Raw genomic sequence first — 54,963 nt, forward strand, 5'->3', positions numbered from 1 at the left:
TGACAGCTGCTAAACCCCGCAGCTTCATCCCCACATCGCCTATGAGTCATGAACCTGCTGCTACACGATTAACTCAAACATATTAGTAGTAACATTTCATGGAAATTCAGTTAGCAGATGATTTATCACATATTTTGGAAGTCGGGTGATAAGAAAGCTGCCGGCAACATTTCTCTGTTTTGATATGTTATAATACTGCCTTCAGAGATTAGAGAGTATTCAGTCAGCAGTGCTTGTTTAACACTACAAAGGCCAATCTGCAGTCAACTGACAGCAGTTTTGAATGCTAGAAATGAAATATTACACCTTTCAAAATGTCTCTCCATGACTTTTCCTTGACCCACTTTCTGTACAACCCAGTGTGTTAGATTTTCAAAGCATCACACAGAAATAGTAGTTACAGTTATATTTACCGCCTTCTTCTCAGCTTGTTGGTCTTCTCTTAGACGCCCAAAATCTACTGGCCTTTGTAGTTAAAGTTGCCATTTCATGAAATTATAATGGACATCACAGACTGTCAACAACTGAATTCCCTCTGTGTTTTCTATCCCTACTGTATAAGGTAGAACTTGCTTAGCCTAGTTTCCAATAATACAATAAGGGCACAGTAGAAGAAAAAATAATACAAGTTAGAATATAGGGAACATCCGACAAGTTCAACAATAGAAAGTTTTTAGTGGAAATTTAGGAATGAAATTATGAAAAATAGAACTACAACCCAATGGTTTTCTTCCATTTTTTTAAGTGTCCAGACATAAAAAGAACCAACAAAAAACACAAACCAAGCAACAAAAGATATAAAAACAAGAAACACCAAAAATAAAATACAAATATACATATACATATATACAGACATATACCCGTACATATACATTCATTCATACATACATACATACATACAAACACACATACATACATATATACATATACACACATACATACATATACACATATATATATATACATACACACACACACACATACATATAAACTAACTTGGAGCTCCCTTCCCCCCTGCAACACTTCCAAGTGTTTCCGGTCCTTCACCTTCATAGTTCTTTCTCCTATTGGTCTCCACGACAACAGACTAACGGGGCAGCTGACCCTGCTGGCTTGAAACAGCTGTAAGAAATAAAATGAATATTGTGCTTTTTATATGAATAACACACTCTGTTCTTTGTTCTCAGAGTAGAGTGTCTTTTCTTCTCTACATACCATAATCAGTGTAATCAGTGCATGTATGCGTGTACGTGCAGTGATCCCCAGTAGGCGGCCCGCGGGCCAGGTCCGGCCCGCGAGAGCCAAATGTCTGGCCCGCGCCGACCCATTGGCACTTCCGTGAACGCACCTGTCATAACATGTTGATTTACTGCTGTTCTTTCTGATAAAGCAACAGTTTTATCACAACATACGACTCCATTGGTGTCAGAAAAAGACTTTTTGTTTTGCCCCCGCACTGACTGGGTCCATTTGTAATTTTCACCGCCGTACACCGAAACTGGCCCGGTTAGGCGGAGTCAGCACTTGATATAAAAATGGGCTGCGCCGCCAACATCAAGCCCGAGCGCCCCGGTGTAAATAACAAGCACATCCATTCAAATTCTCCCGGAAAAACAGAGAACGTAATTGACGTTACTTACGTCAAATGCGCGAGCATGTGCAGAAAGAGGCGAGATAGTCCAACCAAAGAAAGTGATCGGAATGAGTGTTTACATGACGAAATTTTACGTGTGTTAAGTCTCGTGATTGGGTGGGCCTGGGTTCCAAGTTCCAAGCGCCGCGTATGGTCAACTGTCATCATAACATTTATTTAGCTTCATATGTTTTTGCCAGATTTAAAGATAAGAGTCATTTCAGGTTATGATTCACACTTTCAGACCCATGTTTGATAGTTTGATTAGATGGCATTTTACCAAACTAATCCCATGTCATAACTCAATCCTAAAATATCATAACTCAAAATACAAGTCTTCATTTTCTTGTGTGACCCAATCTACCCAGGCCTAAATTATTACTACCACCACCACCACCACCACTACTACTACTACTACTACTACTACTACTACTACTAATAATAATGGTAATAGCAGCAACAACAACATCTGCACATAAAACAACTTTAATTGGCGCAATGGAAAAAAAACAACCTGGACGTTTTGGCCCTTGGCTTGGCATGCTTGACATAATTTGGCCCTTGGGGAAAACTATGGGAACCCTGGTGTAGTATATATGGTTATGTGTGGTTTTGAGTGATTCTATAGGTGGACACATAGTTAGAAGTCCGAACTGGTGGGTTGGTTTTGAGCCAAGTGGGTTTGGCTCTGTGCTGAGATTTACGGTTTTGTTTACTTTAACCTATATAAGTGGATCCTCAACTCTGTTCTTTGTCACTTCTTTGTTGCTTATCTGAAACACTGAACTGAACCATGCATGTCTGAATAAAGAATCCACGGAAGACTCTTGAACCTTGCTTATTCATTTTGACCCACAAAGAGAGAAGTTAATTTTTCTTTTACACAGCCCGCTCAGCATTGCAGAAACCAAACTGTAAGGTATATGCAATGTATAACAGAAGGATATGACGATATGAAGAAAACAGTATGCATTGCAGCATGTGTACAAGATGTGCAAATGTGTATAATGTTCAGTGTTGGGGGTAATGTATTACACAGTAATGCGTTACTGTAATCACATTACTTTTTCTTGTAACGATGATAGTAAAGTGAGGCATTACTGCTCCAGCTTCAGTAATCACATTACAGTTACTGATCTAACAGATAGATTGTTACTTGTGTTACATTCCTCAGCCTCTTTAACCTCTTTCTTGGTGTAAGATAGTCTGCCTTCAAGTCATGATGGAAATATTGGAATTATGAGTAAAACGCACATGAATGAGCCATGAAAATAGTAAATACAACTCGGAAAGTTGGAATTTAATGCTGGAGGCTTTATTAAAAACCTTAAAAGAAGGTTTTGTGTCTTTCATTATTTAGACTACTTCTGCTGGTAATGTGGGGTTAGGTCTACAATATTTATTGGCCCAATGAATGCAAGTAATAATAATAATGATAATAACTTTATTTATATAGCACTTTTCTAAATAAAGTTTTAGTCAAAGTACCTTACATAAAAATAACAGACAAGAAGAATAGAATAAAAAATAATAGTTAAAACCAATAAAACCATAAAAACAAAGATAAAACACAAGTAAAAGGGAGTAGATAAAAGAATAATCAATAAATCAATAAAACTATGAGAAGGCCGTCATATAAAAGTGAGTTTTAAGAAGTGATTTAAAGATGATTTTGGTTGCCTGAGATGCTCGTTTTAGGGTGTAACACAAAAGTAATATAACAAGTAGTGTAAATAATAACTTTACTGTAAATAATTCATTACTTTTAAGAAAAATAAGGAGTAATGTGTAATTTATTACTTTTTTTTTCAGTTACAACCCCAATACTGATAATGTTCACATTAAAGGCCTACAAAAGGCCAGACATATGTACAGAAGGTGTCAAGGCATGTACCTAAATATAATACCTAATATCTTGTTGTTAGGCATCAGCTCTCCAGGGGCGAGCCAACAACAACCACTATTAATTAAGCAACATTATATGTGTGGGGAAACCCCTTCCTCCTCCCCCTCTTTGACATATCCTTTGAAACGGCAGAAAATCACCATGTGAAAGTACCAGAGCCACGGGCATCTTTGATGACTCATCACTTTGATGGACAATCTTGTGTGTTAATATAGTGGTTGACAGTACCACTGAAACTATGATATCAGCCATAGTTGCCTATTATTAGGAGTCACTATGCTGAGATGTGAGTGAGAGAGACCAAAAAAGGAGAAGCAGGGTACATTGCATTAGTTTATTCATGGTTCCCGTTACTCTCTATGAACATGTCATGTCTTGTTTTCAATGCTTCCTCTGGTCAAAGAGAAACACTAAACGGCCCATTATACAACTGTAGTGATGGCAAACACTTCCTTCGATGCTGTGTATAGACTTTAAATTAGGTCAGATGTACTTGCAGCTGCACCATGATTGCATACGTGATAAGCAATGATCACACTTCAACGTATGCAGTGAGAGTTGACAGCGCTGAACTAATGGGAGCACCTACAGCAGGAAGGAGTGAACGGGACTGGGGGCTTGAGGTGTGAGAAACACGCAAGGTGACTTCATAAATATAATGAGCTCATTGGCTTTTTTAGAATACCACTCACTCGTCAGCTGAGAACCACAATCTAACAACATAAAGGAAATTCTATTTGCCTAGTCATTTGTTAAGGTTTCATGGAAATTTGCATTGCTGAAAGTGTGTTGCAACTTGCTACTGTATATTCATGATGATTTGGTGCATCTGGACCTTGTGCGACCATGTACAAAGCATGTATGACATCTCATATTAGAAGAATGATTGGGGCCTCTGATGTTTGGTATTCATAGACACAATTCCTATATCTTGCATTTTCTTTTTACCTGGACAGGCAAAGCAAGGGAGGTTTCAAATGGAGGCATGCTGCTGTACACAAAGTGTTATCTCATCAAAATCATCTTCCTATAGAATGCAGTAAAACCAGATTTCACTCACCACACATCAGATGTAAAGAAAAGAGGGCAATGTTTTTTTAAGCCCACATTGGTTTTGCTTCTTTGGGGGAAGATAGACAGTGGTGGCTTTGAAATTCTCTGCCACGATAAGCGATAAGACCACAGAGACAAAAGGCCTACTTTATACAAATGTCATCAACTTTGTTAATTGAGACACCCCTCTTTCTGATTCTCATTTCCAAGTAGGCGTATGTTGATGACATCATGACTTCCTCTTTTTTAGGCCATAAAAAGAATGTGCAGATGCTAATCACATCACTACACACACTCAAGATTGCAAAGAGAAGCTGTAAGAAGGAGAGAGAAAGAATTTGCTCTAATATGATGAAGAACGTGTTTGTCCTTGTTGTCCTGCTGCATCTCTGCCAGGCTGAGGATGATAACTTGAGGGGGGAGCTCATGGACGGCCTGAAGAAACTCAATCTAACGAACTTCACATTTGTAAGTATAGTGCATTAATATTGATTATCCCTCTTCATTTACACTAACACTTGAAACCCTGTGTTATGAACTGTATCATACTCTACTCTCTGGATGGCTCTTGTGGCTGTTCTCAGGACCTCCTGCTAGTCAAACAGATATAATCTCCAGGAATGTAAATGTAATCATCTGCCTCTTGTAATAATCCTCCAGTGCATTAATAAATTAAATGTTCTGTTCCTATAGCCACCAAAAATGAAAGCGCCATCAGAGCAAATGCGTATAAATGCAGTAAGTATTGCTTCTTTTAACCATTTGGACTTTGAATGGCCATGCTCCCATGTTTCTCCATCTCATCTTGTTTTGTCCACTGCCCATTTGAGGCTCTTCTTGTTATGTTCTTATGATGATAGATTTATTCGTTTCAGTTGATAACAATGCGATGCAGTGCCTGACCAGACCCTGTCATTTGTCCCATTGCAGTGTGACTGTAAAGGCGTCTTTGCTGAGGAGCTGAAGAAGTTTCTCAAATCTGTGACGCCAAAGAATCAAGAGGGCAACGATCTTCTCACAGAACTTCAGGCAAATGCTGAACGTCTGCCAACAGCTCAAGAGGTTAGTGATCAAAACTATGATTCAGTGTGTTTTTTCGACAGATGTTGGACAGTATGAACAACGTTGTACCGGCTCTGGGTATTCAGACTAGACATAATCCTAAGTGTGCTGTGTTTCTCTTCCAGCTCAACATCACCTGCCCAATGGGAATGATATCTTCAAAGAGTCTTGTTAGGCGGTACATCTCATTCCTCAAGACACTAAACAACAAAGGCTGCTAGAGGAAAGCCCTGCTTTGAATGTGCTGCGGCTTGTGACAAGTACGACAAGTACACATTTATAGAACACATTGTATAATTTGGCAATGTTTACACATTTTTATAACAAGCTTTTAGTTTCCATCTTACCCACCAAAGTATTTTGAAGTATACCCTTTTTTTCAGTTTTGTGCCAGGCAGCTTCTATTGTTAATGGTTAGAGTACTATTTTTATTTAATGTTTTTACACTGATGAAATGATATATTTGATACATATATTTTCTATTTAGAATTTAAAATTGCAATCAGGGAATTTATATATTTATTAGTCTATTTATCAGTCTATTTATCTGTGTATTTATTTATTTATTTTATTTATTGTTTTATTGTTGTTTTATTAGGATCCTGCCAAAGCTGCCAAATTAATGACAGCTAGTCTTCCTGGGGAAGACTCCTTATTTATGTATTTATCATCTCATGCAGATGATCTATCTAGTTGATTGGGTTGCATGTACTGGATGTTGTACCGAAGTAATATCCCCAATTTGGAAGAGTTTATTTCAGTTCAGAAATATTGTGCTGCTGTCTTCAAATAAATCAACTATTTTCATATTTGTTTGTAAACACTTTATTGAACTGCTGAACAGAAATGTACACTGTTCGGATACCAAAAGGAAAAGGCACAACAATTAAGAATTTATCCATTCTGCCTTAACCCTTAACTTAAATGCTTCATGCTGTGCGCAGTATATACAAATAATAGAACGGTTTCTCTTTATGTCAGTGAATATTCAGTTATGCCATGGCTGGTGAGGAGGAGGAGGAAGTGGTGAAGGAGGAGAGAGCTAGAAGAGGTGGGATGAAACAGAACAGTCAGATAAGATGTGACAGTGTGGCTGCATTTTTCAAAGTTCCCCACCTTCTGTTTGACCCAAAACTGAGGAACACGGCGAGGACAAGAGAGAAGTGTCATTACAAGCGAGAATACTTGCAATATGGAGAGAGAGAGAGACAGACAGACAGACAGAGAGAGAGAGAGAGAGAGAGAGAGAGAGAGAGAGACAGACAGACAGAGAGAGAGAGAGAGAGAGAGAGAGACAAGACAAAGAGCTGTGGTGATTCACTGGTTCTTTTATCTATTCTACCCATCTGGAGAGCAGACATGAGAGTGAGAGTTGACATGTTTGCATGCATGCGCACACAAACACTCATGCACTCACTTGAACCTGCATAAATATGCATAACTTATAAATATGCAGGGCTATGTATCCACACGCACACACACGCACACACACACACACACACACACACACACACACACACACACACATCAAGTGTAGAGAGAAAGCTGAGATTTACTTACATTTTGATTCCTAAAACAGCCCTATTTTGCTTTCAGCGATCTTACTCATAGCGCTCGTGCGTTTTGCGGGTGGCTGGGTACCTGTCATCCCACATCAGGCGAAAAGCACTCAGGAGTTTTGTCATGACTTGAATGGTTGCACAGGAGATCTTAGGAAATTTAAAGCCATATCGGCCCAAGTCTCCAGAAGAGCAGAAGATGACTGACAGGCTTTGTGCACAAGTGTCCACAAGATGAGGTTTGCCTTATCTGCTCTTACAGCCTCACTCTGTCGGCTCGATCTCTCACACGCCTCTTGTTACTTCCTTTTCACCACATAGAATCACACCTCGCTATCTAAAGAAAGCGAGTTGCTCAGAGACCCTTTCGCACCGTTAACAAAGTACGATTCGGAACATTTGACGATCAGCATGTGACTGTGTTTGGGAGTGGCACGGTCCTGTGTAGCAGCAGTAGCCGCTGTGCGCCAACGAGAGCCTTTGAACTGCGAGGGCCACGAGTTTAGAGGAGCAGCAGCTGCACCTTTGAACACGGAAGCCTACCAAGAGCCGTTTCTGGGCAGGAGGCAGCTGGAGAGAGAGACGCTCTGAAGTATAGGACAGACCCACAGTGCGCTTCGGCTCGCCTGTCTATCCACGGCCTCACCTACGACCTCTGACCTCCTGACCCGGACCGGCCGCAGAGCCTTTGATGCCCTGACAGCATGCAGCACTCAGAGGTTGAGTCACAGGAAAGGGCCGGGAGGGACGGGGTGGGGGGGAGGGGGTGGGTGAAGAGCATACCATCCCTTCCTGAGTATGATGAAAGCCTGCAGCATGTCACGGGGATTGATAGCAACAAGGGTGATCATAATAAAAAACTGCATAGTGGAGAAAAAACAAAACACACTCTGATATTTTCCCAATACACAGAATATGATGTAACAGTCCCTTCTGCTATTTTTAGACGAGTGGACAGTGGAAGGGGGGTGGTGGGTGTGGCAAGTAGACAAGATTAGTTGATATATTAAATATTAAATTGAATGATTGAGTCGATTTGAAGTGAACATTTTTCAGTGCATACTCCCTGGCCTCTTCAGTAGCTGTATTAGGAATCTATAATATTATCAGCTTGGACAGCAGGACGTTAAAGTGATGTTGGATGAGTTCATATTTATGATGCTGTGGGGAGAAGAGGAAGCAGCCTCAGTTTTCTCCTGTCTGAGACAGGTACTCAAAACAAGCCTGACAGCGCTGGCATTCAATAAGTTTTTGAATAAAAAAAGAAAAGAATTTTATTTCAGAGCCACTCTTATTCCTGAATAGATATTTGAAACATTCCCCCAGGTTTTTAGTGGGTGATTTGCAGTCACTTTTGTCACTTTTTCAACAACAAATGAATGTATCCTCCATTCCATTCCAACCCATGTAAGAAAATAAACGAACAAGGTAGTTATTTAACTTATAAATACTGTAGCCATACCATGAAATCAGAACCTTTCAAGCATTATTTGCCATGAATTCATATCTAATATTAACCTTACAAATTGGGTCTTTACATTCACCTTAGACTTGCTTATTGCTATGTAATTTAGAGAATGGTATATGAGTGAGAGATAGAAGAAGGAAAAGTGATTGATGGAGATCTTTAGATTTCAAATCCAAATGGATTTGGGAAACACACACCACTCTCTCTCTCTCTCTCTCTCTCTCTCTCTCTCTCTCTCTCTCACACACACACAGCAAACACAAACAAGTATTTTATTTTTTCACTCATTTGGATCTGTCCTTGGGTCTTAAGGCGTTAACCCATCTATTATACTACTTTATAGATGTAGATGTTTGTGGGGGACAAGGTTAAAAGCTGTTTATTCTTCCTCCTGTCAAAATGAGTTAAGTCACTATAAGGTGACACTTGGCATGTCACTAGCTGTGTTTCTGCATGTCGCCATGCTCTGCATGCAAGATAGCAGCTTGAACTGAATGCTGACAGATATTGCCAGGATTTTACAAGCAGTGCACGATTTATCGTCCAGAGCAGAACATTGCAGAAATGATGGCTGCGACTGAAGGTGACATTGGTCTGGACATGAAACTCTGGCAAGGATAGATGAAGAATGTGAGTTTCTGATCTAATCTTCTGTCTGGTTATAAACCTGTCTTTCATAGAATCTCTATTTCATTCATTAAAATCCTTAACAGGCATAAAATCCTTCACAGAGGGTTTATGCCTCTAGAAGCAACTGTTCTCTTCCTCCATTAGGTGGCCTCAGCAGCCCGCTGCCCTGCACAAGACATGAGATGGGACCCATCTCCCCCCCCCCCCCCCCCCCCCCCCCCCCCCCCCCCCTCTTTAATTAAATAAACTACACTACAGTGCAGATTTAATGATGTCCATTTGGAGGAAAGTACTGTGTTGGAACAAGAGGTTGGTCGAACGTTTAATCATGTAATCACAGCACAGCAGGACTACAAGAGGAAGTGGACGACTATTATTACCTGGTGTTTCATACATGAGGCTGTGGCAGGGTCGACTGCCAAAGGCCACGGTCACATGGTTTCATTCCTACTTCACTTTCTCTTGAATGGGACAGCGTCACAGCTCTGGTGTGAAACTGAGCTGCCGGAGCGCACAATCTCTGTGATTTGGGCGCAGACGCGCAGTGAGGCGGCAGGGGGACGCAGCGAGAGCGGTGACGGTAGAGTGACATTTGCATCATGTTGTGTGTATTCTTTATCAGTGAACAACAGTCTAGGAAGCAGGGACCAACAAAGAAGCGATCGGATTATTTTTGTTTTTCTCGGTGATAGACACTCTGGGTGGCAAATGGATGGACTTTGCGCTGCGAAGTTCTTACGGAAGCGATGGGACAATTGTTTTTATCTTTTGCCAAAATCTGCTGCTGCTGCTGACTGCATGTCTGTGAGTAAGAGGTGAGTATGATGAAAGATTAAAATCATTTTTCAAAGCCTTTCGGGTATGTAGATCGAAAGGCGTGACTCTTAATTAGACTGTACATTACTCAGAAACCACACAGTCTGTTACACAAGACGCACTTTAATGGTGTGAGAGGGAAAAACCTGCTTTAACAGTTGTACTTGTGGATCTAGTAGACTATTTCAAATCCGATTACTGGCACTAGACAGTAATATAGGCTATAGATCTATAAATGCATAGATGTAATCAGAGCTAACATAAACAAGAGAAGAAGTCAAAATAAAGATGAAAATCTTTGAAAGATGGTTACATTTTTATGAGAGAAATTTCACAATTATCACCTAAATTAATGCACATATAGTCAATGTAATGTACTTCATTTTTTAATCCCCAGTGCTGCTGATGACTTCTGTAAGCAGACAGTGGATTGCTGAAATAATGGACATTTGGGTCCTGTAAAGTGGGTAGAGAAGATCTCATATCCAGTCATTTCCCTGAGGGAATAAGAACCACTATCACCTCTGCACTGCATCTCAAAGGATGTCAAATCTCATATACAAAGTCAGGGGGGAAAAGCCCTGCCCAGAGAGGGTTTGCCTCGAACATTTCATGCTTCATCATTTATCAAAAGACACAAAGACACATCATGGGAATTGCTTGCATGGATGGAGTCCAAAAGCCTCATAGATTACAGGTTACCTATGGCTTTGATGTAGCATCACCCTACAATATGACTTGACTGAACGCTCCCTCCACCCACACATGTTCAGGGATGGATGTGATGAACTTTACAACCGTCATCGACAATGGGTTATTGGACGAGGCACCATCGAGCCGCGTCCTAACCGGCTGCTTCCTCTCGCTGCTCATCCTCACCACCTTGCTGGGAAACACCCTTGTTTGTGCTGCTGTCACCAAGTTCCGCCACCTGCGCTCTAAAGTCACCAACTTCTTCGTGATCTCGCTGGCTGTGTCGGACCTCTTGGTTGCCATCCTGGTGATGCCGTGGAAGGCGGTGACAGAGATCGCCGGGTTCTGGCCGTTCGGCTCCTTCTGCGACACCTGGGTGGCCTTTGACATCATGTGCTCCACCGCATCCATCTTGAACCTGTGTGTGATAAGCGTGGACCGCTACTGGGCCATCTCCAGCCCCTTTCGCTACGAGAGGAAGATGACACCCAGAGTGGCGTATGTGATGATCAGCGTGGCCTGGACCCTGTCTGTCCTCATTTCCTTCATCCCGGTGCAGCTCAACTGGCACAAGGCCCAGACAAAATCCTCTCTCACCGGCTCCTCCGGCTCTCTGGCATCCAACGCCACAGCCGGGGCTTACCGCGGCCCAGAGAACTGCGACTCAAGCCTGAACAGGACCTACGCCATCTCCACCTCTCTCATAAGTTTCTACATCCCAGTGGCCATCATGGTGGCCACCTACACCCAGATCTACCGCATTGCCCACAGGCAGATCAGGAGGATCTCTGCCCTGGAGCGAGCGGCCGAAAGTGCCAAGAACAGACATGACAGCATGGGGGGCGGCTCCAGCATCGGCGAGTCGGAGAGCTCCTTTAAAATGACATTCAAGCGAGAGACCAAGGTCCTGAAGACTTTGTCAGTGATCATGGGGGTGTTCGTGTGCTGCTGGCTCCCATTCTTCATCCTCAACTGCATGGTGCCCTTCTGTGAGCAGTCGAGCGGAGGGGAAGCGTTCCCCTGCATCAGCCCCACCACCTTTGATGTGTTTGTGTGGTTCGGCTGGGCGAACTCCTCGCTCAACCCCATCATCTATGCCTTCAACGCAGATTTCCGCAAGGCCTTCTCCATCCTGCTGGGCTGCCACAGACTGCATCCAGGAGGCCACGGCATAGAGACGGTCAGTCTAAACAAGAACTGACTCATGACGCTCTCACAGCACTGACTCACGCTCAGTGCTAAGAGTCCATCGTTCCTGCTGAGGCCAGTCTGATCGACTTGGAAAGGGGACACTGCTGTGTGTTAACCTCCGTGTGCTTGCGGGATGCGGCGGCCCTGTATGTACCTGTGTTTGCATTGAGCTAGTGGTCTTCCTGTGTACGGACTGTTAGAGCGAGCATGCTGTCCTAAACCCGGTCACTATGCTGTCGTCAGCTGGAAGAAGCTCCAAAGAGAGGAGAGGGGATTTGGGGCTTGAGATTAAGACTCGCCTCTGTTGTGCCAGGGAACTGGGAGAGCAGCGGTGCTGACACGCCCCTGGGATAGATAATCCCATGACTGGGCAGCACACACTCTAATGCTGTCAGACACCGCTCTCTTCAATACCGTCACACACACATACACAAACACAAACACTGTCAGAGCATGCATCCTCCAAATATAACTGCAGCAACACAACATACACACACGACAACAAATTACACGACAGCACACAAAAACACTGTCACTCATTAAGTACAACACACCCTGCTCTGCGAGGATCCCAGTGTTAAAGCGTCAAACCAAATCATATTTCTACATAGATGAACACGTAGGTGATGTACATCCGCAAGTGGCTTAACATTAAAGCTAGAATGAAAATAGATTTGATTTTACATCTGGCATAATGCATTAATGTTGTGATTTCAAAAGAATGTGCTGAAAATCGGACACTTGTGAAAATGTGATGTGAATTTCTTTTGAAAGTAGAGGTGAACACGTCACGTACAAGAAAAATATCTTTGACACTGTCGTCTCTGTCAAACTACAGGCTGATTCAAAGTGTGTTTTACTGCTGATGTTGGTTCATATTTATCATTTCGATCCATTCCAAATGTTAAACCGTCAGATTTTGAAACCAAATTTACTCAACAGACACCTCATAAATAATTCCATGAGAAATATCTGCTTCATTAGTACACTGAAAAGTAGTTTTATGAATGAGCGTCTCATGTTACATTGTGTGTCCTGTGTTTGTTCCAAAACAACAGCAGATGGCCTCATCTAAGGAAAAGGGAGAGACCTAAATAAAAGCTTTCCTTGACTTGTGATGTTTTTGACTGTTGTGATTGTTATGGGGCATAACTAACGTAACTGATGGAATTATGTTGTACGAGTAAATCACAGTTTCAAATTGCTCTTTTAAGTGTAACTTCCAAATCTGATATTTGTACCATTGTAGCAGAGAATATAAAGAATTGGAAGTGTTTTCATCATCATCATCATCATCATCTATGATTACCTCGAATTTCTTGTACCGTATTCCTACATTAACTTGTTTCATCAGTTAGCTACAGTGAGCAGTCATGATACAAACAAAAGCTGTAGGCGTGTGTACCTTGCTAAACACAATCTCTTTAGAACATGTAGCTGTTATACAGATCGACCAATGGATACATATTGTCATACTGCATTTCCAACAGTATGACCCACCAGTTGAAACAGTTGTGCAGTGTCTGCTTCACTCATGTGGAAATATCCCAATACACAGCTTAATAAAAAGTGTGTTTGTTCACTTCAGGAAATCATCTGTGTGGTATATTTGTGATTGGCTGTGCAGCTTTGACCTCCACAGATCAAACTCAATCTCCCTGAAGCTCTTTTAACACCAAACAACAGAGGGTTAAGCCCAACTAGACCAGCTGTGTCTCACATCCAAAATTTCACCCTAGCATGTGTGTGAGAGTGTGTGTGTGCGTGTGTGTGTGTGTTCAGTCTGGTGATGTATTGTCGTCATTAGCAAAGTGAAAGGCCCAATCTGGAGTAGAATATAGCCTGGAATAAAGTGAAGTGCAGCGCTCACTGTAGCACCACTTTCACCCCACTACTGGTCTTGTTTCTTTCATTCATTGCACTGAAGACATTTTTCATTCTCAAATGACTGACTGTACTCTTAAAACAAAACCGACAATGCGTGACAGCTAAACATGAGTTTTGGGCCACAACTGAGATCGGGAGAGGTTGAGTTGATGGCCAGTCTCAGTTTTCAGTCGTGCAGTGACTTTGTGTATTGAGGAGGCACCTGTCATGAGAACCTGCAGGTCCTGATCTATTCAGAGACTTGAATGGGGAGTGAAGGGAAACAGAGGTACTTGAAGTGTGAAGCAGTCACAGCGACATGTGATGGATTGTGCAGTGGGAATCAGTTGAACTTCTCTCCTAGATGAGTCACCAAAGGCACAGACTCTTGACTTGTATCATGGGGTGCTTTTTGACTTCTCTTCTCACACCACACAATCTGTGGAAACTGCCTCAATATGCTAGCTATTTTCTCAGTTTCAACTGATAATCTAAGTTGATTTGGGGTTTATTTTTCATTTATTAAGCTCAAAACTTGCTTGAAAAGCTTTTACACACCTACAGTGACAGGTGTGTAGGAGAAGGCGCAGGCAGATCATAATTGATAGTGATCGTTTATTAAGCTAAAATCAAGAAAGGCAATGAATGTCTGTAGATGGGCATGGTCTGCCAGCTTTTCATAAAAATCTGAATGACATGAATTCTAGTCTAAAATTGTTCTGATGTCTTATCAAATGAGCATTAAAAAGCATGATTACAGAGTGGTGAGAGGCGTTCATTAACCAGCAAGTCTCAAAACATTTAGAGGACAGATCTCTTAATCAAATCAAATTCATGCTCATTACAAATGTGAAATACTGAGATGATCACACTCTCACTCTCCCTCTCTCGCTCGCTCTCTGACACACACACACACACACACACAAACACAGAGTTGTCCTTTAAAGCCCGTTTTCTCGGGGCTCCGGACTGTCCTTGCCTCCGCGAAACCTCCTCAAGCGTGCCACAGGAAGGGAACAGCAATTAATTTGACTGACATCATTCAGAGTGATGGCTGAGGTGGCGGCAAGGCAGGGTGTGTGTTTGCGTGTGTGTGTGTGTGTGTGTGTGTGTGTGCGTGTGTGTGGCGCAGCACCACTATCACCTGCTCCAGCGCCCAACCCAGAACCCCTGCAATGTCAACCTCACACTGTAAACACAGAGAAATTGTTTCCCCCGCTTGTTTCCTCTCTCCTCTCCGCTAGAACTTGTGAGATTCTCAAAGCGATACTGTCTTTTCAGATCAGCACATCAGAAAAGTGATGTTAGACGTGACAACTTCAGATGATGCTAATGACTGGCCTTAGGGAGCCGATTTACTGAGAGGGAGAAGGAGAGAGAGAGAGAGGAAGGGAAAGAGAGAGAGTCTTACGTAAGTATCCAATGATGGAAACATGTAAAAAAAAAAAAAATGATGCAAAGGAAGCTCTGTAAATATCACATAACCCACAAGTATCACCAAAGTCAGAGCCAAAACTCTATAATACAGTGTACTCTATGGTCACATGCTATTTAGAAGTTAGTAGTCAGACAAATGGAGGAATTTGTGATAGACAGGTAAACTTGGCCACATGGAATGGTAAAGTGGATCTTTAATGTAGTTAATGATTTCCTCGCCGCCCTCTCTCTGCAGGCGAGATCTCAGGGAATTAAAATGCAATTAAAGAGTTTGCAATAATCTGTATTACTCTCCATTAAATATGTATTATTCACAACTGGCAGAGCTATCATAATTGCGCTGGAGCCTAATGCATTTTTAATACCTCACACGACACCAAGATAAGGATAATTGAGAGTGAGTGCGGTGTTGACTCCAGCCAAAGTGCGTCAACACAGTTGCATGCTGACAGACATGAATGCACTTTGCATGTTGAAAAATGTTGTCGCTCTGTTAATCCGTGTCTGGTCTCCTTGATGAGGTGAACCGGCTCTCTATATCCATTTCCAGCTGATAGGAAAGGGAAGGATCAACAGGATGGGCACACACCAGGAGCAACGCAGTCAGCTAGAGGGAAATTGCTCCTTCAGGGTCGACATAGGCTTCCTGTGGTATAAATTGTGGAATAAATTGAAAAATGACACTCATGTGAACACAGATGTGATCTCAGCAATTGGCTATTTCATCCAGCGCCGCAAACATTGATACATAAGCCTGGAGATCGCCCGCACATCCCTTGACCTTTAGTGTCTGTCCTTTGCATCGGGCCCTCCATCCTTCTTTCTCATTTACTCTTGCTCTTCATTTCTCTTTCTTATCACACCCCTCTGGTCCCCTCCTCCACCCTCCCTCTGTTTACTGTTTGTGCTGTGGGCTGCTGGCGGTGCCCTGTTGCCATTTGTCACTCCAACTGGCTCCAGTAGAGAGGACAAGCCCTACGACCCCACCGCTGGGAAGGAGCAAGGGGAAAGAGGGGAAAGGGAGAATCACGGAGGGGAGATGGGGGGAAGAGAGAAGACAAAGGACAGAGAAGGGGGACAAAACAGAAGGGGACCCCCTGATTTCCAGCTCTTTTCTACTAAAAATATGATGCAAGAGGAAAAGGAAAAGAGAGAGAGAAGAGAGAGAGAGAGAGAGAGAGAGAGAGGGAGAGAGAGAGAGAGAGAGAGTGAGAGGGAGAAGAGCCTGTGGCCCATAGAGGGAGCAGCAACAGGCCTTCCTGCAAGAAGTTCAGAGCAACTGTCAAGCAAACATCCTCATTAATCCACTCATCTCACGACCCCATTCACATCTCACTGCACTCTCTCCATCTATTTATTCACATGCCATTGCCCCTTCATCTGCGTTTTTCTTTTGTTTTTTTATTCATTTTTTGAGCTCTCTTTCTTCTTCTGGTCTTTCCCTTACAATAAACGGAAGAGGTTCCCATGAAATGAATAATTTGAGATGAACAAAAACCTCAATTACACCTGTACTGTCTTTTAAGTCAGGTATGATATGTTCCATAATTGGTTCCTTTTTAAACTACAAAATATTCTGAGTTACTGAACTAAATATCAGACAATATGATACACCGATGCAGTGTAGGATACTATAGCTTTGCTATGAGGTGACCGCTACTGGAAAGGAGCCAGTGATGGAGATGAGTTGACCTGGGTCTGCCCTAAATTCAGCCCAGTCACGGCCTCCAGGGAAATAAAGACAGATTTGATGTATTGGCCAAATAATTGCTCATATCAGCCTCATCTCTGGCCTATCAAAGGTTGTCATTGAGGCAGGGTAGAAACACCACTGAAGCATGTTAAATGAGTACTAAGCCAAATCGGTGAACACTATGAATGAATGATGAATAATAAGGCGGGTGTAAATGAGCTGGGTTGATGAACAGAGGGTTTTCAACAGTGCGATGTCCACTCCAGCCCCGCTCCGCAGCTTAGCTGGGAAGAAGGGCTGTCTGGCAGAGACGGCTCTGAGTGGAGATCATGCTAATGATGCTAATGTTAATGCTAATGCTGGTAGGATGCCCCATGGGTGAATTGTGAGGATGCTAATGCTAATCAGCTAGCCAGTGGGGGAAAGCAGATGTGCCTTATCTATTTAAGCCCGGCGCATCGGCAGCAGGAACTGACACAGAGCCGGGCTGAGAGACTAACAGATTGTCATCCCTCCCACCTGGGCTGAAGATAGGTCATGACTGCTGTCTGTGTGAGCGCATTAGTAAACAGTGGAGAGGATGAGTGGATTGTTAGTTGATGACCTTGTGCGTCAAGCTATCTGAGGAAATGTATTGCTCAGCCCCTTTGTCAAATTGTTAGATATATCCTGGTGTTATCTACCACTGTTTCAAATTCATGTGAGGTTTTGATAAAGCCTCTTAACTATGAAATAACAAGTACATACATTCAGATATGGTTGAAAATCTACATTGTAATGGAGAGACCATACAGATCAAGAAAGGAGGACATTGGGTTCAGTGGGTATGAACGCTGGGGCAAAGTCTCTACATCTACAGTAGCGTAGGAGAGTGAAGGGACGCAGGAAGGTAAGGACAGAAGAATAAAGCAGAAATTACATGCTTAGGGGTGTGGGCGCTTTGTTGTATGAATCATCTTACATGCGTGTTTACTGCAACGTGGTACAAAGAGGAACAGAGAGATATGACGAGTCAAAGTTAGTACTGTCTAACATTCTTATTCAGGCGCAGGCTTTTGACCTCTCTTCTGTGTTTACATAAGAGTTGAAAACTAGGTCAAACAGGCTAAATGTATTCATATTTGTGAATGTGAGTATGAGGATAGCCATTTTTTTGGTTCATACAAAGTAGTTGATATAACAGTTTGTTATAACAATACTATACCTTGCAAGTGTCCTGTAACGCATTGATTAGAAAGGGATCTGTCAGGAATAGAGGGGGCAGAGAGGGCAGAAACCAGAACTACAGCCGGCCTAAACGCCTCGCAAGAAAATGGAAAAAGGCCATGGCATATTTTTTTTTTTTTTTTGGTTCTGCTCTCTGCATCTGAAAAGGGGATTAACAGAGCGGGAGGATAGTACAGAAGACCACTCAGCAACAGACATCCCACTCCAGTGATGGCACAGTGACAAGCTGAACAAACATCCCCAGCAGAGAGACGGAAAGAGCAGAGAAGCAAGAAGAGAGAGAGAGAGAGAGAGAGAGAGAGAGAGAGAGAGAGAGAGAGAGATGAGTATAGGAAGGAAGGAACTGGGCACAGACTATGACAGGGCATGTGATAAGAAAATAGCTTGTGTACCAGCTGCTGTCCCCTTCTTTCCTTGACCGAACGAACACTGAGAACCTTCGCCAGAGTGGCAGTAAAGCTTATGCTGTTCATTTATTTGTTTATTTATTTTTAGTTTAGTTTTAGTTAGTTTTGACATGGGATCCATGCAGACTTTTGGTGTTTGTCAGGACTTTGTGTTGTTCTCATGATGTTTCCTAATGGAGCCCTACAGGTATGAGAGAAGGACGACAGAGAGAGAGAGAGAGGGAGAGAGAGAGACACAGACAGAGAGAGAGAGAGACAGTGCGAGAGAGAGAGAGAGAGAGACAGTGCGAGAGAGAGAGAGACACACACAGAGACAGAGAGACAGAGAGAGAGAAACACACACAGAGACAGAGAGACAGAGTGAGAGAGAGACAGTGCGAGAGAGAGAGAGAGAGAGAGACAGACAGTGAGAGAGAGAGAGAGAGAGAGAGAGAGAGAGAGAGAGAGAGGGAGAGAGAGATCACTCTTGACGGATCAAAATTTTGTCTATTTCCAAAAAGTACACTTTTCAGGAATAAAAAAAAGGCTTATGCTCAAATTCTGAAATGGATTTTTAATGGCTTTCATCAGCCCATGGGAAACATACTCAACTAATTGCAGCATCATGGAAACTTAGAATTGAAATTTGAAAAAAAGAAAGAAAAATACAAAATACACAGAAGGTTTTCAAGTGAGAGCGGCAACACCAGTATATGTAGAACGGCGGGCGAACAGAGGAAGAAAGACATGACCAGAGAGGAGGGTCAGGGCAGGACAGGGGAGACAGGGAGACAGCTTCACTCAGATGGGCCAGGAATAGAAACACCTCAAACATTCATTATTGCAGCTCGATGGCAGTGTGGCCGTGTGTTTGTGTGCCGGCTCTGAGTTCCATAGGAGGGAAGCAGACAGCAGGCGCAGTTTGGGTCTATTTTAGGAAGGGTTTCGTCAAACAAGAAGCACAGCGGGAAGTCCTTGACCCTCTGGAAAACTATGAGTTCAGATGGGACCACGCGGGCACGAGCAGAGACACACACACACACACACACAAACAGGGTCTAGACATGGACACAGCTGGGAGACTGTGGGAACCAGCATTTTTGAATTTGGACTCACTATATATAGTAAGAGATCCTTCACTTGGTTGTTGTCAGAGAACCACTAACATTGCACCACTTCTGTTTCTCCCACATCACTGTTGAGCTGAAAATCACAATGCAACCACCTGAAAATTGTTTTAGTTTAAAGCTGTTGAATTACCAACAGGAGACCAGTGGTTTCTTCTTTGCATTGATATATTCATATAACAGCTGCATGACAGGAAAAAAAGCAGTGTGCAAAAAATAAATAAAAAAATAATTCTCATAACTCCCCAGCTGACCAAATGCAAAGTGTGTTGTCTTAACCAGTTGTAACCCATATTAAGGCTTACTGTGCATATAACAATATAATGTGATTCCCATAGAAAATGACTCTTTTCACCCCCCCTCCCAACACTCCACAGAGAGGTCAAAGGTCAGGTTCAGCTACAGAACAGCCTCCCTGGAGCTGGTAGGGATTCAGTGTGTTACTCAAAGACGCGTCCTCTGCTCTCCCTACTCACTACCCCCCCCTGTTGCCATATTGCCCCTGTGTGACAGCTCTATCGCATGCCTGGAGGACACATGGCATTAAGTGCAATGCAAGTAAAATCACCAATGGAACAATATACTCAGGAAGCTCAGTGGACAACAGAACACTGATTTCTGTCCCCCCCGTGTCGCACTCTTTGGCAGACACAGCAGCGACTGAACGCATGATAACACAATACATCCTCTGATTAAAATGCCAACCTTAACTAATCTGAAGAAGCGTTTACAAGTTGGGGTTCATCTCAGTTTTTTCTTTCTTTCAGTTTCTTTTCACAACTGTCACCATGGCAGTGCGTTATGGCTATGAACAAGAGTGGATAAGCTGTGTTGTGATAGGCTAATACCTCTCATGGTCCTAAGGTATCTCAACAAGTAATCTAAGCAAAAGGGGGTTAAAAACACACACGTGCATTCAACCATAAGCCCCCACTTTAAGCAAGCATTGGCAAGTAGGCTAAGGGTTTATATGAACTTATGTTAGCTGGAGAGATACAGTGTGGGAGATGGAAGGTTTTCCTTGGAGAACTGTTAATCTTCTATATTCATCTCATCTAGAAGTCTGTTCCCCTGCTCAGCCCACCTTCCATTTATTAGTAATTCAGTATGTGACCGAACAGGAAGATTAGCCTGCGTTGCTCAATACAGGACAAACTAGAACATGGCGTTTGTTGGTATGTGGCGGCTGAGAGGATCATACCCATTTCCCTTGTAAGAGTTTTCTGACTTGCTTTGCAGAGATGGTTCATGCAGCCTGGAGGAGCTCAGTCTCTCATCGCTGGTATCGGAATATATGAACAAAGTGTGATTAAGCCACTTAGAAATCATTCCATCAAGCCGACGCATTTCCCATCGATCCTCCTGACAGCACTCTTTGAGAAACACTCACTCTCCTGTTGCTTATCAACACTCAGGCACGCCCGCAGCCTTTTTTCTAATCCAGCCTGACTGTGCGTGCAGTGTGTTTTTATTTGCATATGTTATGGTAAATTTGCACTTTTACCAGCATTTACCAGCAGGGCAGAAAATGTAAACATTTCCCATCATAAACTTGGTAAATTTGTACATGTAAATGGAAAACTCTAGTCACAGTAGTGCAAGGCTGTCTCACAGACCTATCACTACCTTTGTTGTGGGTGCGACAGCCCATGTGGCCAAATTACCTCTTCTGATTGGCTTCAGAAATCTGTGATCTTTGTTAACACTACAGTAACACAGACATTTTCTAGTTAAAGGTAAAGTTTTCTAGTTAAAGGCATACTAAGCAGGATTTCCCCCTTGAAATAGCATAAACTTGTCCATAAATTATCCTACTAAATCATGACTTATGGCCCATTGGTAGTGTGTCTGCAGAGAGTCTGCCTTCTGCCTTGATTTTCTTATTTCTGAATGTTCGGGACGTTTCTGGGCGTCAACCTTTTGGCAGTGTGTGTGTCCGCCTGCAACCAAAACCACTGCTGAATCCTTTTATATCTAAAAGCCACGTTAACTACGGTAGCGATCCCAAACTCTAATATAGAGTTACTGGAGTTCTGGTCAGAGCTAGTGTGTGTCGTGAGCTGGCAGCTAGTTACTGTTGTTAGCGTAGCTTCTTTGTAGTAGAAAGGCTGATAGCTAAGCTAACCAGCACCTACCTGTCCAACAGAAAACAGACCAAATCCGCATCGCTCTTCATCCCCATCCTCTCCTTCAATACTCGCCAACAGGTGAAAGCCAAACCCAGATTCACTCTCGTTTTGGAACGTACCATGTCTGCTTCGCCTTGCTGTACTTTTTTACAGTTTTTTACCATTCTGGCAACCGCAGGGAGGAAAGGTCAACTTTGAAAGTTGTGTTTACAAGCCACAACCAGCAAAATCCTACTCAGTATGCCTTTAAAGTTATCAAAATCCTCCCTGGATAAAGATGAACAAGAGAAACTTGATCGTTCTCTGTCATGGAAACACGGTGACAGGTAAATGTAGCTTATGAGTTGCCCCAGAGTTGGTAAATATACACTTACCAGTAAATGTACACATTTACAGTAACACATACACCCACGCACGTTTCAGTGTTTGCCAATATGAACGTGCATGTGTGGAATTCGGTCTCCATCGTGTGTGTGTGTGTGTGTGTGCGCACTAGTCCTGGTGTTTGTGTGTATCTGGATGCGTATCTCAGCGTGTCGGAGGGCTAGGTCTCCTTCAGTACAATAGAGGCCAAGGGGGAGATTGATGACTCACAGGATCTCAGGAGACAGAGCAGACGCCACAGATCTGCGAGGAGACACGGACAACAGTGAAGGCTACGGATGGCACTGCTCTGAAAAGACTCCGACAGGGGGATAAACCTCCCACAGGGCAATGTATGGAAGTCACCGAGACGCTAATTCAGTTGACATTGGTGTGTCCCTACTGGAAGGAGGATTTCAGGAGAAAAAAAAGACATCTAATCTTAAAGGTATGGTACTTTACTGTATATACACCCAAACAAATCCCTCTGAGAAAAAAGACTGTATTTATGGTTCTATGAAAGATATTCTAACATAGTTTCATAGTGTGCTCGGGTGTCAGAGGTCAACAGCAAGGCTGAGGCCAGATGTGTTCATCCCTGGCCTTCAAAACAGCATCAGGGCTCCACAAGAGTAGACATACAATCATTTCAATGCACACAACGCTGGACTGCTGCGTTGCAGGGGGTGAGAACTGTTTTCCTACCGAGGCCCTCTGGGACATAAGAAAAAAATCCACAGGAGGTGAGAGAGAGAGAGAGAGAGAAAGAGAGAGAGATGTATGAGTGTTTTCAAGCCACTGAGCATTGGGACAAATGAAAAAGATAGAATAATATCCTGGAGTGTGTTGTTTTCATTTCTGTGATGACTTCTCCCCCTTGCTGCCGTCAGTGCCCTAGATCTTCAAAAAAAAACAGCCCAGGACCCCAGAGGAACCTTTCTGTCTTATAACCCCGATCCCAAAGTGAGGCTTTTAGGTATGTCTTTATGTTTAAATGGGTCATGTTGTTTTGCCGAGCAGATTGGGAGAAACAACATCTCTAGACGACCAGTTGAAAGAAGTAAAGACTAGACAGAAACTGCTGGGGGGGCGGGGGTTACTCTGAGCATAGAAGAGGAGGCCTGCCTCTGTCTGTGTGTGTGTGTGTGTGTGTGTGTGTGTGTGTGTTTGAGTTAAGATCGAGTTTGCTCAGCGAGGAGTCTGTCAACTTCATATCTAAGACGGGCTCCTCCAGTTTTTCGCAGCGTGGTTTTGCGCTTTCACATACAATTAGCTCACATCTTGAATTAACAACAGCAAAGCGATGATGGTTCACTGTGTATCTAATTACATCGTATCAGTGGACTGTGAACCCCCCCCACCCCCCACCCCCCCCGCCACCTGTAATGTAAAGTGATATATCATTGGAAGCAGCAACACACGAGAGAAATATAGATCAGTGAGAAAAAGGACATCAGAAAGAGGAGGTTGGGAGAGAGAGAGAGAGAGAGAGAGAGAGAGAGAGAGAGAGAGAGAGAGAGAGAGAGAGAGAGACAGCAGAACCTGAAAATCGCCAGCAAAGATGGAGGATAGAGGAGGGATTGTTCTGTGAAACACACCTGTTCCACGGCTTTGAAGACGAGATGAAAGCGTGTCCCCTAATTATAGCACTTGGAACAACACGAGTGTCAATGCGTTACTCCTCTGGCCCGCGAGGCACATGGAGCAAAAATCCACTCTCACCCATTTCCTTTTTTTTTTGTCACATTTCACATTACTCGCTGCCCTTGTGAGAAGTGATCCTCAAATTCGCGGCGTGTGTGTGTGTTTTTCCCCTGTCCGATGAAGCGTGCATCTCAGCTTTTGCTCCTGAGTGCAGTTAGATGGTGATGTGTTCCTCTGGATCTCTCACTGCTAAACAGGCCGGGACAGGAGAGGGGCAGTAAGAAATCCCAACTCGGCTTTTTTTTTTTTTTTTTTTCTTAACACAAAGACTTTGACTGCTTTGTTGTGCCTTTCAGCTACAAAAGGCCATGTGATGAAACAGATTAAATGGATACATAAATCATGTGGAGTCATGTTGGTGGAATGACAATCCCATAAACATTATTAGATAGTTGATAACAATTGAATAAGTGAATTCCTGCATTTATCACAATAAGGAAAGGAAAGGAAAAGAGAGGAGAGGAAATATACTGTAAATATACTGCATTTGATTGCGTTAATTCTCAATCTGAGACTAGGACTGAATGCAAAGGTGTAGCTATTCTGCACTGATGCATGTGTAAGGAACTTGTGCCACTTACCATTGGCACAATAGAACCACGTGCAAAATAGTCTTATGTTTAATTCACTAGAGCACTCATAATGAATTAAACAGAGATTATCTAAGAGCCTGTAAGTTTCAAGTCACATAACATGTAAATCTCATCTAAGATGATCTGCTGTTGCCGAAAGTGTCCTGTACTGTCTTTTAAATGCTAGGAATAAGTCCATTAATATCAAATGGGAAATCTGTGAAGTAGTCCAGCTGTATTAGGACTAGAAAGCCTTGCTGTAATAAGTGAACAGTAATAGATGGGAAGCTGCTACATCTAGTGGATTTGCTACAGTACTGCAAGATTTGGAACAGGCCTATTTTGACACAGTGATCACATCTGCCTTTAAAACAAGCTACTCCATTTATCACATTTATCCATTTATCACCTCACCTTATCACATCCTTTCTTTATCATTTCTTAATAAGCTAGAATAAACCAAGAAATATTTTGTTGTGCAGACCTTTAAACCCATAAGTCAAGTTGATATGTGTAAGTTTAAATCGCTTCTTAAAACACATTTTCAGAAGTATTAGTTTCTGTAATGTTTTATCAAAATTGCCTGTGCTGTTTCTCACATTTTTACTTCTATTTAATTTCTTTATCATCTTCTATGTAACTGATTTATATGTTTATGACTATTATTATGCCCTGTCTCTCCTTTCTTTTAGCAGAGGTCAACCTAGGGTTGAGCCAGCTAATCTTGTGAGAAGCCGATTGTTTCCCCAACTAAGGTTTTAACATCTAAAACACTGAAACTGGAGGCCGGGGTTCTTGGGCAATCTAAAGCCATCAAAAGACCTCACTATCAGCTTAATGCCGGGTTTAATTTCAAAATGGAGGAGAGCAAATGGACTGTGAAATATGTGCTAATGGTAACAAGGCTCCTCCAAGTTTAGAGAGAGAGAGAGAGAGAGAGAGAGAGAGAGAGAGGGAGGGAGGGAGAGAGAGAGAAACAGCTCATATAATGTCCCGTTCTGTTATCACGGAGTACACACATATAATTTCACAGAGTTTTGGAGTCTGAATTTGAGGACAAGGACGATTAAGTCAGGGACAGCCTGGCATTCTGCTGCGTCAGAGTTCACAGAGAGTGAAAGAGTTCATTTAAAGTCTACAGTTTAAGGATACAGCTCAAATCAAACGAATAAATCTCAACCGCTGTGATATCCAAGAGCAATATGGAAACACATGTTTGCAATTACGTCAATGCGAGATGTGTTATTTGCAGGAAAATATCCTTTTTTCTTGTGAACGTAATTCTACGTCTTTAGGGTAAATTTGGCTAGATAAGTATTCATTAGAGCACAACACCTCTTCTCTTGGCCACCCAGTTGATCCCCCATACATAGATCCTAACTCCGCTCATACAGTATGATCCCATGCTTTCAAACATTCTTCAGTGTAAAGCTCTAAAGCCGATTAGTAAGCTAAATAGCTCAGTGGTTTGACTAATATGTTATGGGTCGTCATGTAAAGCATTGTTCAATTAATTTTCTCCTAGGACGAAAAGCAGAAACCACAGCTTTCCATACTTCAAAGTTTCCTTGGTTATTGAATGCAACCAACTCTACATATTAAGTTTCCAAATGAGGATACCAAGGCACTTTGACTCCAACGCCCTGATGAAGCCCAGTGTGGGCCACAATGTGTGGGTTGTTTTCCTCAGAAGACGGCTGCTGTGTCTGTAAGCCGAAGCTGCCTTGGTATCCTTCTTTTTAAATGTGATGGCACTAACTCAGAGGAACAAACAGAGAATCACTCCTTCAACATTTAATGACTTCTTAAGCATTAGAGTTGCGACATTGTTACTGATGCAGTGGCACTATTACACCCAAGTTGTTTGCTATTATGATATGGCCTAATAATTAGCTTACATGGTGACACAAATGAGCTTTTATAAAGTAGTATGTGACTCAAATGCTTCTAAATTCAAAGTGGGGCCATTTCTTGCATCCTTTTCTAAGCAATAAATCAAAAGAGAACAAAACATACAGGGTTAACTAAGAGCTTTAATTGCAGGTCAAAACGAATGAAACACTTTTAAAATGTAGATATGTTATAAAATATATAGATCTACAAGCTATCATCACGTTTCAAAAATAAATATCTTTCGCTTTAGAATGACTTGCCGTTCATATGCAAGCATGCGCTTTACCAGACCAAAATGAGTTATCTGACATTTTCCAATAGTAGCTCAGCAGAAGATCAACTCGCACCACATGTCCCGGCTGATTCAAGGCTCACAAGTGATAAAAGGAAAGATGAATATTCCTCATATTGGAATCATGCAGTGAAAGCATCCAGGAAATAGGCGAAGAGCAGAAACAACAAATCATTACGGCTATCATAAATGCAGTCTGGTATTCATGAAAATAATGAGATACATAGAGCTCAATCAATATTCCATTCATTATTAGTTACCCTCAGTGCTGAGCCAGCTTTGGCAAACAGCAACAAAGACCTTTGGGACACCTGCATCACAGCTCTCCCATGGAGCTCCTTAGCTTGTATTCTGTGCATCGTGCACAAAGTAAAAGGACATTTACACATTCTCCTGATAAATCAACACCAATGAAGATCATGAAGATTCAACCCCACTTTAGGCCGGTCCCTTCCAGACAAGCATTAATCAGATCCTGTCATAAGGTGCGTCACTTTATGATATTGATAATGTCCTCCCTATTTACACACACACACATATCGCCAACCACCACTGTGGACGCTGGACCTCTGTCTGTCTATGCCAGTTCCTTTCAGGAGAGGTGGAACAGGCTGTAGCCCACCGGTGAGGCGTACATGGCCAGATGCGCAGCGGGGAGGATGGGACTGCGGCTGTATGGGTGGGCCTGTCCGTAGAGTGCCGACGACCCGGCCTGCAGGTTAACACTGAGAGGGAACGGTAAGGACGAGAAGCCCGGGTGGAACACGGCTTTGCCTCCTACGCCGGCAGCCATTTTGAGTTTCTCCACCTCGGCCTCCTGGAGCCTCTTGGCTTTGGCCCGTCGGTTCTGGAACCAGATCTTCACCTGGGTCTCGGACAGCGTCAGCGAGGAGGAGAACTCGGCCCGCTCGGCGATGGACAGGTACTGCTTCTGGCGGAACTTCCTCTCCAGGGCCAGCAGCTGGGAGGTGGTGAAGGGGGTGCGAGGCTTGCGGTTGGTCTTGTGTTTCCTCAAGGGGCAGACGGCCGGACTGAGCTGCGCTACACAGAGGAGAGGAGAAACCAAATGTTAGGTGAGGCTGAGGTTCACAGTAGTGTGGATCAGAAATATACAGTCCAGCAGGATATAAATGTCTGGATAGAATAGAACAGAACAGAACAAGACACTTCATCAGAGTAAAAAAACAGGCTAACTAAAAGGACATTTACAAATTACTTAAATTTTTCAAAAAAAATAATTAAATTAGTTTTATGTAATGTTTGATCTGCTTTTCACATTTTTACTTTTATTTAATTCCTTTATCATCGTTTACATAACTGATTTCTATGTTGATACACAGTATGTTTATTATTATTCCCCATCGCTCCTTTCCTTTATCAGGGGTCAATCTAGAGCGGAACCAGCTAAACTTGTGAGAATGCTGCTGTTTCCCCAACTTTGTTTTCACATCTAAAACACTGAAACGGGAGGCTGGGTCTAAAGCCATCAAAATACATCATAAGAAAAGTTAAGCTACAGTATATGACCCTTGGCTTAACACATTCTTGCGGTAAATCCATATCCATGAATATTTCATGACACTACCCCCTGATCACTTACGGGGCGGCGTGGACAGCTTGACACGGGATATCCAAGACGCACAGTCCCCTCGATCCGATGGCTCTGATTTGACGGGTACAAAGTGCTGTGAAAACTCATCCGGCCTGCGCACCTCTTTATTATTCAAAGAGTAATTTCCCTTCGCGGTGGCGGCCGTTGTCCCGTCCGTCCCCGCGTGTGGCCTCCTGTCCGACATGAGCGCCTCCACGCTGAACGGCAGGCAGGACACCTGCGCCGCGCGCTTCTTCAGCCGCGGTGGGTGAACATCCTCATCTGTCGAGAACTCATCTCTGCAGTCTGCAGGGGAAGCCATGCTTTCTCGCCGGGATCAAAATCTAATGCGAATCCAGGAAAACAGAACATTTGTCACGGAGTGCAAACATGCGGCGTCCGCGCGGAGAGAACTTCGGAGAGGCAGCTTGTCACAAAGTTGCCAAACTTCGTGATGACAAAAGTTTGGGAGGTACTCGGACTTTCAGCCAATGATGCGCCCTAACTCCGGACTGGGGAGAAGACTTGTGATTGGACGGTGTGTTTGGGGATGGGGTCGCGAGGGGCCACACCCCTAACTAAACAGCAGGTCAGGTAAACATCAGCCTCATTTACCAGTGATTAACCAAGAGACGCAGGGAGAAGGTTGGTTCTTGAAAATCGCTCACAACTTTTAATCACACTCACTTACTGACAGCAATAAACTACATTTTATCCACTCTGTAAAGTGAATAAACCAAAGTTTGACAGTGAAAGCAAAGGTAATTAGTCCTCTTTGATCGGCTTAGTACTACAATCACCTGTGTTGATTGACCTGCTTTATAGGAGATCTGCAAGTTACAGATGAGACTAAAGCCTAGTAAGCACCTTTGTGCCAAAACATCATGCCACACTTTTCTCACAAGACAAATTAGCTATTTCACTGATACATGTTTGCCAATCTCCTGTCTGCTAAACTATATTCCACCATGCAATTAGCCTGATGGATTAGTCCTGGCTGTGTCCCTGGGCATCAGCAGCACTGGGATGAAAAGCATGTGAGTGTGACATCTGAAGCGCTGTCTCTCCAGTGGGTTAACAGTAAATACAAGCTGACACTGCTCCTAATTCATGCCCTAACTTGTAGGACCTGACACACCACTTGTGGGAGTAATCACAATGGTAATCAATAAGAATTATGGTGCTTTTAAAGTTCAGACCTCTCCATACAGTAACCACGCACTCCAATGTGAGAGGCAGTTGGGAGATGGATTATGGTTCTGGGCAGGCTTTAAAATGACTGTCATTACATTGTTATTATTAACACCTTGTAATTAGGTCTGTGGAATCCGGTTCTTTTAAGCAGGATTTAACGGTAATGATGGAAAATTGCTACCTTCCTGAGGTGTGTGGCGCCCGCTGCGATTAGTCCCAGTCTCTGCTCTCTCAGTGGAGACGGAGGCGTCTCGTGCCTGTTTGAAGCTCATACCTGTAGGGCTCCTACAGTATTAGGAAACATTATGAGAAATACTACAGGGGATCTATCTTCCTAAACACGGCCTCTAACGACTCATTGACAAGGTAAAGCGACGCAAAGTCCTGACGACCACAAAAAGTCTGTATGGATCCCATGTCAAAACCAACACATAAAGAAAGGAACAACATAAGTTTTAGTCGTATTTGGGCAAAGGTTCTCAAAGTTCATTCAGTCAAGGAGAGGGGACAGCAACTGGTGCAACAGCTATTTTCTTATCACAATCTCCTAGTTTCTTCTTAGGTCGCTCTGTCTTTCTATCTCACTGTCTGTCTCTGTCTGTCTGTCTCTCTCTCACACACACACACATGCATACACACACACACACACACACACACACACACAAAGGCCACATGTGAAGTGACTGCAGTGTGTTGGCCGGTGCCCTGTGATCAGCCCGCAGAGAGACAGTGTTTTCTCTGTAATCAGTAGGATTACAGTGGTGTCAGGGGCTCGACTCCCCGTCCCCCTCAACATCATTAGGCTCTGTATGAAGCAAAGTGTTCACACAGCATGAGCGCACTCTCCTGTAAACACAGGCAAATCAATTAAGGGGCCTCTCTATCATCTCAACGTGCTCCCTGCAGATAAGTTTATGGAGTGCATGTGCACGTGTGTCTGTGTGTGTGTGTGTGTGTTAGAAATACAGAGAGGAAAAAGGATCAAGAATCAGTGGAAACATATTTCCCCCCAGGCTAATGACAGCAATTTAATTTATCTACAAAAGAAGCCAATTAGCCAGAAATCTAGTTAGGGGAAAAATACAGCGAGGAGGTTGAAGGTGAATAATAGTGGTTGTAAAGGTGGAAAAACATTGAAACTTATCGCAGTGTTTTTACCATTTTTTTTGTATCAAAATGTTGATGCCAAGTATTGCTATTTTTGTTTTTTTTTAAGGCAGATAGTGAAAGACCATGTCATCATGTTGCATCAGATGCTTAAAAGATTAAAACGTTTTATAAGTTTTTTCATAATTAGCCATAATGCATGGCTTTTTATCCAAATCTGTAACAGATTTCAACATTTTATTGCCCGATACTAGGGCAGAAAACAGGAAAAACATTACAACATATTGCGGTATCAAAACAAAAAACTTTAAACATTAAATTAGTTTGATGTGATTATTCTTGATGTGGAATAAGTGGCTTCATTAAATTCCTTTCTAGAGCTGAACACAATTCTCTAAACTGGGGATCGGCTTGAGCGCTTCCAATATACTTTTATCACCATACTTGCGCCAAGACATTGTTGTGATTGAAGAAAATTACGAAAATTCTTGTGCTTACGTAGGCAGAATGAAGTAGTTCATACTAAGTCTTGCCAAGTTGAACTAGTCACATACATAGTAGTAGTTGAAGTAGTAGCAGTAGTAAGTGAAGTAGAAGTAGTAGTAGTATTAGTTGAGGTAGTAGTAGCAGTAGTAGCAGTAATTGAAGTAGTAGTTGTAGTAGTAGTAGTTGTAGCGTTTCACAGTTTAATAAAAAAGCATTATCCATCCAATAGGAATATTGAAGTGTCTAAGCATAATTGGCAATTTCTGGTTTAGTAAACAGGCTACACAACAGAGCAGTGAACCGCTTCAGATCTTGTCCCAGATGTAGCCTAATTTCAAAATCATTTAAGAGAGATCCAGCAGTGGATAAGACTGCAGTGCCCCCTATAATCTGCCACCACTGTAATCTGTCTGTCTGGTGTCTCCTCCAGTCACTGGGGCCAATTAGCCCCGGCCCTCTCCTGTCTACCGGCCTCAGAGATGGGAGGGCTCCTGCTGGGATGGACATAGACTCTGTCTGTGTGTGGGTGTGGGGGCAGACACAGGGGAAGTTACTGACAGCACTGCTGCACCCGGACAATCCAACCAAAGGTTACAGTGTCAGGGTCTCAGTATGGGGCAGAGCAGCAGCAGGCGGTGCAGACCTGAGAGCCGAGGTGCTCAGCTCACATTGATTGCCCCAAACACCAATTAGCACTGCACTCTCTCCCGCCTCACTTTATCTGCATTAGTTCAGCTGGCAACATTCACACATGTGCACATACACACATACACACACACAGGCCTCTTTGTGTACAGTTTGCAAATGTAAAATGACAACTCTCTTATTTTTAGCTGTCTTGCACTGTCAGAAAACCACTGGGACTGTACCTTGGATTAACACAGACATATTCTGTTGAACGCCAATGTCCATCTTACGATATTGCACGGTTCAAGTTGCCAGACCTAAAAGATGTTAGGTTCGGGTCTGTATCGGGTTGTCTGTAGAACATGCAGCTTCATGTTCAAAGCCAAGTTAAATAGACTAACTCTTGCTACACACAACAACCCACAGACTTTTTCACTGCAGCCATAATGGGCCAATCAAGACAGAAATGCTTCAGCTCAATATTTCATCTGGAGACAGTCAAAATAAACCAACCAAAAAACAGGCACAACAAAAAAGGACGACATCAAGATATCCAGTGTTTAATGTAGTTATAAGTATAGGCTAGCGTGGATTAGAGCTAAAAGTAAAATGAGTTTTGAAGAGAGTTCTTTCTCAAATCCAAGCTCTCTGGAAAGGAGGAGGAGGCCTCTGGTTAATTTGGGGTGCACAGTGGCCTGCGTGCCTTCAGATGAATTCTCTGCTATAAAGTTGACATCCACCACTCCCAAAATGCAATTTACTTGCTGGACCCCAGTGATTAAATACCGGAGTGCGCTTTCTTTAATAACAGCACTGTTCTACATATTAATGTGCATGAGTGTGCCTCTGTACTCTGAATGATGATGTCCCCAAACATCACGCCAGTCAACAGCACAGAAAATGACCGCCACCCCCTCATGCCCCCTGAGGGTGATTTAAATTAAAGTTTAATCAATGTCACAATTTGAAGTCTCTCAGGGGTCCATGGTGGGAACTGATTGGGTTTTTGCAAATGTAATTTTCCAGAGTTTTGCCATACTGACCCAAATGGAAATGGAGCCACGGGGCCTGGAAGAGGCTAGAACCATCACACTCAAATTACGGACTTGAAAATACGAAAATGGAAATGAGAAAACTGGTAAGCACATCAAGTAGCCTAATTATGCTGTTTGGGTAATTCAATCAAATGTAGTCTGCTGTGTATTATGCCTTCAAAATGCTTTCAATGCAACTTGAGGGGACAAAGGGGAAACCAGCTTTAATTTGAGAGGGTAATTATCTCATGGGATGCTGGAGGTGGTCGGATGTGTTTTCTTTATATTGGTTCTTCAGGCCCTGCAGTCAGTGCCTTCATCGCGTCATGGTTAGTTGATGGATCTTTCAGCTTCTCTGTCTTATTTTCACATGCTGTTATTTGCTGCACAAAGTCAGTTCATAATGTCAAAAAAAAACAAATACAACAAATCCCGTGATTGATGAAAGCATTGCAGTTAAATCCCCATCTCACCGCACCAAATTGCAGTTTTGTAAATGTGCACTGTGCGTGTGATATCTCTGGGTCTGGAAGCATTTCAAATTTTCTACTTGCCCCACCTTCACTAGACCAACCGCAACCACTCTTTCAGTGATGAGCTCCTCGTGAACAGCGAAGGGTTATCATTCAAAAATGTGTCCAGCAAATGAGCTGCAGATTCATATTGCACTTAACACTAAGGTCACACTTAGCACATCGCATTACATTACGTCATTTAGCCGATGCTTTTGTCCAAAGTGACTTACAATAACACATTCACAACAGGGAAATATCACTCATCATACTGTTCAAATCACAAAAGAACAAATATTAGACACACCACGCCACTCTGATTAATATGTTCTAGGGTTGCAATGCTTCTTCCTAAGTGTGCTGTGGTTTTACTAAGCCTCGCTGCTGCTTGGTATTTAATATTTTAAGCTACAAGTAAGTGCAGCACCATCATGTCACTGGACTCTTTCCTTCTATTCCATATGGGACTGTGCAGACAAGGTGCTGTAAGGCTAACTCTTATCTAACTTTGGGTTAAAGACCATTGTTACTATACTGTGTTCTACTTATACCATCAGAAAGTAAACCATATCCTTAGTTCCTCAAAACATCCTCCCTTAGCTTGCTTTTCTCTGAAGAGCCTCTCTTCTACATTCTCTCTCTCTCTCTCTCTCTCTCTCTCTCTCACCCACGTAGACGCAAACACAAGCACCATCTGCAGTGAGTGAGAGTGGCGCCTTCCGCATGGTTGTGCTGGCTCCTTGGGGCGGAGTGATTACACTGTAGTGCAGCTAGATCCAGGTGATCCAACCCCCCCCAACCACCACCCAAAACTATCCTGCACTCATCTGTCACAGCCTGCAGAGATGACTTTACAAATGATGAAAAGCATTTGAGCATGTGAAGTTTCTACACATTAAAACTCACTTCAGTAATAACTGTATAATCGTAGAGGAATCTGTATTGGCACAGATGAGAAGAGCGTTGTTTATCAGTAATCCAAATGATTGGCTGCTTGGCAGAAGAATTGAGTCCCATTTTCCTGATTTAGAGCCCGACACTAACAGAGTATAAACTCTGCATGGGTCACTTTCCTCTCTTGTCCTGTCTCATCTAAACAAATTGTAAAAAGTTAAACAAGGCTAAATACAAAAGAAAAAAAAAATCTAAGTGAATTTTTATAGCAAGGATAAATATAGATATGCTGCTTCAAAAGAATTTACAAAAAATGTGCTTCAGCTGCAAAACCATAGGCTAATTCTGATCAATTCTAATTGGCTTGCATGTCAAGCTGAACTAATTAAAGTAAAGGTGTGTGCCATTAAAATGAAGAACAGTCTGTTAAATGAGCCCATCTGTTCTCCCAAATTATAACTTTATAAAATATGATATGATAAAAATATGATACCTAACTACCAACTTTCATACTCACATCGCTCTTCATGCTACAGACACACAAAAGCAGGACAAAGACCAATGAATGCACAGATTGAGACATAAGAAACTTGGACCTGTCTCCTCTTGTTGACCAGTCAAAGTTAAGTGACTGGTACGTTCTGAAGAAGTGAATGTTGCAAATGAAGACCATTGTTTTTTCTGCACATGGCACCATTTCAAAAGGAGACACATTAGTCGAACACTTCGGTGCAGTTTGCTTGTGGCTTGAAAAAGGATTGCCGCCTGTCGACTCAATTAGGGCCAATGAAGGTGTGTGACAGCATTTGTTCTCCTGCAAGTTTCAACACCCTGAACTCTGCCTGGCAATGAAAATAATTACAGGCCCATTTGGAGTTGGCATCTATATCAAACGCATGAGGCACCATTACCACACTGCGGTTTAAAAATCCCACGGTGCTCATCTCGTCTCTTCCTTGTATCTCTTTCTAATTCTCCGAAGGAAGAAAAGTAGGAGTGATTCTGTCAAACCACGTGTGTGTGTGTGTGTGTGAGGGTCTTTTCTCATAACTTGATGTGAGCAAGGGTTAACATCCAAATAGGAAAAACAGAGAGATTGAGAGAAGCTCTAATGTTTGGACAATTACTTTAATGAGGAAGGTGCTACATAGTGTCTCTGTGTAATTTGCCAGTGTGATTAAATCTTCCTGTTCACCATGTGGGATTAAATTTAGCGTTTTCCATTGCCCAAGTCAAGCAGCAGTTTTTTGGGTTTTTTTTCAAAATAAACCCTTTTGAAGATTTTGATAGAGAGGCCTATGGCAAAACTAATTTATTTTCATAAGCTTCTTCTTGTTTACTCTGGATGGAATTTTGACAGACATTATGAAACTTTTATTTGTTCGACTTAGACAGTTTTTTTACCGGTTAAACACTAGGACTTACTGGCTGATGGAAAGAATGCAAATCACCCTCCCCCACACAGGAGACAATGTCATGAAGAAGTAGCTAGGCTAGACAATTTTTTTTAGTTTCAAAATTATACCCAACATCATACATTTCAAGAAGTCATTTTACATTTATCAGTACTGAGAGATAGAGGGGGAGAAGCTTCAATGCTGCCGGTGACTCTAAGCAAATGACTGCTCCTCAATTTCTATGAAGGAGTGTGTACTGACAAGTGAAAAAGCTGTACCAAAATGAAACAGCACTTAAAAAGTTTTAGCCAAGGGTGTGATTGAATGAGGATGGTTGAGAAGGCAGCATATGAGCTTCTAGCTCACAAGTGAATTATTCCTGCTCTGAGCAGACAGGTGGCTGGTGATGTGTTCAATTTAAAATGGAAGCACAACCCCTTAATCTGCTGACAGAGATGGCCTGGCCCCTGTTTCTCACACACAGGGCCATTTCAGTCAGGATATGATACTGTAGGTGTTAAAGCATAATGAATCATCAATCACCATGAGAAGCAGCAGCAGCAGCACCTTACTGCTGCCTGTCTCATTTGAACAAACCATAGGAACAAACCCATTCTTCCACTTTAGCCTAGAAAGTTATTTCAAGCTTGGACTAGGCCTGAACATTTTAGGGCTGCAATGATAGAAGCTGACTTTATGCACACATGAATGCCACGCCCGGACCAGCCCAATACTCAATACACAACACACACAACAATAACAAATAACACACACTAACATACATATACACACTTTCACACACATATACACACACACACACACACATTATGGCTTATAGATGTATCTTTTTACTATGTTCAACAGTCCACCACTTCCCCTAACACTGAAATATCCAACTCTGCCCTGAGTGAATGAATGTGGATCTACCTGCCTTAACAACACAAAGGCATCCAGCGATAATATAATACAATTCAGTGACTGTAGTACTACAGTTTATGTTTGAGTAGCAAGCCATGATGCACTGAAATAGCTACTTGGGTTTTTCTTTATGTCATGCCAAATTGAATGTCTTTGGTTTCAATTAAAGTTGAAAATCTGTGTCAGTATACCAATAAAAGTGTATTTATCAAAGGTAATTTGTAACCCGCAATAATCCATGTATCATCAACAATTCTGTATGCTGTTTGGTGAACACTATATTCAAACTGTAAAGCCTGGTTTGGCTCTGCAATAGTAGATTATCCAGTCCATCCAATCATGTCTGTTTCTGTATAGCAATGCTCAAAATAAAACACATTACACGTTGCATCCTAGGACCTGTTATAGTGGGTTTTCAGCTCATCATTTTATTGCTCTTTACATTACATTTCACTGTTCAGTGTTCTTTTATTGGTCTCCAACATCTCTCCTCTTTCTTTTCGCTGACTGCATTAATTTCAGAACAAGCCCTGTACAACAAAACCGTCTCGTTTCAGAAGTGTCGCCATGCACAGCATCCTGGGGCCTCTCTCCATGTAAACAATGCAGCAAACCGCAGGTCAACAGGCTTGGCAGTGTGGTCTGGAGGTAGAGCTGCCACAGTCTGCCAGTCTCCTTTGCAGACCACAACTCTGATTAAAAGGCCTGTTTAGCTGCTAATCACCACCTCAAGAGCAATTTATCCTCAATGCTGTAAAAACACTCTCAATAAACCGCCTGTTTACTGGTTCAAAACCACTGGGCCTATATGCTGCAGAGGGTATCAGATTACAAACCCAGGGAAATGATGCTTCTCCACTTCTTGCAATAGTGTATGTTCAATGTTTTTATCTGTTACCAATGTGTTGAGAAACAATATCTTGTATTTAGCCTAAGGTGTTAGCCTCACTGATGAAACACAGCCCACACTCGGATGGTAATTAAGGCGTCTTCAATTCTCTATATGTTCACACAAGCGGAATCAACCATGGTGCGATTACATTACTCATTACATTAAAGCTGCTTATGATGATTTGTAGACTTAAGGAGGACTGGGAATGTGACCAAATTATGTTTTGAAACAATATGTTGCTCAAACCAGCTGTGCAGTTTTTGTTGCACATGAACATTTAGAAAGCAATTAGTTTTGAGAGTGCACCTTGTCATCAAACTTGTTTTAAATGACAGGCTGCATGTACAGGTGAAACATGTTTGATTATAGGTGTGCGCTGGGCTGGGTGAGGTGGCTCACAGGTAATAAGGAAAATAATCACATGAGTGACCAAAGGTATGTCAAGACAAGGCATCACTGATTTTAATGTAGTAATTGTGCGAGCTATCTACTTGATGAGGCAATAAACATTTAAAGGCTGTAGAAATTGCCTTTTTGAAAAGGTTTGTTGAAAATACGTGCTGCTGTAGTATATCAGGGTCCTGTCTAACTCCCTTTAACACTGCAAATATACTGTTAATACTAACAGACTCAGCACTCTGAACATTTACAGAGAACGTGGATTAGGCAACAACCACAAAAGGCATAAAAGGGTAAAACAACTGGCCTCTAAACACAGAGGCAATGAGCCCCATCAATCAAAACATTAAGAAACTGCACAACAATTAACAAACTAAATTGTCCATGGTTTAACAGCAATTATTTTACAGTTAGAATAATCATAGCCATATGTTGCTCTTAAGTAAATTTACTAATATAAATCTAGATAAGTAAACTTCAAACCTCTGGCGACAGATTTCCACCAGAAACTTTAGTGAACTAGTTTAGGTCACAATCAAATATATGATAGATTATTAGATATTTTGGCCATTTTGTCATGACCTATACTGGAAAATACTATAACCGATTGATTGACTATTTAAAATACATTACAAATTACACTCTGCTATGAAATCTTAATCTTAGCCATGACTTTTGAACTATAAAATCCCCCCAAATAGCAGTCCCTACTCTTTGGCCTTAGAAGTCATGAACACCATTTCCACCTAAAACAACAGCAGCTGACAAGCTAGCAGCTTTTGTTAAGTTAGCTATCAAGCCAGTCTGCTCTCTACTTCTTAGCCTGTAGTAAATATCTTTCCAATCATAGAAAGCAAGTATAAAAATAGCATTCACAAAGATACAATTTTGTCTTATGAATAGAAATCATAAAATGTACCCTGTAACAACACATTATGTAATAACACTGCATTATGTAATAACACGACAAAATGTAATACATTTTCACTTCATTATGTAATAACACACATTTTGTAATAATCTGCCGCATTTTATAATACACAGCTTGAACGCGATATGTAATAAATTTCCCCGCATTTTGTAATAAATTATTACATATTGCGATGGTTATTACAAAATGCGGGAGTTGCACTTTTTTTATGATGAAAATGTAATAATACAGTGCATCATGTAATAACCAACCAAAATGGATGTCTTCATCTGTACACGTTATATTTTTAACAATTAAGCTAAATTAAACTTCCCAAATATTAAATTAGACCGGCGTTATAGTTGACTCTGATCTTAGTCTAAATAGCCACATAAAAGCAGTAACAAGATCAGCTTTTTATCATCTTACAAATACAGCCAAACTCAGGGACTTCATGTCAAAAGCCGACCTGGAAAAACTCATTCACGCTTTTATTTGTAGCAGACTACTGCAATGGTCTTTTGACAGAGCTCCCCAAAAAGACCATCAAAAAGCTTCAGCTTATTCAAAATGCAGCTGCTAGAGTTCTTACAGGGACCAAAAGGTCAGACCACATCACCCCGATTCTTAAGTCACTACACTGGCTTCCTGTCAGCCACAGAATTGAATATAAGGCAATGCTGCTTGTTTATAAATCAATACATGGAGTGGGACCAAATACATTACAGACATGTTTAAGGAGTACACTCCTGCCAGGCCTCAGGTCAGGTGGGAGTGGGCTGCTAGTAGTGCCCAGTGCCAGGGCTAAACTTGGTGAAGCAACCTTTAGTCACTATGCTGCGCATCTCTGAAACAGACTCCCTGTCGATCTTAAAAGTAACCTAATCCTCGAAACTTTTGAATCAGAACTGACGGGATTACATTTCACTGTGATTGTACCTGAATGATTACACGTGACAAATAAAAACTTGATTAATTGATTGATCAGGACTCAAAACCACACTGTTCATGGATGCTTTTAGTTGAGTTATTTGAGTTCTTTAAAAAATGTTAAACTTATTTTAAATCATGCGTTCAGGCTGTGTATTACAAAATGCGGCAGATTATTACAAAATGCGGTGTTATTACATAATGTGTTGTTACATACCCTCTATCTGAAATTTAATATACATATTTAAAAAGTATTATTTTTACATTTTGCAAGCGGAAGATACAATACCAACAACATAGTAACTGTCAAAGTGGTATCAGTACAAACATTTTGAGTTTTTGAAGTTACTGTAAACTTGGCTGGTGAAATTTCTTAGAGTGGGTAGAACAGAGTGTGTCAAAAACGTGTGTCTAAATAGTGTTACCAATAATTGAGATTTGCCATAGGAACCATTGATAAGAGAAGAGTTGGCGCTCTCTAGTGGACAAATAGGAGAGGTTTGTCTTAGATAATCTACTGAAAATGCTTCCAGCATCCATAATGACTGAAAACCTTCATTTCTTCCCATCATGAAACTGTAAAAGCCCAGACTTACTCAGAAGAAAGATTTGAATATGGACTCTTTTTAATAAAATAACACTGCCCATCCAACGTTGTGTAAAAACATTTCTTTCTGATAAATATGTATAGCCTACTGTATATATACATGCAGAGTGCCTTTTGGTCCCACAGTATATTAAGTAAAAACAAAAATAAACACCAACTTGTCCCAAATACCAAATACTGTCTCCATGCTTAAGGACAGAAATTCACCCACTAATTAGAAATGTGCTGTGTCGAGGCATACATGAGGATGTGTTGTAGCATCATCTCTGTGTAACCTGTCTTGGCCGTGGGCAGTGGGTCAGTCCGGTCAGTCCGTCAGTGAAGCCACAGCTGGCCTGGCTGAGGGAGGCCAGTCTCTGTCTGATACACCGGTTCTCCTCCAGCATCTTGGAGACGGTCCTGAGAACAGCAAGCTTGGACTGTCCAGGACAGGAAAAGAGGAGCAAGAAAAGGGCTTGATTGGCTGGTTAGTAAGCAAACAGTGAGCGTCGGTAAGACAATTATACCAAGAGGTGAGACCGGTGTATGACTACCCACTCCAGTTACCATAGCTATACTATCATATAAGTGCTGTCTTGTATAGATTTCCATATTTTGGACCCCAGCTGATATTATTTCTCTTTAGCCTATGGGGCTATGGTACGTCGAATTGTTGGGAATAATACCAGCAAACATCCAACTAACAAACTGGGGAGAGTTAAGAATAAGGTTATGCTGCCAAACCAACATGCTACTAAGCTAATATACCAGTACTACCCAACCACTATACTAGCACTCATACTACTCCTATCAGCTGACAATCCATTCATTTCTGTCTGTGTTCTGGCCTATCCCATACAGCCACACATAAAGGCACCATCAGCCATTTCCTAACATATGAGCTAACAACCCTCTCTGACGTCCTTGTTATAGGCATCTCATATACTGTCAAATCAGCAGAGGCAACAGACCAAATTGCAGGAACCTCAACTTTAACTCGCTTGGTAATCTTCACCTCTCTTTGCCCGCAATGCCTCTCACTATTTCCTGCCATAGCTGCTGAATTTGATCATTATCATTTACAGCCATGTCATACCACCATCCTAAACTCTAGACATGCTTCTCTAATACCGTTGTAACTGCTTCCTCATCTATGTAGCACCTTTTGTTCGCCAGTTTCCCCAAAACAACAGAGATGCTCCTCGACTTACTCGGCTTAACTTTCATCATAGCCCAATTGAGGTTATCACTTTGACACTAGGTGCTGTAATGTCTCTAATATCTTGACTGGAATATGGTAAATTATTTGATGACTTGAAAGAACTAAACATGTTTATGACAGTCAGATCATAGACAGCTAACATGCAGTTCAAACTGAATGTATTTTGCTTCTCCTCCTCCTTCTCTGTGGCATTAATCAACCCCCGTATCATGCGTACCTTTTCCTTCTCATTAGTTGCTTTGTTGCTGTTGGGTATCTGGGAGAAAGTGAAAACATCTCCTCTCACATTGTCAGAATCAGTGTTAGCACCTGAAAATACAGAAAGTGGATGTGAATGTGAGGATTTGTGTAGCCTCCTCAAAGCTGACAGCTAACCAACACTGCACTAGCTTATCTAGTGTGTTTAATGATATTTTAGTCTAGCTAGCTATACTCATTTTCATGTCAAGGATCCCCAAACAGATCCACAGACCATTTGTTGAGATATTGTCCTTAGGAACCTCAACTGAATAGGTTTTTGTAGTTAAAAGTTAGCATAGAGCTGTCATAACTATCTATTCTCTGTAGTGAGGTGATGCAGTGGGTAGCATGAAATCTAATGATCAGCTTTGTACTGTATATTCCTTCACTGGGATAAACTTGTAGGGGTGAAACAGCTGTGAAATTAAGCTATATCTCATTTAGCTGGGGACCTCCTGAAACCCCCTCAGGGTCCCCTGGAGGTCCCCGGGCCCCATAGGAACCACTGCACTAGCTAGAGCTAACCTAGCTAACAGCAACATCAAGTTACACTGTGTTTCTCCTCCTCGGCTGACAGCTGTGTTGTTTATCTTCACTGCAAACTGTGGCATCGATCTTCTCGGTGTTTTGCCCTCCTCTCTCGCTGTCTTGGACACTGTACAGCTGAAGGACTTTGTCAGTTTGACCTTTTTTGTTGACCGACTTTTTTCACCTTTCCCCCGCTTGTTCCCGTTTTGGACTTCTGCGTCCTGACTGCAGGTTGAGGGAAGCTCGGTCTGATACTCGTCAGGTTGCGGTCCATCTCTTTCACTACTGGAACTAAGTTGTGAGCCAAAGTGTGGCACATGAACAGTCTTGAAGCTATCATTTGACCTCCTTTTCTCTCGGCTGTGGGCTTTCCTCTTAAACTGCACTTTGACACTGTAAGAAGAAGACATGTCTGCTTTTCACTTCTGCGAACGTTAGTGTCCGGACGGGTGACACGCGCAGCTTTATCCTAAAGAGAGTGTGTAGCGCATTGGAAAGTAATTCTGAAAACAGCCAGCAGGTGGCAGTGACAGCTGGACAACTCCATGGTTTCCAAAGTGTGGTCCGCGGACCTCCAGGGGCCCTTGAGGGGATCACTATTTTTAACAAACGTACATATAAAAATTCTGATTAACTTGTGAAAATTGCATCATAAAGTAAACTTATATTTAAACCTGGGAAGTTACAGCAGGCAGATTCCAAAGCACTAGTCCAATTATCCATTGACAAGACAATAAGCACCATGAGAAAATGTAAAATATTGACTATTTTGATCAAGGGTTTCTCTCTACCTGCTGTTATCTCCCTATCTGCAGTATACAGACAGGTATTCAATTATTCTCAGATTGGGGTCTTCAGGACAAAACCTTATCAAATGAGTGTCTGTGGTCTAATGCATATCATTGACATTAAAACATTTGGGAACCCCTGCTTTATCAATTCCATGCAATAAATGACTCAAAAATAAATCCCTCAATGATTTCATTCATTATAATGAGTCAGCCATTGCCTATGTGTGTGTGTGTGTGTGTTTACATTTCACTTTTCAGAAAAAAGAAAAAGTGTTCACAGTGTTTATCATTTCCATAATAGGAGATTCTAGAAAAAGCTTTGTTGAGACAAAACGTGTGAGGTTCAAGTTGAGCTAAATAGCCCTCATTAAGGCCTGAAATAAGCTGGGCCTATAAATACCTCTGACCTGATTCAACCCAACCAGCCAGATGTGCCAGAAAGCTGCTGTCACACAATAATGGCAACAAAGACAAAAATCACAATTACTAGACTGAAAAACATAGCAGCCAGTTCATCACAGCCTTCACTGGGAAATTCTGAAATAAAGGAAAAACCGTTCTTGATTAATAACAGTGGGCTAACAATTCTTCCTCACAGTTGTTTTATTCGTTCAACATCTCACATTACAAATACTTCAAATGTATGCATACAGTTATAAATAGTTGGCTGCAAATGAATATATGACATTAGATCTTTGTTTTTACTTCAATACAACAAACCAACTATAAAAACTGACGTCTGTATTATAGCGTAACTTAATCAGGAGGAAAATATAAAAATTGGAACTTATAAATGTGAAATGACTTAATAAAAATCAAAATGATATCGGGTAAAAAAAAAAAAAAAAGTTAATAAATACAACCTTCCCAGCATACAATTAAAAACTATTGAAATTTTGCAATCAAGTAATACTAACAGACATATCAATATTCTTTTCATCTGAAAATGTGGAGCACAATACAGCAATTAGAAAAACTAGACACATCAACGAGTTTAACACATCACCCCAAAAATATAACAAAAATCTGATCAAAATGATAGTTATACATTTCAATTGAAAATATAGCAAATGCTAAATACATTATCGAACTAGTATATACAATGTTTTCAATCACAGTAGCATGGTAGTAGCAAAATAAGTAAATAAGCACAAAACTAATGTTTAAAAATAAATTCAGGTATAAATTAGAAAGATTTTTTTTTTCTTGCAGACACCAGCATGAACAATAGGAAACAAATAATGTGTAAATGATTGCATGATTTATATGGATTAAATGATTTACACTGTGGAGACTTGTTTCTGGAAAGAATAAGTATTGCACATAATGGCTCAAAGTTAACTTGCAACATTAATCACATTCAGGTTATGTCCCAAAGCATGCCACATCACAAAGGGGGTCAAGTGATCAAGTCTCCTCACCTATGTCCTACTGAGTGTCCTCTACATTACAAAACGCATCCAAGTGTTGTCTCTGTGTAGTCTGCATAAACAGCATGTCTATGTAAGGAAGGCAGACGATATCATGTAAAGAGAGGCTACAAGAGAGGTGATCTCAACGAGATAAGGAAAACAAAGTCAAAGGAAAAAGGAGATCTAGTGCATTACATTAGGTCCTGCATTAACACTAGCCATGTTATTTCTGTATTATATCATGCATGCCAAGAATAACTAGAACTTACAGGCAGTCCCAGAAAGAGGATCTAAATATTTAAACAGCTGTCATTCATTCTGGTGATACAAGGGAAGATTTCACATCGACCAAAGCCAAAACATTTACCCTATGATATTCTTATTGACTACAACTAGAAGCGGAATATCAGAATATATTTTCAAGACTATCAAAATCAGTTTAGAAAGGTCTTGTCATGCCTTAGGATCCTGTAATTATGTTTATTAGGACAGAGGAGAATCTGTGTATGACTGGCTTATGCTAGCCTTATCTTTTTTTTTTTTCTACAGAATCACACCAATGCACCAGACGATTTTGAGATTTACCAGCACTTAAATATATAAAAGCTAAATTGAAAATTATATTAATATCATTCATTTTTCTTTTTAAATTAAGTTTACCATAAATGCAGATCTCTTAGTAACAAAGGTACAAAATTATTTTTCACCAAGTGAAAAAAATGAGGTATTGCAAAAGGAGTTCTCCCATCTGTGAAAAATGTGCCTAAAATGACTATTGAAAAAAATATTTAGAAAAGTAGTGCATAATAAATGTATATATGTTCATGACAAAATAATCAGCTATAAAACACTGTACAAAAATCAGCAGGCCATGTATAAAATAATATCTTTATCTCTGTGACAGCAAATTCTTCAAAGAGTGTCCAGCTACTACCGTATCCAACCACAACACTTGTGATAGAAGCTCCAGTCATGGTAGAGCGTGCAGTGGTACACCATGAGGACAGCTCAGGGAGACTGGACTGTGCATTCCCATTAGTTTGTACTACATTAGCATGTTAGCTTCCAGTGCTAATATCCCTGACAATATAAAGTGAGCAAATACTACTGCCAATACCTGAGCCCTGAAGGCTATGTCTTAATCAGCTGAAACCCACAATCCGAAACTCAAGACGACTCCAGCCTTCCCCCGCCGTACGACAAGAGGACACACCATTATCCTGACGTCCCTCAGATCAACATCTGCTTTTGATGACTTGTTTTAGGCCAATCTTTGGTTTGCCCTTTCTGGTTACAAAGTGTCGATTTTTTTTTTTTTAAACCAAGACCTAAAAACTCATGCCAGCAATCTAAAGACATGTGCCAGACTGAGGGGAGATTTTGTTTTGTGACGTGGCTAGATGCTATACACTGAGCTGCTTGAAAAATTAAATCATCCAACCATCTGAAATAGTGTTCCTACTCTGTTCAACCCAACCATTTGCACTCAACCTTTGGTAAGTGGTACAGTTGTTGTCTAATCCTGCATGCAAAAAGTAAGAAAATGCACCCTTCTTAAACGCAACTTCCATAGTTAGTATACTGATTCAGGTACGACGAACCTCACTTAAATTTTATGTTACTCTTGACAACAAATGTAAGCAGCTTTGCCAGCTAACGCAAGAAAAGAAAGTACAGTCAAGTCAGAAAACATCTAAATCCAAATCTAATGCATCCATATGCTCATGCACACTTAAACTTAAAAATTCAAAACATAAATGGGATTTCACTTTTTTCTTAGCATTTACTTCTTTTAGAAGGCCCAATTTAAAAAAAATAAAAAATTAAATTAAGGAGTTTTTTTTTTCTTTTAAACTTAAAAGGAACTAGCAAAAAGAAAAGTGCATTTATTTTTTATATCGTAGCCCGCAACCCTTCCCTAACTACCCCTTTCTCTCAATCCCTCCCCATTCCCACTTCCTCTCCCTCCCTCGCCCTCTCTCCTCAGTTCCAGCGGAAGGAGATGTGTCGCGGCCGGTCCCCTCCCTCCTTCACCAGGGGTTTGTGGAACTCGCGGCCGGCCCGGGAGTGGATGGCTGCCCAGCAGTACTCACAGTAGTACTGCAGACAGGTCACGTTGGCGCAGAAGAAAGGAGCGAACTTCCCCCCGCAGCGGGTGCCCTGGCACTCATCACACAGCTGGTCGTCCAGGACGTATGGCTTCACTTCCACCTGGGAAGGAGCGATGAAATGAGGAAGGATGATAGAAAACAGTGGGATAAAAAGGAGGTATAGAGAGGGGAGGGAATTGCAGAAAAAGAGGAGGCCGGATGCATAATGTAAGAGCCAGCACAGAGAACAGATGTGGCCGGAAATCAACCAGCCAACTCTGAATGCGTGCACAGCTAAATATTTCAAAAGGTGAAATATCTTATCAACATCTACACATCTTGTTTCGACTCACCCGTTTATCAATCTCCCCATGCTGCAGTTGAACAAATCGGGCACTAATGGCTGCAATGTAGCTTTGCTGATTGGAGAAGGCCACCCGCCCTGCCCCTTTCGGATACTTGAGCTCAGGGTCCGTGTCGATCCCGGCGTAACACACGCCCCCGTACAGACGGTCCATGATCATGGCAAGCTCCACTGGAATGGCAATACACAATGCATATAATGTGATACCAGCAGCACTACACAACAAGAGGGAAAAAGTCCTCCAAAAACATATTATATTTTTAAAGCGCAAAGCCGTGTCAAACATTTCAATCACATCTTCCTCAGTGACAAGTGTACCTGCACGCAGGGGACGTGGGACGCCCCCGACAAAGATGGTCTTCCTTGGGTCCAGTGGCTGAGAGCCGTCCATCACAAAGTCACTGTCATTTAGGTTCCAGGGCCGGATCTGGACCTACAAAAAAAAAGAAGATTAATTTCCTTTTATTCAGTCTCTCTTCCTTTGGGAGCTTATTTTGGATTGCGACCATGAAAGCAGTTTGCTGCTAATGTGATATGGATTAACAATTTCCTTAGGTTCGATTTGGCTGCCACTGCAAGATGTCGTCGGTGGTGGCTGGGCCTTTTCACTGGAAGTCCCTGGACTGACAGTGAAATAGGTCCGCCAGCTGGTGAGGCCACCACTTAATATTTGTAGCCTTTTTGTGTGAGGAGGGCAGATATAACATCCTCCTGGGTTATACAGTATAAATATTGCCAAATAATTAAAATAGACAGAACAGGCATTCCCACTGAAATAAGCATGCTTGATTGCTCATTTGACTGGTGTCCTTCAGATGGTTGCCGCTGCATTTTTGATGTTTTGCAATGAAAATGAGCATTGGTACAGAGCATGAAACCGATCAAAGAGAGCGGATGGATTACTTTGGCTTCCACTCCCCTTCAGTGCTGCCTGAGGAAGAGCACTGAGCTTGAAACACGTGGCATATTCTGCATGTTTATAGCATATATTTGTTCACCTGCTCATTATGCGCTGTTGTTCATTTATGCGCTTTTGAAGCTTGAATAAATATTTTGACGTTGCACAAGTAAAGCGCTTCCAACCCCTTTATTATGATTATATCCTGTGCCACTTTAAAAACCCTTTTCTCCCCGCTGTTTTTTAACATGGTTACTATGGCAAAGCCATCACTTGGCTGAGCGTTACAATTTGAGCTTTATTAAATGTTTCAGCTTTCTGAGACTCATGGACTGTACAAACTCAAAACAAAGCTTATTTACATAATACGATCAAAATTCTATGACAGCCATCTTAAGTGTGCTGAAGTAGATTGCATGAAGCACCAAAATGTGTGATTCTCATTCTATGATTTTAACATTCGTGTCAGTTTTAGACTCGCTGGGTGAGTATACACGTTTGCAGCCACACAGAATGACACACTCACAGGCTTGTCTTTGATGGTGGGGCTGGAGACACACAGGTAAAGCTTCCCATCCTCCTCAATACAGGCATCAATCAGAGCCTGAACAGAGCTCTCGTCTTGGAACAGTAAGAATGCATATCCTAAAGAGGTTGGACATACAGTTAATACATGCCCACACGATGAACAAATACTCATCAGTCAATTTGTGGGCACAAAAAAATGTTCAACTCACCTTTTGGTGGGAAATAGGACTTGCTCTCGGCCTTGTGTGGCCAGTCTACAAACAAGTGACCAAATCGACGGAAACTGGCGGTGATTTCATCTGAGAGAGGCAAGGTGACGAGTTAGCACATGGAGAGAAACAAGCATATTGGTGTAGTAATGGCATTGTGTGACTACTACAGGCGCCACCATCAAAATGTTGTCTCTACCTTCGTCTATGTCTGGGGGAAGCCCTCCAACAAACACCTTGCGCGAATATCGCTCTACGCGTTCGCCGTTGAGGTGGGGGAAGCAGTGGGCGGAGCCAAGGCCAGCAAGCCCCTGGTCACCTGACTCCTCCTCTCCAAAGGAGCGCTCATCCTCCATGGGGAAGAGAGAGGAATGGCCTAGGGGGGAGAACGGATGCTAAAATAATCTGGATTACACATATTGGCTCACCACTACCAAGGTTAAATCAGGATAAGAATTTTTATGTTTGAAAATGTGTTTTAATATTACAATGAGGAAAGAATTTTTGTACATTAGACGTAACATAAAAGTACATAGTGTCAAGAAACTACATACAGAAGCAGCAATGATTGTGTTTTTGATGACAAAATGAAAATATGATTATTTCACCACTAGTTCTTGGCAAGCAACCACAGCAAGGCCTACAAGCCCAGCAGAAAAAGGGATCAAACCCAGACAACATTTCAAGGCAGAATAAGCAGTGACACTGAAGAGTCAGCAGACAAACACAGAGGCCAAACCACAGAGTCATCATGTGAGGTGTCATGGCTGCTTTGTAAATAGCATTACATAAAACAAGACAAACACATTCAACAAGCTTTACCTCGTCTTCTGCCATAACTTCTGGCTGCATGTAAAACAACACAAAACACTCTTGAAATGGGTTTTGTTTTTTTTAAAAAGGCACATGGTCATTATAAACAAACACTGCTACAGCACTATAAATTTGCATGCATGCCATTTACATACCATTCATAGGCAGAGGCCCGTCTCCACCCTGATGAGAGAAGCCGTAGCGTCCTATGTGGACACAAGACAGGAAATTTAACGGCAGGTTCATAACACTATCTCATGCAATCTGATTCCCACCCAGAGTCCCAATAATGAATTCCTTTCCCTGAAATATCAATAGCTCACTAACCCACAAGTATTATGTTGGAATGGATTGAGGTAATGTGCTCTGTTCTATGTCTGTAGGACGACGGGCAATTCAAGATTTCACACATTAGGGAAAAGTGTGGAGATTTAGCAGATTGGCAAATCTAATAGTGCCTCAATTCTGACATGTAGCCTAAGCATGAGTAGTTAGTGTAATGTGATATATGAGACGACCATGGGAATAAATCTGACTGTTTTATCCGTGACAACTGTGGAAGTCATTTTATACACATCAGTAGGTTTTTGATTACCGAGGAAACTCTACAGTAAATTAAATAATAGAAAACACTTTGAAGACGGATGGCAGCAGACGGTATAAATGATCAGAGAGGGAAGTTGCAGAAATGAAGGTGCATGCACCAACTGGCCCATAGTAGCATACGGAAAAAGTCTTTCAGTAGAGCAGGCTGCTTCCCTGTGATGAAAAAAAAGTTTCTTTTAAGATGAAATGTAACAAAACTGAACTGGAATGTTTAATTCATGACAGAATTAGTTAAGCCGAGATCAAAGTGCCTGCACGCATTCTCTGTTAGTGCAAAAGGCAGATTCTGCACAATATCCTAGATGGACTGGCACCTAATGATTGGCTCCCAGGACACAGCCTGCATCTGTACATTGAAGTCCAGCAGTCAGCAGAAAACAATCAATTATCAACATTGTGAAATAATAGAGATGGGAACGTATATCGAAATTCAATATATCGCAACGCAAAAAAGTGACAATACGTATTGTGGGGCAGAAAAATGAATCGTGATATTAGCTACATTTTATCCTGCTGTAGTGGCCCATTACAATTTCATAAGGTCTCCATCTAAATTATACTATTTGCACTTTTAATTTAGCATTTTTAAATTGCTGTTTATATTCTAGCAAGCCAGTGCCATTGCTAGAAAGATTTGTGGCTCAGGAATAAACATAATTCTGCACAGATACTTTGTTGTCATTGAACTTTTATTTATTACATCATATCATGCGTGAATCGAATCGTGAACCCCATATAGCGTTATCAAATCGTATCGCGACATAACCATATCGTCCCATCCCTATGAAATAATCTCTCATTTCTCCCTTTTCTACTTGCTGTCAAATACATGCAACAAACGCCTGCATTCATCTACCGCCAGCTGTGGGGAAAAAAATATCCCTTCCTCATTATTGTTAGTGTGGGAACCAACCTTTCAAGGAATCCTGCTCAGCCCTCATAATGTCAATCAGAGAGTTCTCCAGAGAATGCATACTGAAACCATCAAAGGACCGTGTTCTCTCCTGCTGAAAAAGAGGAAGACAACAATTAGCCTCTGCTGTCCCCACTAGGTATGTCACCATCTAAAGCAGCCCAAGCTGCCACAACCCTGACATAGTCTGTTAAGATGCTAATAGCTAATAAAAAAAACCCACTGTTGTCCTTCAAAGAGAACACCCCCATAGAGACCTTCAGTGGAAAGCATGGCAAACACAAAATGTTGCCCAGAATATGTTTTGCTAAAATCGCCTAAATAATTGCTGCAATCAAATAACAACTCTACTGTTTCTGATTGCATCAGATAAAAGGGTGAAAAAATGTGTCCTTCCACTAAGCCAATTTCAAATGAATACCAATCCTAATTGAATGGCATAAGATGAAAGATATAGTCACTCCAGCGTTGTAACCAATCCAAAGATAAGGAAAGCTGTGATGACTAAAAAAATAACAAGAGCGAGGAGGTGCCCGACTGTGTATCTAAATGGGTTGAGAGCATGCAAAGCTGCAGTAGAACACAAGACAGCACAAATCAGGACAAGAGCAAGGCTATGTGATCAAAAGATAAGACTGCTCCTCCTCGACCAAATGATCTAGATAACGACCTCACATGTAAGTTTCAATTCGTCTGTTTTGTTGGCTTAACTGTCACGTATTGTATCAGATGATCTACTTACGGCATCCTGTTTTGCTCAATGGCTTATTTGTTGAATTTGATACAGTTGAGCATGTTTAATAGGATAAACATCGTTTACCACTGGGGGGATACACAGGACACAAGGCGCACTTACCATGTGTGGAGGGGTAGGACTGTGGCCTAGGTTGGCTGCTGTCTCCAAGTGAATGGCAGCTAAATTGTACTATTCCCTTTTTCACAGTAAGTCCCTAAACAACAGCCTGATTGTTGCCAAAGTGACATGCTTACCTGGAAAGGGTAGACGTTGTCACTGCGGCTCATACTGTCCTCCATCCACCCCTTGTGATTGAAGCCGGAGCTATTTCTGGGGTACTTCTGAGAGGGGACCTGAAGGGCAGTTAGATGAGTTTCATACAATTTTCCTAGATTCAGTTTATTGTATAATATAACATCATCAATGAATGTTAGGATCTGCTAGGCCTTTATTGGTGACAATCTCATCTACCTGGTTGTTGGGGAAAGACTTCTTCAGTGGGGAAATGGAGTTAAGGGCCGTCATTCCTCCATTGAGCCCCCTGCGGTACTCCCGAACCCCCTGTGTGCCTCCCCAGCCACCATAGCCGCCACCGGGGCTCCAGGAAGTGGATGTGGGGGTGGAGGGGCTCTGGTAGCTTCCCCAAGGTGAAGGGGGTTTGCTCTGAGCAGGAGCCAGGTGGGGCAGCTGGGTGAAGGCTCCGGTGCGATGGGGGTGCGGAGGGAAAGAGGGCTGGGGTGGGTGGGGGCTAGCTGGGGAGCGACGGTGCTGCTGTGGGACCCCCTGGCTGTGGGGATGGTAGTGTTGGGGGTGAGGTGGGGGAGGAGCGGGGTGGTGTTGGGAGACTGGTCCTATCTGGGGGGAGAAACTGCCCCCCGCCCCAAAGCCGGGCCCGGCGTGGTGGGAGAAGTTCTGGAACAGCAGGGGAGGTCCATTGGCGTTGGAGCCAGCAGGGCCGAAGAACCCTCCGACGTCCTCCCCAACCACCGGAGATGGGTTGGACGGGACGGCGGGGGACCAGTTGTTGAAGCTGGTCAGCGAGGAGGAAGAGGAGGTGGACTGTGCACAGCTCGTACCCATTCCCAGGCTGTCCTGGTAGTCGAACCCACTGAGCACCGGGGACTCCATCCTCAGCTTCTCCTTCCCACCGCTGCTCTCCAAAGAGCCCTTCTCTAATGAGCCATCTTCAGGCAGAGCACCCTCAAGCTCCCCTAGGCCCCCACCTGCCTCCTGCTGGCCCGGGGACAGGGTCTGAGGCTGGGCCTGGACCTGAGACTTCTCCTGCATTTCCTGGAGGTCCAAGGCCTTGGACTTGTCTGACTCCAGAATCTCATCTTGCATGTTACTGTGTTGGGCTACGGCAGGGAACAGCCAAGCACTGCCCCCATTGGTGGAGCAGGTGTTGTTTACGAAGGAAGGGGGGCTGGGGGGGTTGGAGGGGTGGTGGGGGTGCTGGGGTTGGAGGTGAGGAGGGATCCTTACAGGGAAAGCAGATTTGTTACCACTGCTGTTCTTCACCAGGACTCCAAACCCGTAGTCCCCCATTTATGAAACCCAGTAAATCCTCACTTGACTTTTGTCTTTCACTGTCTTCTTTATCCTAAAACGTGGTTGAAGGGGAAAGGAAGGGGGAGGAAGGGGTGACAAAAAAAGCAAAAGGGCTGTTACACCTCAATTTGATTTGGCCTCAAAAACAAGCCTCGCCAGACGCAGTGACTTTGCTAGGGCTGCACCCTGCCCGGTCTTGTGATGTAATCAATGAGATTAAATCATTGACTCGCTTAGCCATGGGAGGCCTGGATGAAATATTACACTCGCATAGCAAGCAACCACGGAAAACACCCAACCTAACCAGCGTAGGCTGACTGCGAAGGCAGCTAGCAGCCTGAGCTAGTGAAGCTGACGTCTCCAAAGGTCGTTATGCAGCTAGCAGCAAGCTAACAGCTGCTCCGCCACCTTCCATGTGCCCTATTAATCATACAGATTGCAATGGTCAAATTTTAAGTCCGTTTATGCATTGCAGTGTGTCTGTTAATGCTCGAGCGCGGTGGACGGTTAAAGCACGGACACCTACCGAATAATCTTCCTTTTTTCAGCAATGACCTCCTCATCCGCGATGATTTAAATAGAGGAAAATGTTGATGACGTCTCTTGTCTGTTCTGAATCTAGGGTAGTTCCCTTCACCAAGCCGCTAGGCTAGGATAATAGCCGATAAGCTACTACAGTACATACGTTGTAGCATATTTGCAAACGAACTGGGAAGCAATAGACACGTATCGCTACAACGTTGCTCAAATTTTCAGTCATGTACACGAAAACGTTTTCAGCGGCAGGACGGCGGAATTTTCCAGGACATAATAAGTTGGAAATGGTGTATGGCTCTTTAAACGACCTCGTCTGTTTCGTGTCCTGTATGTTCAATGTCACACAGCCTACCAATCCTTGTCATCATTTTTAGCTCTCGAAATACGCAACTCATCTGCCGTTCGCACATAATAAGCGTATTTGATAATATATCGTGCATAGCTACCTTCAGTTTGGTGGCATGACCTTATCGTTTTGATGTTGCCATATTTTAGCGTTTTTCCTTTTTCTGCATTTCCTAGGCAGCCGGTGTAAATGGTCTCCTCTCTTCTAGATGACAGCTGGGCCAGTCGGGAGACACTTCCGTCTCCAAGCCCCGCCCCCTCCATCAGCCACCAGCCACTCGCTGTCAGGGTTTCCCTCCGAAGCTCCGCCCACCTGCACAGATAAATGACATTTAATTGGATATTTGTTAAGAGACCACACCTATAACACTCCTTTTCAGTGAATGGCACATGCACTCAAGATGTTCTCCTCCCAAATAAGGATGCCTGGAGATTCATGGGAGGAGTTGTTTTTTTTGGTAAGGAATACACAGTAATGATCCAACGCAATTTCTATTTAATCCCTAGACTGAAGGGATATCTGTCCATTACGTAAGTGTATGAACATTTGTATTTTACAAAAGCAGGACGAAAAGATACATTTTAGAAGAGGCTGATATATTGCAAATGCAGTAGAGTTAAAAGCCAAGTCAAAACATTTGAACCCATTTTTACAATGTAAATGAGATAATTTGACAAGCAAATGTCCTTTTCCTACACGCCAGCCCTGAGCAATTGTTAGAAACTGGTGTATGGAGTGTCATAAGACCTTGAAGAAGCAATACCATTTAAAGAACATAGATAGATATATAGATAGATAGAGAGAGAGAGAGAGAGAGAGAGAGAGAGAGAGAGAAACTGTCTGTGACACCCCTTTGTTGGACAGCTAGAAACTGAGCCCACAGCAAAGTACTGCATAGCAATCTCATTAAAATAAGCTGCTGCTATTTTCAGCTCGTAATCGAGCTTGAGAGCTTGATTAATTTTACTTTGGTCAGATCTGAGCTGTACTCTATCTCTCAACCCC

General features: G+C 42.3%; 4 protein-coding genes across 7 annotated transcripts; 1 reads left to right on the forward strand and 3 right to left on the reverse strand.

The window, feature by feature from the left end:
• The first annotated feature begins 10,902 nt into the window (after positions 1-10,902).
• On the forward strand, positions 10,903-13,188 carry drd1a (dopamine receptor D1a). Its single transcript, XM_071903331.2, has one exon. It carries the CDS (start codon positions 10,903-10,905, stop codon positions 12,019-12,021), a length of 1,119 nt encoding a protein of 372 aa, XP_071759432.1. The 3' UTR covers positions 12,022-13,188.
• Positions 13,189-26,539: 13,351 nt separating this feature from the next.
• LOC139915014 (homeobox protein MSH-D-like) lies at positions 26,540-29,016 on the reverse strand. The gene is made up of 3 exons (XM_071903492.2): positions 28,907-29,016; positions 28,301-28,635; positions 26,540-27,741 (listed from the first exon to the last, which is right to left on the reverse strand). Exons 2-3 carry the CDS (start codon positions 28,611-28,613, stop codon positions 27,293-27,295), a joined length of 762 nt encoding a protein of 253 aa, XP_071759593.1. The 5' UTR covers positions 28,614-28,635; positions 28,907-29,016; the 3' UTR covers positions 26,540-27,292.
• An 11,442-nt stretch (positions 29,017-40,458) lies between these two features.
• On the reverse strand, positions 40,459-42,441 carry LOC144542416 (uncharacterized). The gene is made up of 3 exons (XM_078289021.1): positions 42,190-42,441; positions 41,617-41,708; positions 40,459-40,617 (listed from the first exon to the last, which is right to left on the reverse strand). The coding sequence occupies exons 1-3, from the start codon at positions 42,248-42,250 to the stop codon at positions 40,459-40,461; spliced, it is 312 nt and encodes a 103-aa protein (XP_078145147.1). The 5' UTR covers positions 42,251-42,441.
• Positions 42,442-43,543: 1,102 nt separating this feature from the next.
• Positions 43,544-54,154, reverse strand: cpeb4a (cytoplasmic polyadenylation element binding protein 4a). Of its 4 annotated transcripts, none has more exons than XM_071903291.2 (12): positions 54,059-54,154; positions 51,999-53,127; positions 51,782-51,880; positions 50,792-50,882; positions 49,428-49,478; positions 49,282-49,305; positions 48,659-48,835; positions 48,460-48,549; positions 48,249-48,367; positions 47,143-47,257; positions 46,814-46,995; positions 43,544-46,581 (listed from the first exon to the last, which is right to left on the reverse strand). In XM_071903291.2, the coding sequence occupies exons 2-12, from the start codon at positions 53,070-53,072 to the stop codon at positions 46,354-46,356; spliced, it is 2,250 nt and encodes a 749-aa protein (XP_071759392.1). In that variant the 5' UTR covers positions 53,073-53,127; positions 54,059-54,154; the 3' UTR covers positions 43,544-46,353. The 4 variants fall into 4 exon arrangements, with proteins under 4 accessions (XP_071759392.1, XP_071759385.1, XP_071759409.1 ...); XM_071903284.2 differs by having other exon boundaries at positions 50,792-50,885; XM_071903308.2 differs by lacking the exon at positions 49,282-49,305.
• Between the last annotated feature and the right edge of the window lie 809 nt (positions 54,155-54,963).

Source organism: Centroberyx gerrardi, chromosome 16, assembly GCF_048128805.1.
Source record: "Centroberyx gerrardi isolate f3 chromosome 16, fCenGer3.hap1.cur.20231027, whole genome shotgun sequence".
NCBI lineage: Eukaryota > Metazoa > Chordata > Actinopteri > Beryciformes > Berycidae > Centroberyx > Centroberyx gerrardi.

Coding starts and splice junctions, on each gene's coding strand:
- LOC144542416 (XM_078289021.1), bottom strand. CDS start 42,250: ATGCCACAGTTTGCAGTGAAGATAAACAACACAGCTGTCAGCCGAGGA. Junction 41,709..42,189: donor CCGAGGAGGAGAAACACAGT/GTAACTTGATGT, acceptor CTGTATTTTCAG/GTGCTAACACTGATTCTGAC. Junction 40,618..41,616: donor CAACTAATGAGAAGGAAAAG/GTACGCATGATA, acceptor TGTCCTGGACAG/TCCAAGCTTGCTGTTCTCAG.
- LOC139915014 (XM_071903492.2), bottom strand. CDS start 28,613: ATGGCTTCCCCTGCAGACTGCAGAGATGAGTTCTCGACAGATGAGGAT. Junction 27,742..28,300: donor CAAGCTGTCCACGCCGCCCC/GTAAGTGATCAG, acceptor TCCTCTGTGTAG/CGCAGCTCAGTCCGGCCGTC.
- cpeb4a (XM_071903284.2), bottom strand. CDS start 53,072: ATGGGGGACTACGGGTTTGGAGTCCTGGTGAAGAACAGCAGTGGTAAC. Junction 47,258..48,248: donor CCACCATCAAAGACAAGCCT/GTGAGTGTGTCA, acceptor TTTTTTTTGTAG/GTCCAGATCCGGCCCTGGAA. Junction 46,996..47,142: donor CCCACGTCCCCTGCGTGCAG/GTACACTTGTCA, acceptor TTGCCATTCCAG/TGGAGCTTGCCATGATCATG.
- drd1a (XM_071903331.2), top strand. CDS start 10,903: ATGGATGTGATGAACTTTACAACCGTCATCGACAATGGGTTATTGGAC.